The sequence below is a fragment of the Schistocerca cancellata genome, chromosome 2 (genome assembly GCF_023864275.1).
Source record: "Schistocerca cancellata isolate TAMUIC-IGC-003103 chromosome 2, iqSchCanc2.1, whole genome shotgun sequence".
In the NCBI taxonomy this organism is placed as follows: Eukaryota; Metazoa; Arthropoda; class Insecta; order Orthoptera; family Acrididae; genus Schistocerca; species Schistocerca cancellata.
Window position 1 is genome coordinate 118,866,975 of NC_064627.1, and position 72,089 is coordinate 118,939,063.

Sequence of the window (72,089 nt, forward strand, 5' to 3'; positions counted from 1 at the left end):
GAATATATAAATAAAAAATTGCAAAATAATGTTGTGAATTTTCATTACAATTGAAAAAATCATCTTTAATAACTGAACTAAAATTTTGTAAAATCCCTGTGTTAAGTTGTAGCCCATATTCCAATAAATAATCTGTAAAAAGTTAAACTTCCTACCTCAAATACATTGTGAGGAAAGATGTAATTTATAAGCGTTATTTTAACATTGCAAGTATAGAGCGTTCCGGAGCCCCTTCAATCCCGTCGTGCGGCCTTAATCACGTCGGAAACCTTTTCACATGGATCACCTGAGAGCAAATGACAGCTCCGACAATGGACTGCCCTTTTATTTCTTGTGTACGTGATACTACCACCCTAGTCTCTGTAAGAGATATTGCTGTGCCATGACTTCTGTCACCTCGGTATATGTGTCTTTGGGCTCGGGGTACTGTTTCTCTGAACGTGGGGGCAGTTTAGTCAAGTTTTGTATAAAGCAAAGGGGAACTTTTCTAGGCCATAGAGACAATGGCGAGCGATGACTCGTCCCTTTTGTTGAAGTTGGCACAGGAGAAACGTGCATATTGTCTGTGCGAGTGTTACCGCTCTGCGTAGAGTCCTTCTATGACACAAGCAGCCTCACTGCCCTTATTGTTGTAAGTTTGCCTACATGTAACCAGCTTCACTGAGTCTCTAATTCGTGTCTTAATAGGTTTCAGGTATTACAGTCTAGCTCGGGGTTCCTTACAAATGCAGGAATTGAGAGTAATTTCGCTAGCTGTGAATTTACTTGCATATCAGTGTTTCTTTGTGCTGCACAACTCTGTGATTTATGGTCATGGGGCCACTTGGATATATGAGTGTGATTAGTTTCCAGAATAAATCGTGTAACTGGTTACGAACAGTGCATTGGTTTTAACATTCGGTAGCCGTATTTTATGTGGAGATATGAGTTTTCTTTGTCCACTGGTTGAATTGCTCTTCCCACGTATTTGCTCATGAGATTCTACTTTTAGTATTCTACACTCATCTCTGAACTAGTTTTCCCTTCTAAAAAAAATTCTTATCCACTACAGTTTGATTCTCCTTGTCGTGATTTTGTTATTTAATAAATGTTTCTTTGTAGTGAAAAGCAACGTGGTTACTACTGACAAAAACCTACTCTTTGTCTCTTAACTGAAATGCCGCGTAAGTGTTCAAACAGTTGATCACCGAGGCTAGCCTCTCATTAACCCAATGTAAATCTTGTTCCCTTATTGAATAACTTGTTCCTCCAGTCTGAATGTTCATTTTTCAAATGTCATGTATTCATTTACGCACGTTTTACCAGTAATAGTCCAGTACTGATACTCCGTAGTAGGTTAAGGTCCCTTTCTTGTTAGTAACACGGTTCTTCTTGAGTTTCCTGTTAAATATCTTAATAAAAAGAATAAATGTATAGCACAACTCATTCTTGATGTTTAATAACTCACCAGAGTTTATCCAGTTCCTATCGAGCCTCTTCTTGCCCAACACAGATCACATACGTATGATTATTAGTGCATTTTAAGGACATTTTCCCAAAACTGTTTCTCCTCTTGAATTAATCAAGACGTTAGTTATGTATACCAAGATTTCCTTATTTTCTCCGAATTTATGGCTGCTCATGAATCATCCTGAAGAAAATATACAATATAGTCATGTTTTAAGTTCATTCAGGTCGTAGCCCAAGTTAAATTCATATAATAATATGCCAAATGAAATTCAAACACTGATGTTCCAAAGTATAGCAACTACCTTTCCAAAAACTACGTTAAAAGACCCGTAAGACAATAATCCTAACTTATGCTTCTACTTAAAACGAATATGGTTTTGTCAGCTCAGAAACCTCTACTGCAAACGGTGTGGCGAGTCAAAGACTGTCTTGGGTAACACAGGAGACATTAAATTTAAATGAAGAACGGAGAAAATATAAAACTGCAGCAAACGAAGCAAGTTGAAGGGAATACAGAAATGTAAAGTGTGAGACTGGCAAAAAGTACAGGGTAAGGCAAATAATAGTGGTCCAGACGACTGGATTCGGTTGGACGTGAATGCTTGCATTCAGCCACACCGCGTGACGCGCACACCACATTTACGCCGCTCCACTTGGTCCATTCCAAACATTGAAGCCCATTAACACAATCTTCACGTCTGACAGAGTTGTTAGCAGAGGTCAGCCTGGTTTCATTTATTTACACGTCAAGTTACGTAGGACCAAATTGTGGAGAAAATCTCCAAAGTCATGGACCATGTCAGTACATGAAATTGCATAATAAAAGTAATAACAGATAAAAATAAAATGTTTATGAACCCAAAAAAGTCAGTCGATAAGTTTAAGTAAACGCAATTAACAACAAGAATTAGCTTAATTTTTCAAGGAACTCCTCGACAGAATAGAAGAAGTGACCCACGGGGAAACTCTTCAATTTCTATTTGAATGCTCGTGAATTACTGCTAAGATTTTTGAATTCAAGTGGTAGCTTATTGAAAATGGAAGCAGCAGTATACTGCACACCATTCTGCACAAGAGTTAAGAAAGTCCGATCCAGATACAGGTTTGATTTCTGCCGAGTATTAACTGAGTGAAAGTTGCTTTTTCTTGGGAATAACATAATACTGTTAACAAGAAATGACAGTAAGGAACATACATATTGAGAGGCCAATGTCAAATTACCCAGACTCATGAAGAGGGTTCGATAAGAGGTCCGTGAACTTACACCACTTATTTCCCGAACCGCCCATCTCTGAGCCAAAAATATCCTTTTAGCATGGGAAGAGTTACTCCAAAACATAATACCATACGACATAAGCGAATGAAAATAAGCAAAATAGACTAATTTTCTTGTCGAACGATCACTTACTTCAGATACCATTCGGATAGTAAAAATGGCAGCATTAAATGTTTGATCAAGATCCTAAACACCTAGAAATTTCAACTGTATAGTTTCACTAATCAAATGCCCATTCTGTGAAACTTAAACGTCAGGTTTTGTCGGATTGTGTGTTATAAACTGTAAAAACTGAGTCTTACTGTGATTTCACGTTAGTTTCTTGTCTACAAGCCATGAACGTAGGTCGTGAACTGCACTATTGAAAGTGAATCAAGAAGCCTCTCTAGCTTGAGCAGAAATGCTCTGAAGTCAGAGTTAGGGGACCTATAAAGAGCAACAATTAGAAGTTTAGTTTCACTAAATTCAACTGCCCCTGTACAACATACAAATACCTGTTCAGTGCAATGCTGCGATACGTCTATGGACTCAAACGGAATGCTGTTTTTTACATACATATCCACTCCCTCACTCCGCAAGGAATTCCTTAGAAACAGCCAGCTAATCTGTATCCTGATAAAGGAAGCCTCTGAATTTTCAAATTATTTAAGTGGTTCTCTGATCAGAAATTTCTTCCTCAAATTAAGGCCTATGTTTGATACTAGTAGACTTCTCTTGACCAGGAATGCGCTTTCTGCCAGTGCTAGACTGCTTTTGATGTCCTCCTTGCTCCATCCGTCAGTGGTTATATAAAGCCTACGTAGGAGAATTCCTGAACTTCATCTGTTTCTTTACCATCAATCGTGATATTTTCTCGCTGTTTTCCTTTCTGCTACTTCTCATTATTTTCGTCTTTCTTCGATTTGCTCCCAATCCACATTCTGTACTCATTACATTCTTCATTCCATTCAGCAGATCATGTAATTCTTCTTCACTTTCACTCAGTACAGCAATCTCATCACCTTTCTTTTATTTCCATCATTGCTTCTTCGATGTACAGATTGAACAGTAGAGACGAAAGACTACATCCCTGTCTTACACCATATTTTATCCGAGTATTTCGATCTTGGTCGTCCATTCTTATTATTCCTCTTGGCTCTTGTACATATTGTATACTAACCGTCTCTCCCTATAGTTTACACATATTTGTCTCAGAATTTCTAACATCTTGCGCCACTTTATATTGTCAAACGCTTTTTCTAGATCGACAAATCCTATGAATGTGTCTTGATTTTTCTTTAGTCTTGCTTCCATTATCAACCGCAACGTCAGATCGCTTCTCTGGTCTTTCCTTAAGCCAAACGGATCGTCATCTAACACATCCTCAGCTTTCTTTTCGAGGCTTCTGTATATGACTCTTGTCAGTAACTTTGATGGATGACCTGTTCAGCTGATTCTGCCATAATTCTCGCACTTGTCAGCTCTCGTAGTCTTCGGAATTGTGTGGATGATATTTTTCCGAAAGTAAGACGGTATATGGCCAGACTCATACATTCTACACACCAACGTGAATAGTCATTTTGTTGCCGCTTCTCCTAATGATTTTAGAAATTCTGATGAAATGTTATCTATCCATTCTGCCTTATTTTATATTAAGCCCCCCAATGCTCTCTTAAATTCTGATCTTAATAGTGTCTCTTCTAAATCGGCTCCTGTGTCGTCTCCTATCACATCAGAAAAACCTCCCCCCTCATACAGGCCTTCAATGGACCCTTTACATCTATCCGCTCTCACCTCTGCATTTAATAGTGGAATTCCCGCTGCATTATTAATGTTACCAACCATGCTTTTAATTTCATCGAAGGTTCTTTTGACTTCCCTATATGCTGAGTCAGTCCTTCCGACAATTATTTGTTTTTAGATGTATTCACATTTTTCATGCAGCCATTTCGTCTTTGCGTTCCTGCACTTGTTATTTATTTCATTCCTCAGTGACTTGTATTTTTGTATTCCTGAATTTCCCTGAACATTTTTTACTTCGCTCTTTCATCGATCAGTTGAAGTATTTCTTTTGTTACACATGCTTTCTTTACAGTTAACTTATTCGTACATATGTTTTTCTCTCCAGCTTCTGTGACTCCCCTTTTTAGAGATGTCCGTTACTCTTCAACTGTACTGCCTACTAGACTGTTCTTTACTGCTGTATCTACAGCCTCAGAGAAGTTCAAACCCATCTCGTCATTCTTTAGTATTTCGGTGTCCCACTTCTTTGCGCATTGATACTTCCTGACAAATCTCTTAAACTTCAGCCTACTATTCATCACTACATCATTATGATATGAGTCCATATTTGCTCCTTTGTACGCCTTACAATCCAGAATCTGATTTCGGATTCTCTGTCTGACCGTGAAGCAATCTAGCTGAAATCTTTCCGTATCACCGGACCTTTTCCAAGTATACCTCCTCGCCTTGTGATTCTTAAACAGAGTATTCGCTATTACTAACTGAAATTTATTACAGATCTCTATTAGTCTTTCTCCTCTATCATTCCTTGTCCCAAGCTGATATTCTCGTCTAACCTCTTCTTCTGCTCCTTCCCCTACAACTTCATTTCAGTCTCCCATGCCTATTAAATTTTCATATCCCTCTACAAATTGTATTACCCTTTCAGTATCATCATACACTGTCTCTATCTCTTCATCTTCAGCTTGCAACGTCGGCATGTGTACCTGAACTGTCGTTGTCGGTGTTGGTTTTCTGTCGAATCTGATAAGAACAACGCTATCACTGAACTGTTCTCAGTAAGACATTCTCTGTCCTACCTTCCTATTCATAACGAATCCTACTCCCGTTATACCATTTTCTGCTGCTGTTGATATTATCGTATACTCATCCGCCCAGAAATCCTTGTATTCTTTCCTCTTCACTTCACTAACCCTTACTATATCTATACTGAGCTTTTGCACTTGCCTTTTCAGATTTTCTAGCTTACCTACCACGTTCAAACTTGTGACATTCTACGCCTCGACTCGTAGAACGTTATCCTTTCGTTGATTATTCAATATTTTTTCTGATTGTGATCTTGCTCTAGGCAGTCCTCTCCCGGAGATCCGAATGGGGGAATTTTCCGGAATCTGTTGCCAATGGAGAGATCATCATGACACTTTTTCCAATTACAGGCCACATATCCTGTGGATACACATTATGTGTCTTTAATGCAGCGGTTTCCATTGCCTTCTGCATCCTCATGCCGTTGATCTTTGCTGATTCTTCCACCTTTAGGGGCAGTTTCCCACACCAAGGACAAGAGAGTGCCCTGAACCTCTGTCCGCTCCTCGACCCTCTTTGACAAGGTCATTGGCAGAATGAGGGTGACATTTGTAGATAGCAAAACAAAAGCCTAAGTTTTACATTTCACTTTCAATAAATCGTTCATGCAGGAGAATCGTACATACATAGCTTCATTTCACCATCGGACAGACTCCCGCATGGACGACAAAGTAATAAGCACCACTGGCGTAGTGAAACTACAGGTTTGGTAGTAAATCAATCACCAGGTCCAGATAGAATTCCATTGCGATTTTACAAGGAGTACACTACGGTATTGGCTCCTTACCTAGCTTGTATTTATCGTGAATTTCTCGCCTAGCACAAAGACCCAAGCGACTGAAAAAACGTGCGGGTGACTCCATTGTACAAGAAGGGTAAAAGAATGGACCCGAAACGTTACAGACCAATATCCCCAACTTCTGTTTGCTGCAGAATACTTGAACATATTCTCAGTTCGATTATAATAAACCTTCTGGAGACTGAGAAGATTACGTCCACAAATCTCCATGGTTTCAGAAAGCATCGCTCATGCTAAACTCATTTTGCCCTTTCCCACATGACATACTGAGAACTATGGATGAAGGGAAACAGGCAGATTAAATATTTCTAGATTTCAGGAAGGCATTTGACACTGTGTCACATTGCAGGCTGTCAACGAAGGAACGAGCGTATGGATTTAGTTCACAGATATGTGAGTAGTTCTAAGATTTCTTAAGCAATAGAACCCAGTTTGTTGCCCTCGACGGCGAGTATTCATCAGAGACAAGAGTAACGAGAGGAGTGCACCAGGGAAGTGTGATAGGACCGCTGTTGTTCTCAGTCGATCTGCGGGTATTTGCTGATGATGCCGTGGTGTACGGTAAGGTGTCGAAGTTGAGCGACTGTAGGAAGGTGCAGGACGACTTAGACATAACTTCCAGTTGGTGTGATGAATGGCAGCTAGCCCTAAATGTGGACAAATGTAAGTTAACGCGGATGAGTAGGAAGATCAAAGCTGTAATGTTCGGATACAGTATTACTGGTGTCCTGCTCGACACAGGCAAGTCGTTTTATTATCTGGGCACAACGTTGCAAAGCGGGATGAGCATGTGAGAACTGTGGCAGGGAAGGCGAATCGTCGACTTCGGTTTGTTGGCAGAATTTTAGGAAAGAGTGATTCACCTGTAAAGGAGCGACTGCATGTAGGAAGCTGGTGCGACCTGTTTTTGAGTATTGCTCGAGTGTTTGGATCCGTACCAGGTCAGATTGAAGGAAGACTTCGAAGCAATTCAGAGACGGGCTGCTAGACTTGTTACCGGTAGGTTTGAAGAACACGTAAGTGTTACGGAGATGCTTCAGGAACTCAAATGGGAGGCACTGGAGGGAAGTCAACGTTGTTTTCGTGAAGCACTATGAGAAAATTTAGAGAACAACATTTGAAGCTCACTGCTGAACGATTCTCCTTCCACCAACATATATTGCGCGTAAGGACCACAAAGATAAGATACGAGAAATTAGGGCTCATATGGAGGCATATATCAGTCTTTTTCCCATCGCTCTATTTGCGAGTGAAACATAAAAGGGAATGAGTACCAGTGGTACAGGGTACCCTCCGCCACGCACCGTACGGTGGCTTGCAGAGTGTTTATGTAGATGTAGATGTAGGAGATTTATGTGATATGAAAGAGGAAGGAATAGCAGTCGATTTAGAAGAGCTAGAGGATCCGTTATTGGAATCAGAATTTAATAGAGCTTTGGAAGACTTAAGATCAAATAAGGTGGAAGGGATAGATAATATCCCACTACAGTTTCTAAAATCATTGGGGAAAGCGGCAACAAAACAACTATTCACGTTGGTGTGTAGCATGTATGAGTATGGCGACAAACCATCTGACTCGGATAAATATCATCCACGCCATTTCCAAGACCACAAGAGCTGACAAATCGAGAATTATCGCACAGCCAGCTTAACAGCACATGCATCCAAGTTGCGGACATGTATCATATACAGAAGAATGTAAAATGTGTTAGATGACAATCAGTTTGGCTTTAGGAAAGATAAAGGCACCAGAGAGGCAATTCTGACGTTGCTGTTGATGATGGAAGCAAGGCTACAGGAAAATCAGGACACGTACATAGGGTTTGTCTACTTGGAAAAGGCGTCAGATAATGTCAAATGGTGCAAGACGTTCGAAATTCTGAGAAAAATGGGGGTAAACTATAAGGAGAGGCGGATAATATGCAACATGTATAAGAGCCAAAAGGGAATAATATGGCTGGAAGGACAAGAACGAAGCACTGTGATTGAAAAGGGTGTAAGATAAAGACTTAGCCATTCGTGCCTACTATTCAGTCTGTACGACGTAGAAGCATTGATGGAAAAAAAAGAAACCTTCAGGAGTGGAATTAAAAATTAAAGGTGAAAGGATATCAGTGATATGATTCGCTAATGATATGGCTATCCTCCTTGAAAGTGAATAAGATTTACATGATCTTGTGAGAGGAATGGACAGTCTAATGAGTACCGAATATAGATTAAGAGTAAAAGGAAGACAGACGAAAGTAAAGAGAAGCAGCAGAAATGAGAACAGCGAGAGACTTAACTTCATAATTGACGGTCAGGAAGCAGATGTAGTTAGTGAATTCTACTACCTAGGCAGCAAAATAATCAATGGCAAACGAAGCAAGGAGGACATCAAATGGAGTATAGTACTGGCAAAAAAGGGCATTTCTGGCTAAGAGTAGTCTGCTAGTATGAAACATAGGCCTTTATTTGAGGAAGTAATTTCTGAGAGTGTACGTTTGGAGCTCAGCATTGTGTGATAGAGAAACTACATTGTGGGAAAACCTGAACAGATGAGAATCGTAGCATTTGAGATGTCGCACTGCACAGGAATATTGAAAATTAGTTGGACTGATAAGGTATGGAATCAGGAGGTTCTGTACAGGTATCGGTGAGAAAAGCAATATGCGAAAACACTGAAAAGGAGAAGGAACTGAACGATAGGCCGTGTGTTATGACATCAGGGAGTAATTTCCATGGGACTGGAGGGAGCGATAGGGTGCAAACTGTAGAGGAAGATAGAGATGGCAATACATCCAGTAAATGATTGAGGACGTAGATTGCAAATCCTGCTCTGAGATAAAGAGGTTGGCACAGAAAAGTAATTCGTGGCGGGACGCATCAAACCAGTCTGACGACTGACGACTCAGAAAAAATAGGTTAGTACGATCTTGCTGCTGTAAAGTAGCACTGAAAAGGTAAAATGAGTGCTTATCGGGAGCAGATGGCCTTCACGATGCTGTGTTTTGCGAGAATGTGGAGAGTGTAAGAAGAAAATTAATTGATTAAAAGTGAACTACTACAAATGTGTCCTGTTAGAAGAACAATGATACCTGGAATAAGTGGTATAAGTTTCACGCCTTAGCCCTAGCTTCTGTACGGGATGGCGGGTATGGGCAGGCGGTGGCCGTTGTGGAATAATAGGGTAATTTTTAGAGAAAGGCCATTTATTAGCTAAAGCATGATGAAAAGGGGCTACATACGCCTAGGGAGGCGAGGGTGAGCCAGAGCTTACAATTTGGCGAACATTGTTCGCGAAGCTACCGAAAGTTGTTGTCTGCCAAAACTAAGTCCACAGTGCCGCAGCACCGGGAGAAACAGGAGATGTTCGGTGCTACAGGGCGCGCATCCGACTCGCGGGTGAGCAAGAATACAAGAGAGCGAGCCCGGCGACGGGCGGCCGGGTATGTTCGACGCACCATGCGGCTTCCTCCGCCCTGATTGGTCAGGACCGAGCAAACCGTGCGGGCAGCATGGAACTTTCCAGAGCGTTGCCTGCTAAGCTACGCCTGGGGCGGCGTTACCTCGTCAGCACACACGAGAGAGGCGCGTGAACAAGGTGCCCTTCGTCGGTGCTGACTTCCTGTTACTAAACCGTGGGACGAAAGAATTTACAGGCAGCTAACGCTGCCGGCCGTGGCTTGACCGTAATGGAAAAATGAAGTTACCGGTTGGAGGTTCATATAATAAAGTAAAATCCCTTATTGTCTGGCTCATCCTTTATGTTGTGTCTAGACAAGACAGTCTAGACACAAGGTGAGGTTACCGAAAGGGCACGCGTCAACTCACGCCGACTGGCGCGAATTCTGGAACAGGATACGTTATGGATGCACTAAAGAAAAGTACGTAGCTTCTGTTTACTTAACTTTAATTCATCCTTGTGGTACATCGCTCTTGGTTATACAAGTGAGACTCTCTCCAGATATGGTTAATAGCGCCTTGCTAGGTCGTAGCCATGGACTGAGCTGAAGGCTATTCTAACTGTCTCTCGGCAAATGAGAGAAAGGCTTCGTCAGTGTAGTCGCTAGCAAAGTCGTCGTACAACTGGGGCGAGTGCTAGTCCGCCTCTCTAGACCTGCCGTGTGGTGGCGCTCGGTCTACGAATACTGACTGTGGCGACACGCGGGTCCGACATGTACTAATGGACCGCGGCCGATTTAAAGCTACCACCTAGCACGTGTGGTGTCTGGAGGTGACACCACACTTTACACTTGAGACAAGAAAATACAGCCGCGCGGGATTAGCCTAGCGGTCTTAGGCGCTGTAGTCAGGGACAGTGCGGCTCGTCCCGGCGGAGGTTCGAGTCCTCTCTCGGGCATGGGTGCGTGTGTTTGTCCTTAGCATAATTTATATTAAATGGTGTGTAAGCTTAGGGACTGATGACCTTAGCAGTTAAGTCCCATAAGATTTCACACACATTTGAACATTTTTTAAGAAAATACAAATGTTTTCCAATGCAAACAATGTCGTTGTACTCTAGTTTACTCCACCTCCACCTTGAGAAAATATGCCGGTATGTGCTGCGTCAAAGGAAAACAGGACACAGAACAACGTCACTGTTATATACGAGCGAAATAAAGGCGCACTCTATCGGTAATCATTTCGTCATTGCAACCTGCTTCTATGGTAATGCAGTGTGCTGTGTATCTTATCATTTATTTGTTTAATTAGCCAAGACTGACGTGTTCAGGGGGTAGACGGCGGTCTTAATGTGGTTTATTGAATACCTTTTTTCTTGAAAAACGCAAAATCTTTTAACGCCTAGACCACAGTTTTCCTGTCACAGTTAAATGTTAGATAATTAGTTTCGGTTCCTATCTGCAACCATGTTCACATTGTTCAAAATGTGGAAGGGTGGTGAAAAAGTCTTGGAACGCATCAATAGCTGTAGTCATGAAACAATACGCATTCCTAAATAAAAAAAAAACAACAACAGTAATTAGTTGGAAACGTCACCTTGAGAAAACCAGGTTGTACACGGTAATTTCGGAGGTAGAGGGTTATGTGGGATATTGTGCAGTTGCATGAGTAGAAGTTGGATCAAACGCTCAAGTTATGAGACATTAAAAGTTTTTAATTTTAAAAAATATCGTTTAATAAATTTGTGTAATTTATTTTCATAATCAGTCACCATTTAGAGACTGCACTTCATCCTCACGTTGTGTTGTCTGGTTCTGTCGTTACAGACTCAGCAACACATCGAAAGTGTGTTCATGTCAACGTAATTGTTAGACTTTCTCTGAATTTATATTGAATATTAAAATGAATTTACAACAGTCTTCAAAAAGTACGTAGAAACAGAACAGTATTCACTACTAACCGATCATCGTTCTATTGATATACAACTTGCTTCTGTCATTTAGGCAGATCGGACATTTTGTGACACTTCAGCTTGCACTTGAGAATGGCTATAAAGCCGAAATCATGATTGTGTGAAATGAATTAATAATGACTTATAGTTAACTGGCGGAAATTTCTTTCAAAATACATGGATATGTAGCGGGAATACCGCATGTACGCAGTTATACTCGTGAACACGTGTACTTGCATTCTTTGCTGAACGAGTGGAATCCATTGGTACCTGACAACATATTCGAGTGACAAAGTGACAAACGGGCAGCGGAGGAGAATACGGGGTCCGCAGCTCATGGTCTGGGGGCTGCCTCTGGATCACGGTGTCCCGGGTACGATTCCCGGCCGGGTTAGGGATTTTCTCTGCCCGGGGCTGGGTGTTTGTGTTGTCCTCATCATTTCATCATCATCATCATCATTTGTGAGAGTGACTAGGTGGGATTGTGAAAACAAAATGGACTGTGTGAAAATTGGGACTCTGTACGGGCGCTGATGACCGCGAAGTTGAGCGCCCCACAAACCAAGCATCATCATCATCGAGTCCACGGGCACACGGAGACGGAGAGTTGGGAGATGACGCCACAGAACTCGGTGGAGAATTTCGAGCGAGTGTAAGGAGCTCATTTCTAACCTCTAGAGTGGATGCAGTTACGTTCTCACAAATCTGGAATCACCTGTTGCGCAAGCACTTACTCACAGCTTGCGTATGTCGTTGTACACCTAACAAAAGCGTTGTTTTCGTGATTCGCTACTGAAGAAATTTAGAGAACCAGCATTTGAGTCTGACTGCAGTACAATTTTACTGCCGCCAACTTACATTTCGCGGAAAGACCACAAAGATAAGATAAGAGAGATTAGAGCTCGTACAGAGGCATATAGGCAGTCATTTTTCCCTCGTTCTGTTTGGGAGTGGAACAGGGAGAGAAATTGCTAGTTGTGGTACGAGGAACCCTCCACCACGCACCGTATGGTGGATTGCGGAGTATGTATGTAGATGTAGATATAGATGTAGATGTAGATGTAGATGTCGTCTCCTCGAATGAGAAAGAAGTTTGTGGAACCATGCTACACAGTCGCATAAGCTGATTGCACAACAAGTTGCGGCGTACAACCCCATAAGCGACAGTTCTGTATTCACGGCACTATACAGAGTAAAATGAGCCTCGTTCGCCAAAAGAACATGACCCGGTCATAAGTCATCCATCATCATGCTAGCCAAAAAACGTAGGGCAAAGTCACGGCGTTGTAGCCTATCTGGGGGCTTTATTTAGTGCACATTCTGAGTCTCACAGATTAAAGTGCGCCGCAAAATCTTTTGAGCTGTTGACTAGCAGAGAGACAATTCCCTTGGCACGGAATGAGCACTGGCTGCAAAATCCGAGGCACATGGTGCGTGGTCGGCTACAGCTACAGGAAGTTTATCAACAACCGACACAGTAATGGGACAACTCCCTCCTCCTGCTGCAAAACCTATTTCCCCTGTTTCTCCAGATTTCTTGATGATGTTCTGTAAGCAATTTACTTACATGGGGCCTCTTCGCAGCTCTTTCTGTAGCCTATGTTCCCGCAATGCGTTTCTGCTACTGCTGCCGTTCGGTAAAACAAGTTTACCAGTAGTGCACTCCTATCGTCTGCGTAGCTATTGTGTTTGGTACAGAAAACTTCGACTTTCTTAACCATTTACACCAACAGTCAATTTACAAACGAAATAAACAAGAAAATTTTCACTTTTGACTGCTGCAGCACCATATTTTCACCTGGTGGCAAAAAGTGTGACTATTACTTTTTCAGCGTACTCAACAAGAAATTGGGTATCTCACATCATTCTCTTCAGAGAGTATTTCATGCTGACGTGAAGTTATTCCCATAAAAACTGACAGTATTGCACAAACTATGGTAAAATGACAAGGTAAAACGATTACAGCTTGCGACTTCGGCTCTTTCAAATGATAATGGCCGGCCGCTGTGGCGTAGCGGTTCTAGGCGCTTGAGTCTGGATGCGCGCGACCACTACGGTCGCAGGTTCGAATCCTGCCTCGGACATGGATGTGAGTGATGTCCTTAGGTTAGTTAGGTTTAAGTAGTTCTAAGTTCTATGAGACTGATGACCTCCGATGTTAAGTCCCATAGTGCTCAGAGCCATTTGAACCATCAAATGATAATGCCACGGTTCATAACAAATGGGTGTCTTATAAGATGTGCGTTCGTCTGAACGGTAGCTTCAATAGGCAGACTATCAGATTTTGGGAACGAGGAGATAACGATGCACACGAGATTGAATATTGTGGAATAAAAGTCAGTGTACTGGGCCGCAGTCCCAGGCATGGAAGCATTGGACCAATATTTTTCAGTACCACAGTTAAAAGTGCCCGCTACAGGGAAATGTTGCAAAACAGACGCAATGTAAGACAAGCTCGTGCTCATACAGCAAACTTTTCCTGCACTAACATTTCGTGAACCGTGTCATGACCTATCGATATCCAAAACATTTTCGAAGGATTTCAATGTGGCCGCCGCATAGCCCAGATATTGATCACTGTTATTATTTCTTATAAGAAAGTTTCTAGGGGACAGTCTACCGCAACAAATCATGTTACCTAATCGAATTGTGAACGCCTGTCACAACAGTTTTCCAGAGTACCGCTGAAGATGTATGTCTTAGAGTAGCCCTAAACATCACTTTTCTTGTTTATTAAAACTTTTGTTAATAATATTCAATATATGAAATTTCTCGCCAGCCTGTATGACAGACGAAGCAAGACGGAACCAAAAAGCAGACTAGCACAGGAAAGGGTAGATTCCTGCCAAAAAGAAGTCTGTTAGCGTCAAACATTGGCTTTAATCCGAAGGAGAAAGTTTTGAGAATGTACGTCTGGAGCACAGCAGTGTGTGAAAGTGGGGGAACCTGACAAGAAGAGAATCAAAGCGTTTCAGTTGTGGTGCAGAGAAGGCTGGTGAGAATTTGTTGGACTGGTTAGCTAAGGAATGAGGAGATTCCCTGCAGAATCAGCGGCGATCGAGGATAGCAATATGTGGAAAACACTGTCAGGAAAACGTGGCAGTGAGTTAGGATAACTAATTTTTTCTTTCAAAGAAGAGAGAGCGAGCAAGGGGGAGAGAAAAAGAGAGAGAGAGAGAGAGAAGCGGTTGAGAAGGGAGTGAGACAGGGAGGCAGAGTTACACCATCGCTCCATTGTCACTCTACCTGTACACTGAGCGAGAAGAAATTTGGAAAGGGAATATTGTTACAGGCGGTGCCTCACACATCAAGAAGCAGGGTAAGGGCGTTGCAGAAGAATATTCATAATCAGGTGTCGATTCTGTGCTAAAAGTACACTCCTTAGAATGAAAATAATTCACGGCAAAATGTTCTAGCTACTCGGCTGTGAAGTAACTATAGTTATCTGTAAGGAATACGAGCTTGAAAGCACTTTCTCGCCCTTAAACAGTCAAGTCAGCAGATCTTCAAAGGGAGCAGATTAGATCTTTAAAGGGAGAGCGTACACCAAGGACAACAGGCAGGGCCAATTTTGAGGACCATGACCTCCATTCTGCCTGTCCTGTTTGTCCTATTACGTGGATGGGGACGTCCGTGGTTTCCGCGACTATTCATTACGTTTCCATTCCTTTCTTCGTCGAAATTTACATCATTTAATAACGAGTTGATGGTTCAAATGGCTCTAATCACTATGAGACTTAACATCTGAGGTCATCAGTCCCCTAGACTTAGAACTACTTAAACCTAACAAACCTAAGGTCTTTACGCACATCCATGTCCGAGGCAGGATTCGAGCCTGCGACCGTAGCAGCAGCAGCGTGGTTCCGGTCTGAAGCGCCTAGAACCTCTCGGCCACTGCGGCCGGCAATAACGAGTTGAAACTATGCTCTACGTCATCCAAGAGGATCAAACGGCTGTACTGGGAAATAGATAGAAATCTTTCGTTCTTCTTGTTGCCGAAACTACGCAATATCCATGTCTCCAGCATATCACTCCACCTAGAGACTCCTGAACAGCTTCGTGGACCGTAAATGTGGCTTCAGATCTCAACCTTGTCCCTTTGCCCAGTCTGCGCTCTCATATTGCGTAACGATTCTTCTTCTTATTTTCATTTTGCTTTCCCCGTTTCTCTATGGGATCGGCATTGTAATGTGTCGGTTTTGGAAATGTTAGTGGCAATTGGTGGCCGGATGTCCTTCCTGAAACCAGCATTCTCCCTGGGAAGGAAAGCAAGTACCTCATCTGTCTGAGTCCACTGTATATTTCATATTCCAGTATGGTAACGTTTCATAAATGTTTGCTTATTGTGAAACTGAGGCAGGACGTGGGCAGCAGCACGGTATTTAACTCTTTGGATGTGAGAAACCACCTAAAAGCCACATATAAACTGGCCAGGCCACCAACGTTATTCATTACTCCAAGAGCAGATTCCATCCGTGACCTGCTCACCTCCCTGTGTACCAGAAGTGTGCGCATGGCGGGTTCGGCTGTCCGAGCGGGTGTAATGTTGCACAATGACTATCAAACAATAAAGACACGAGTCGTTTCCCCTGACGCTGAAACTGGTGATAGCAACAGTCCTCTTGTATTTTAGTTTGACATCGGAATGTGGCATAGAGTGGCCGAAACTACTCATAACAGGTAAGAAGGAAGTCAGCTACACTCGTTTGTTCTTAAAATGTGGTACTCTCCATACGAATAGCAATCACAGTATACAGTAATTTTTATATTTTAAATATGTAGATAGAAGAACGCGCTGTCATACTTTGATTAAACGTGTGACTGCTAAATTACGAAGTCATATACACTATATGATCATACGTATACCGACACTGGCTGAAAATGACAAGTTCGTGGCACCCTCTATCGGTAATGCTGGAATTCAATATAGTGTTGGCCCACCCTTAGCCTGGATGACAGCTTCCACTTTCGCAGGCATACGTTGAGTCAGGTGCTGGAAGGTTTCTTCGGGAATGGTAGCCTATTCTTCACGGAGTGCTGCACTGAGGAGAGGTATCGATGTTGGTTGGTGAGGCCTGGCACGAAGTGGGCAATCCAAACCATTCCAGAGGTGTTCTATAGGATATAGGTCTGGATTCTGTGCAGTCGAATGCATTACAGGTATGTTATTTTCGTGTAACCACTCCGACATAGGCCGTGCATTATGAACAGGTGCTCGATCGTGTTGAAAGACGCAATCGCCATCCTGGAATTGCTCATCAACAGTAGGACGCAAGAAGGTGCTTAATACGTCAATGTAAGCGTATTCTGTGATACTGCCACGCAAAACAACAAGGGGTGCAAGCCCCCTCCATGATAAACACGACCACACCATTACACCACCGCCTCCGAATTTTACTTTTGGCACTTCACACGCTAGCAGATGACGTTCACTGGGGATTCACCATACCCACATCATGCCATAGGGTCGCCACATTGTTCACAGTGATTCGTCACTCCACACAACGTTTTTCCACTGTTCAATCGTCCGATGTTTACGCTCCTTACATGAAGCGAGGCTTCGTTTGGCATATACCGGCGCGATGTGTGACGTATGAGCAGCCGCTCGACCATAAAATCCAAGTTATCTCACCTACCGCCCATCTGTCACAGTACTTGCGGTGGATCCGGATGCAGTCTGGAACTGCAGTGTGATGGTCTGGATAGACGTCTGACTATTAGACATTACGAACCTCTTCAACTGTCGGCGGTCTCAGTCAGTCAACAAACGAGGTCGGCCTGTACGCTTTTGTGCTGTACGTGTCCCTCCACGTTCCACTTGACTATCACATCGGAAACAGTGGACCTAGGGATATTTAGGAGTGCATAAATCTCGCGTACAGACGTATGACAGAAGTAATACCCAATGACCTGACCACGTTCGAAATCCGTGAGTTCCGCGGAGCGCCCCATTCTGCTCTGTCAACGATGTCTAATGACTACGGAGATCGCTGGTATGGAGTACCTGGCAGTAGGTGGCAGCACAATGCACGTAATATGAAAAAACATATGTTTGTGGGGGGTGTCCGGATACTTTTGATCACATAGTGTAGGTATGTAGAAGGAGGAGGAGGGGCGGGATGTCATGCTGTACAGTAAGTTCCACCCTCTTGCCACGTACGCAAATTTGGGAGACCGTCTTGACTTATATGAAATATTATTATTTTTTACTTTAAATAGGATCAAATAAATGAATAATGATTCTTCTACAAACTAGGCATACTGCTTATAGGGAACAGAGTGACTGCCGTATAACGAAGAATCTTTCTTTGTATTACAGAGCCTTGAGTCATACAAATAGTACATTATCAGACGTTTTGTATATCTTTTTTTCTTTTTGTATTTATTCAGTTACCAGTCTTCTGAGTTGCTCGATGCGGCCCACCTCGAATTCCTCTTTCATGCCAATCTCTTCATCTCAGAGTACTAATTGCAACTTACACCCTCAATTACTCGCTGGATGCATTCCAGTCTGTGATTATCACTACAATTCTTACCCTCATCACCTCCGCGTAGTAGTTGGGAAAATACGCACAGACGTCGTATCGTGTGTCCTACTAATATTTCCCAACACCTGATCAGTGTTTTCAGGATGTTCTTTTCCCCGTCAATTTTTTGGAAAGCCTTCTCATTCCTTACCGAACAAGTCCACCTAATTTTCAACACCCTTCAATATCACCACATCCAAAACGCTTCCATTATCTTCATTTCCGGTTTCCCACAGGCCATGATTCGCTGGGATACAATGTTGTACTCCAGACGTACGTGCTCAGAAATTTCTTCCTCAAATGGAGATCTATGTTTGATACCAGTAGATCTGTCTTCGCAGAAATGCCCTCCGTACCTGTGCTACTCTGCTGTTTAAGCCAGTCTCGCTTCGTCAGTCATGCGTTATTTTCCTTGCAAGGTAGCCCAATCGCTTAACTTCGTCTACTTCGTGATCACAATTTCGATATTAAGTTTACTGCTAATCCCATTTCTGTTACTCCTCATTCCATACTGTTTCTTTATTTTTCTTTCATTCCATCCTGTAATTCTCCTTCAGTTTCGCTGAGAATAAGCATGTCTTCAGCGAAACTTGCCATTGATATCCTTTCACTCTGAATATTAATCCAACTCTTGAACATTTCTTTTATTTCCGTCGCTGCTTCTTCGATATATAGAGTCAACAGTAGGGGTGAAAGATCGCATCTGTCTTTTACGTCCCTTTTTATTAGAGCATTTTTTTTTGTCTTTCATTCCATATTGATTCCTGTACACATTTTGTATTATCCATCTCTCCCTATAGCTTAACCATATTTTCTTCAAAATTTTGAACAGTTATCTCCATTTTGCATTCTCGAACGCTTTTCATGGGTCTAAAAATCCTCTAAACGAATTTTGATTTTACTTTAGTCTGTCTTCCATTACGAAGCGCAGCGTTAGAACTGCCTCTTGCTCCTTTACGAGAACCTTTCCGGAAGACAAACTGATAGTCACCTACCAAAACTTTTGTTTTCTGCTGTATTCTTCTGCATGCTATCGTCATTAGAATTTGGATGCATAAGCCATTAAGTTGATTGTGTGATAGTTCACGCACTTATCTACCTTTGTCACCTTGGGGATTACGTGGACGACATTTTTCCGAATGTATGTCTCTGCCCCCAGACCCTACATACTAACTTAAACAGACTCTTGGTCTGATAATGAGTGACTGAGAGTTCGTAACTGACACTTGTTGTGTGATCCGAGGCTACGCAATAATCGTCCTTCATTCGTTACTATAAGCTGTTTAGAGTAGTATTTAGAGACTTAATGGAGAGTACTTCAGTCAAGTGATTTTTTTTAATGTGTTTAGCTAAGAACAACTGTATTTTAACGGTAATTTTTGTTTAACAGAAATACCAATATTTCTCCATTTTCAGTGCAGTGAAGCAACGTAAATTAGCTTTACAACCAGTAATGAGAGCGCCTGTTATGCCAACGGCGACGCATTTCCTTGTCTTATGTCTGTGTATGTCAAAAATTATTTCCTTCTTTCGGTGTCATCATCGTTGCTCCACAATGACACACCTTACGTGGATTGTTTTACATATTTGCGCTCAATTATTTTTATTTAATTTGATTTCTTCTGTTATCCACAGGCAACATTTAATAGATATGTGGAGCAAATAAAGAGAGTAAACTGCATTTGCTCTTGTTGCTGTACTGTTAGCTGGTTGTCGATTTTCTTTCAAATATGTTCGGTTTACTGTATTATTATGTATTATGAAAGTAATTTATAACTTGCAACGACCTGTTAGTTGGCAGGAGATGAGTTTTTTGCAGCCACACCAGCACCAATGCCATAAATCAGGCTTCGCGCTTTGTGTCTGTAACATCGATGACGGAAGACCGGTAAAGTGAAATTTAAATTGGTATTTAGGGCGGTAAAACTGCGCAAAATGAAGTTCTAAAACTGTTTTGTGCTGTATTGGTTTTATGCGTGCCCTTTTGGTTCAATTTGTGAACTCATATTCATTAACTTTCTGAAGGCACGAACTTTGTACCGCAAGCGCAAAGCGATATTCAAGGCACCTCCGAGTTACACGCAGCAACTAACTTGCCCTCGCGGTCTATTCAACGCCCATCTCCCGCCTTCTGCCAAGTGCATTGTTTCTTAGTTGCAGCTTCAGGACTGTGCGCCTGAAACATGAGCAGTAGATCCGCAGAAGTGACTTTGTATCTATAATGTTGTAGTATGCATTTCGATGCGCTTAATTTTCCTCACGAAAACGGGTTACGAAACTGTATTACGAGACTGTATTCATTACGAAATTATATCTCTGTAATTAACTTCGTGAGTCATGACGACAGATATATATTGTTGGAGTCTATCCATGTCCTGGGGCTTGTTTTATATTCGTTATTACCAGTCATCTAGATTGTATGGTGAGAATGTTACTCCTGGAACGGCTGTTTTATTACATCGAAGAACTTTAGGTATTGGGTCGATGACTCAGTACTTGAGCATTCAAACATATTTAAATCGCCACGCCAAATCATAATAATAAAAAAAGTACTTAACTGTTGATGTTGTCCTTTTTTCATATAGTCGACCAGTATTTTGCTTACAAGGCTAGCGTCGGACTTTAACTCACTTACGTTGTCAAGAAATATTTTTTTCTCTACCCTTCAGTCTTTTGAACGTTTTCATGCGGCCGCCGCGAATTCCTCACCTGTCGTAACCTCTTCATCTCAGAACAGCACCTACAACCTACGTCCTCAATTATCTACACATGTTTCTCTCTACTGCCTTTACAACTTGCAGCTCTCTCTATTACCATGGAAGTTATTCCTTGATCTCTTAATTCACGTCATATCATCATGTCCCTTCTTTTTATCAGTGTTTTCCATATGTTCCATTTTTCGCCGGTTCTGCGGAGAACCTCCTCATTCCTTAACTAATCACTTCACCTAATTTTCAACTTTCTTCTGTAGCCCCACATCTCAAATGCTTTAATTCTCTTCTGTTCCTGCTTTCATCTCAGTTCGCGAGTCACTACCATACAGTGCTGAGTTCCAAACGTACATCCACAGAGATTTTTTCCTCAAACTAGGGCCCATCTTCAATACTAATAGACTTCTCTTGGCAAGAAATGTCCTTTTTTGCCAGTGCTACTCGTCGTTTTATGTCTTCCTTGCTCTGTCCATTGTGAGTCATTTTGCATCCAAGGTAGGAGAGTTACTTAATTTCGTCAACTTCATGATCACTAATTTTGATGTTAATTTTCCTGAAATTCTTATGTCCGCTATGTATCACTAGTTTCATCTATTTTAGATATAATCTCAGTCCATTTTCTCTATTCATTAGACTACCATTCCATTCAACAGGTCCTGCATGCAGTTCTTTATCTTCACTGAAAATAGCAGTGTCAACAACGAATCTTATCATTGATTTCCTTTCCCTCTGAATCTTATTCCCACTCTTGAAATTTTCTTTATTTTAAAGAGGTTACAATACGGACACTCACCGTTGCCAGAGATATTACAGATTGAGAGTGAAATGTAAACACAGAGTCAATTTCGTCTTTCAAATGGTTCAAATGGCTCTGAGCACTATGCGACCCAACTACTGAGGTCATCAGTCGCCTACAACTTAGAACTAATGAAATCTAACTAACCTAAGGACATCACACACATCCATGCCCGAGGCAGGATTCGAACCTGCGACCGTAGCGGTCGCTCGGCTCCAGACTGTAGCGCCTAGAACCGCACGGCCACTCCGGCCGGCAATTTCGTCTTTGACAGGGCAATTGTAACATTACTGAAAACGTTAAATAAACCCAAAGCAAACAAATCAGAAAGTTGAAAAACAACATAGAATACTACACAGCAGTTTAAATTAAATTGGCTGTCACAATAAAATACAATTAGTTCAAGAGAAGAGTACTGTCGATTCAATGGGTGCTCCTGAAACAGAATAAAAGATGTAATTTTCCAGTGTAAATTAAATTATATATCAGCAGGATGATAATTTATCTCCTACTGTAGGGAAATAGATCATAAGAATACGTGGAGTACAAAGACAAACACATTACAATAAATAAATGTAGTGAAAAACTGGAGGGGTAAATTGGGAAAGACAGTGTGGAAAGAATTTGAGAAATGAGGGGTTTAAGTGAAGTTTAGTAGAGGAAGTGCTCAGCTGTGTTTGCTTGTATAATGTGAACTATTTGCTAGATGTTTATGGATTTCCAGTGCTTTGAAAGGGTGAATTTCTTAGATTTGATTTGCTATGTGTAGGGTGTGTGACTGACGCTGGTAGCTATGACTGTTGTATTAATTTTGTTTCATTGTGAATGGTAATTTAGTTTCAATATTTGTGTTGAATAATAATTTTATCATATTCACGCAGGCGGGTGCACACATACATAGACTGTTTTTATCTGATTGTTTTTGTGATTTGTTCGCTTGCGATGTATTTAATGCTTATTTCAAAGTTTCAAATTATTTTATCATTACACTATTAAAGAAGATATCAACAATTGATAAAACGGTCCAGGCTGTTACGCCGTGGTCGAGTGGATTTCACATTAAAACCCAACATTTCGTCCCAACCTAACATTTCGTCCCCACCTGCGGAGAACATTTTCAGGAGGGATCGTAGCTTCTTTGAATGTCCGATTCACACTTTGGGAGTCAGAAGTGATCCAGGAAGTGAATCGGACATTCAAAGAAGCTACGATTCCCCTTGAAAATGTCCTCCGTATATGGGGACGAAATGCTAGGTTTGAAAGTGAAATCCATTCGATCACGGCATAAATAATAGCCCAAAACATTTTATTAACTGTGACTTTCCGGCCGTGAAAGTTTAAATTTTACAAAAATGAAATGTACTCTGTGTTGTATGTCACACTACTTGTGTAATATCTTTTGCAACTGTGTGTATCTTTATTGTATCCTATTTGACAATGACAGTCAGCTTAAGACTGACGATAGCCTTACAAGAAAAAAAACGTATTAACCTAATAAATTAATACTATACAACAGTGATTTCCAGACAGGTGTAAGGGTTTCGCTGGTGGTACGCAAGGACATTTAAGGTGGTACGCGTACAAATAAACAAAACGCGTACAGATACAAGTAAAATAGTTCTCTTACGTTATTTTATTTTTGAACTAAACTGATAGTTAAAAAACTGACATGGGGAGTATCTATATGATGTTAAAGTAAATGGATGTACCGCAGAATGTTTGTTTCTGACTGTACGAAGGAAGGTCAGATTGTACCTTCTCCACCCCTCCCTTCATTAGTCGTCGCTACCTCGGCCGGGAATGATTAATCTTGTTTTCGTGCCGCGTTGGAACTGCTGCCAACTTATACGGTATTCGAATTCATGGGGCTGTGGTAGTCATTACGCAGTGAACGGTTTATTGTTGTTATTATCGCTTTGTTAGGCACTAAAATAAATGACATTGTGGTGCGAGGAAAGGTTGCGTCTGCACCGGAGTTTGCGTATTACAAGAAAACACGCTGTATTGGTACGGCCATATTTCTAAAAAGTCAAGAAGTCTGAGTACTCCTGCTATAGAACATCTACAATTTAGTGGCCTTATTTATAATTGTGAAGCTGATATACCAAGAAGCGATGGAACTGGAATATGTGAAATGACTTAAAGGTGTGAAACCTCCTGGTAGATTAAAACTGTGTGCCGGATTGAGATTCGAACTCGGGTTCTTTGCCTTTCGTGGGCAAGTGCTGCACCAAATGAGCTACCCAAGCACGACTAGGGACAGGTCCTCACAGCTTTACTTCTGCCTGTACCTCGTCTCCTACCTTCCAGACTTCATAGGAGCTCTCTTGCGAACCTTGTAAGACTAGCAATCCTGAGGGAAAGGATATTGTGGAGTCATGGCTTAGCCACAGCCTGGAGGATCTTTCCAGAACAAAATTTTCACTCTGCAGTGGAACGTGCGCTGATATGAAACTTCCTGGCATAATTAATGCTATTTGCTGGACCGAGACCCGAACTCTGAACCTTTGCCCTTTGCGGGCAAGTACTGTACCACATAGTATTAATATGCTAGGAAGTTTCATATCAGCGCACATTCTGCTGCAGAATGAAAATTCAAGAAAGACGCCCAGGCTGCAGCTAAACGAGGTTTACAAGACAGCTCATGTAAAGTTTGGAACGTAGGAGAACAAGCTGTGAGGACGGGTTGTGAGTCGTACTTGGGTAGCTCAGTTGGTAGAGCACTTGCCGGCGAAAGGCAAAGGTCCCGAGTTCGAGTCTCGGTCCGGCACACGGTTTTAATCTGCCAGGAAGTTTCATATCAGCGCACACTCCGCTGCAGAGTGAAAATCTCATTCTGAAGTAACTATGCAGTTCATGACTTGCCGTATTAAAGTCATGGAAATAATAAGAGATGCTGAAAGTGACCCCTTTTATCTTGAAGACACAGTTCACATGTTTCTACATGTTCTTGAAGACATTGTGCAGCACAAAGGGAGTGATGTTCCGAATGCGACGATCAGTCCAGCTTGGAGTTCTTGTTTGGTGTGCGGATTGACTTCACCGGCCTTTCCCTTCAACATACTTTCTATGGAAAGTAACCCGGGGAGCGAAGTAGGGTGAACGCAGGGGCCAGAGTCCTCGAGAGATGTTGCGCTCACCGAAGAAGTCCTTTAAAAAGTTGATCACCTTGTGGGCGGTATGTGCAGTCGTCCCATCCTGTTTGAACCAGGCATTCTCAATTTCGTTCTCAGTCAGTTCACCTATGTAGGGCTCCAGAATGTAGGCGCAGTACCGTTCTGCAGTTATGATGTCCTGAACGAAGACCGCCCCAATGATGCGATTACTAGTCACGGCGCTCCAAACACCAAACTTTTGATCATGGAGTGGGGACACCTTCAATTCAAGCGGATTCTACGTAGTCCACACACGACTATTGCGGCTATTCATGAAACCGAAGAGGTAAAACCATGTCTCATCCGTTGAAAACGTTGTGTCAATAATCCTTCCACCACTGTCCTGCAAGAAGGGCAGAAACCAGTTGCAAAAGTTAACACGCACCGAGCGATCGGTGTCTCTCAGTTCATGCACGACCGACATTTTGTACGGATACATGGGCAGTGACGTCCGAAATATCTTGTGAGTATAATCCACCGACACGTTGGCCTGCTGAGCGACTTTTCTAACCGATTTCTTTCACCTCTGCAGTATCATGTCTTGCACCTCCGTCACCTTCTCTTCGGATGTGGATGTGGATGGCCTGCCTGATTTACGCTTCCGGTCTTTCTAAACTTGGTGATGAGGTTCTGTACAGCACTGTGGTTAGACACCTTCACTCCTGGGAAGTTCCCTGCAAATGTAGCTTCTACTGCTGAGGTAAACTTGACTCCATTGCGGAACACATGCACCACAAGAAACACTCTTTGTTCAATCGTCAGCATGAATACCTGGATCACAATGATGTTACACAATACGTTGGAGTTCAATCAAACCGGACCAGCGAACGAATACAAATACCTGGTCAAATATCGTTCAAATAAATTAAACAATGGAAAATGTTGCATTAATAATTGACAGTCACATCAGTCATTACTTATCACACCACAAAATGTCACTGCATATTTACTTTCTGAACACCCGGTATATCTGTGTGAAGCCTTGTAGTGGATAAAGCACAGCTGATGATGGCAACTGCATGCCGAAACCGGTAACATCTTTAATTTCATATCCAAGCGATCATGAAGTAATAAAATGTTTTACAGACATTTAGAAACTTCGCATGCCTCGAAATGGAAATACTCCAATAGTTAAGAAACGGAAGACGCTATTTTCGACTGTCTGATTGGTGTTACGTTATACTCAGGAAATGTTCTGTAGGATTAAGTCAAGTGACTTCACTTGTCACTCAGGCTGTGATAGGAATCCTTATCAAACCAGGAGCGTAGGAAAAAGACAGGAGAGACCATAGTTCTGGGCAGGCCATCTTCTCTTTGAGAACTAATCTATGAATGTCTGTGCGCAAAGTTAAATGGACAACGCAAAAATTCCGGTACTAGGCATAGCTCTTCAAGTGGGGAAATTGCTTAACAAATATCTAACTGTTCAAGAAAATTTTCGATTAAGACGTACCGTTGTCGCGTCAACAGGTTCCAGACAATTGCGGCTCCAGAAAATGGAATTCTCCGCATTCAACTGTAGGATATTCGGTTTATTTACACATGATGGCAAAGATTTATTTACGACATCGAAAACGCAATGACGGAAATAGAACGGTTAAGGAATGGGATTAATTCAGGATGAAACAATATCAGTAGTAAGGTTCACTGATATTGCTGTTCTTACTGAAAGTGAGAAAGAATTGGAGGACCTATTGAATAGAATGAACGGCCTAATGAGCAAGGAAAAATGACTGAGAGTAAACAACAGGAAGACGGGAGCTATGAGGAGTAGCAGACGTGAGGTTAGCGATAAATTTCACATCAAAATTAGCAGCAATGAAACAGACGAGGTGAAGGAATCATGCTACTATGAAAGCAAGGACTGTTAATGAAGCGGACTAGCACTGACAAAGAGGACACTCGCGCAGAAAGGATTCCTCTGCTAACGAAACATTGGCTTCAATCTGAGGAATAAATTTCCGAGAACGAACGGGTATGGCACTATATGGCAGTGATTCATGGACTATGGTACAACGCGAAAAAAAAAGATACGTGGTGCTGCACGAGAATGCGCTTAGGCGACTAATAAGGTAAAAAATTAGGATCTTCCCAGTAAAAAGAATTTGTAAAAAAAAAGAAAGGACAGAACGGAATAACACGTGTAAGACATCACGGAATAGCTTCTACAATACTAAAGGGAACTGTTCAGGTTAAACACTGTAGGAGCATCAACAGGAGCCTGCATAATCGTTGTATTGGTCACTAAAAAGAAGCCACCAGCTGAAAAAATGAATGCCTTTATTTGACGCTTTTGCTGTAGAACCAGTCATCAAATTATCTGCGAACCAGAAACACACACCATATAACAGAAAATGTAGCTATACAAAGACTATACAAGAGAGTGGAACTACAAGTATCGTCAAATTAAACAGTGAAATACACACCATGAACATGTTGGTAATCAGATATGACAAGACAGAATGCAAGAAACAAAACTGTCATGGCAATCTAACTGACTAGTTACAACGCAACAATTAGAAACTCAGTTTAAACCACCAGACAGAAACGATGAATATAAGAGTAGCGCCATGTAGCAACAAAAGCATAAAAAGATTTCTTATTCATACGAAATGTAGTATATAAAATTAAACATTTGCAAAAGTTTACAAAGCGTGAATAATGGAATGAACGAAGAGTAAAAATTTTGCAGTTACGTAAAAAACTCCAGTAACAAAAAAGTTATTGGTGTAAACTGACAGATAAACAGAACAAAAATTCCAGAACAGTTATATAAATTCAAAACTTCCTATAAAGTGACATAGATAAAACAAGCGAAGGAAATCGGTTTAAAAAGGTACAATAAAACAGAAATAATAAAAGGAATCGTAGGATATGGGGAGGACTCAAATCCTCGCAGGATTAGATGTCGGATATCGTGCAACTACAACTCGTTAAAAGGTAAAATACAAAATGTAAAAATAAAGGACCACAGGACCACAAATGAAAATAGAGAGCCTAATGTTACAATTTCCAAAAGCATTTCGCAAAGTGGTAACAAAAATCTATTCTGTACATCAGTGTTAATTATTATAATATTGGATGTCAGGGGTGCTGGGGATTCAAATCCTCAAGAAATGCGCACAACGATAGGTATGGGAAACAGCTGCACGGGCATAGGGACATAAAGAATGGGCTAATTCATGCCGGAATGCTTGGAATTACAGGCCAAGTATTTCACTGAATATTTTAAAGCAGCATTTGCCTCTAGAAGGCAATTGTTCGTTTCAAAATTAAAGCTGGGTTGCGCGATTTCTTTTGTTTTTCTGCGTCATCAGTCTGCTGACTGGTTTGATGCGGCCCGTCACGAATTCCTCTCTTGTGCCAATGTCTTCGCCTCAGGGTAGCACTTGCAACCTATGTCCTCAGTTATTTGCTAGATGTATTCCAATCTCTCTCTTTCTCTACAGTTTTTGCCCTCTACAGCTCACTCTAATACCATGGAAGTCATTTCCCATTGCCTTAACTGATGTCCTATCATCCTGTCCCTTCTCCTTGGCCGTGTTTTCCACACATTCCTTTCCTCTCTGATACTGCGCAGAACTTCCTGACACCTTACCTTATCAGTCCACCTAATTTTAAACATTCGCCTGTAGCACCACATCTCAAATGCTTCGTTCCTTTTCTATTCCTGTTAGAAGATTTCTAATTCCTCTAATATATGCCACTCGCTCTGTTTTGCTTCAGCTTGGAGTATCTACAGTCTTCTGTCTATGAGTAACTAAAGGTGCCTCTCCCGTGATAAGTGGGAACCAAGTGCTGAATTATTTTTAATTTGTGATTCAGTTTCCGTGGTCAAACGGGTAGCAAGTCTGTCACTACTACCTTATGCTCTCGGAAGTTACATTACATCCTTTATTTTTTTTACGTTCCTATGGTCTTCTATTACTGCATTATGTATTTTATCTATCAACGAGTTTTACTTGGACGATCTCCCTCACCTAACCTTGAAAGGGTTTGAGTCCTTTCCCTATCTTACGCCTGACTTTTGAGAGTTCTATTTTATTGTAACTCTTTAAATTGATATCCTACGCTTGCTTTATTTATGTAATATTGTATGAGGGTTTACATTTATTTAATATTTCGGGAATTTTTATTCTATTTTTCGGTAAGTTTACACTACGTGATTTTTGTCGAAAGTGTTTTTTAGGTAACCGTAAATTTATATTTTTCGTTTATTTTGTTAATCAGGCCTTGTAAACTTTTGTAAATGTTTAATTTTGTATATTACATTTCGTAATAAAATGAAATTTTTATTTGCTTTTGTCGCTACATGGCGCTGCTGTTGTTTTCACCGCCGACCGGTTGTTTAAAATGTCTTCCTGGTTACTGCATTGATGTGTTCAGTTTGTCTGCCGTGATGCTTTTTTTTTAATTACATACTGTCTTTATATATCTGATCACCATCATGTTCATGGTGTGTATGTCAGTTATTTAGTTTTGACGACGCTTGTATACTTTTCGCATAATCACATTTTCTTTTATTTTGTATGTATTTCTCGTATTCAGATAATATGATCATGGGACCTACCCAAAACGCGTCAAATAAAATCATTGGTTTTTATAGCTAGTGGCTTCTTGTGTAGTGACCAATCCACCACTTTTGTAGTACACCTACTGATTTGCAATGGTGTCACATTTTTCCTGTGTGACTTTACGGCACGATCACACAAAGGAAGGGGAAGAAAGCATTATACTGATGAAGATGGGATGAACAGACCGGCACTGGAGAAAAATGGCAAGCAGCATCCAAGCGTTATCAGAAGATCGCTTATTCGAAGAAAAGCAACGTTTAATATCATCAGGAGGTAGAAACGTGAGATAAACGCTGCTGGCCAAAAAAATTGCTACACCAAGATGAAATGCAGATGATAAACGGGTATTCATTGGACAAATATATTATACGAGAACTGATATGTGATTACATTTTCACACAATTTGGGTGCATAGATCCTCAGAAATCAGTACGCAGAACAACCACCACTGGCCGTAAGAACGGCCTTGATACGCCTGGGCATTGAGTCAAACAGAGCTTGGATGGCGTGTGCAGGTACAGCTACCCATGCAGCTGCAACACGATACCACAGTTCATCAAGAGTAGTGACTGGCTTATTGTGACGAGCCAGTTGCTCGGCCACCATTGACCAGATGTTTTCAATTGGTGAGACATCTGGACAATGTGCTAGCCAGAGCAGCAGTCGAACATTTTCTGTATCTAGAAAGGCCCGTAAGTACATCCAACATGCGGTCGTGCATTATCCTGCTGAAATGTACGGTTTCGCAGGGATCGAATGAAGGGTAGAGCCAAGGGTCGTAACACATCTGAATTGTACCCTCCACTGTTCAAAGTGCCGTCAATGCGAAAAAGAGGTGACCGAGACGTGTAACCAATGGCACCCCATACCATCACGCCGGGTGACACGCCAGTATGGCGATGACGAATACACGCTTCCAATGTGCGTTCACCGCCATGTCGCCAAACACGGATGCGACCACCATGATGCTGTAAACAGAACTTGGATTCATCCGAACGAATGACGTTTTGCCATTCGTGCACCCAGGTTCGTCGTTGAGTACACCATCGCAGGCGCTCCTGTCTGTGATGCTGCGTCAAGGGTAACCGCAGCCATGGCCTCCGAGCTACCAGTCCATGCTGCTGCAAACGTCGCCGAACTGTTCGTGCAGATGGTTGTTCTCTTGCAAACGCCCCCATCTGTTGACTCAGGAATGGAGACGTGGCTGCACGATCCGTTACAGCCATGCGGATAAGATGCCTGTCATCTCGACTGCTAGTGATACGAGGTCGTTTTGATCCAGCACGGCGTTCCGTATTACCCTCCTGAACCCACCGATTCCATATTCTGCTAACAGTCATTGAATCGCGACCAGTGCGAGCAGCAATGTCGCAATACGATAAACCGCAGTCGCGATAGGCTACAATCCGACCTTTATCAAAGTCGGAAACGTGATGGTACGCATTTCTCCTCCTTACACGAGGCATCACAACAACGTTTCACCAGGCAACGCCGGTCAACTGTTGTTTGTGAGCCGGCCGGATTGGCCTTGCGGTTCTAGGCTCTACAGTCTGGAACCGCGAGACCGCTACGGTCGCAGGTTCGAATCCTGCCTCGGGCATGGATGTGTGTGATGTCCTTAGGTTAGTTAGGTTTAATTAGTTCTAAGTTCTAGGCGACTGATGACCTCAGAAGTTAAGTCGCATAGCGCTCAGAGCCATTTTTTTGTTGTTTGTGTATGATAAATCGGTTGGAAACTTTCCTCATGTCAGCACGTTGTAGGTGTCACCACCGGCGCCAACCTTGTGTGAATGCTCTGATAAGTTAAGCATTTGCGTATCACAGCATCTTCTTCCTGTCGGTTAAATTTCGCGTCTGTAGCTCGTCATCTTCGTAGTGTAGCAATTTTAATGGCCAGTAGTGCACATACTTCTATCTGCATGGAACCCTCAGTACCAAACACTGGTATACGTCTTAGATGTTCTTGTAACGCCTCACAATCTTGTTCAGGATACAGGCTTCCACATTTCGTTACGGTTGAAGGAGTCAGATGCTTCCTCAGAATCCACCAACCCATTCCGCACGGAATGGCAGCGGTCGAGGCTAGGCACTGTGCCAGTGGCTTTGTAGAAGTTTTCGTGAGACCTCGAGCTGGCGGACACTGCGGTAGACGCGTGTTCAGAGCGAGAACGGCGGTAGCTGTGCTGCGGCATGGAAAGCCGGTCTCTAGCCGGCCAGTGGCACGGCCGGCCTACGCTTTGCTGCGGTCGTGTAATACGTCCTGCTCATTAGCTAGCCGACTGTGAAATGACATTATCATGCGCAATAATGCCTTGCCCCTGGTTCGACCGGGTCCACGCAGCGGAGCGCACGGCACAGAGCTCTCTCGTATTCGGGCGATAGATAATACACGACGCTGCACGACGATGCAGGCACTACTGTGACCTTGTGAAGATACTGTCTTTCTGTAATAACACAGCAGCCAAATCTCCGAAACACTTGTTTCCCAATTAGTTAGTTAGTTACGTGTTTTTCAGATCATTTGAACAATTTTTTGTAACGAAAAGATGTGGTACGAGTCAGTTTACAGGTATAACCGATCAGTGTTAATATTGATGAAGACATTTATAGTCTTTTTCATATCACTACAGTTACAACTTTTTTTTCAGACTGTGAATTATTAAACAGAAATTCGACCTTGCAGTAAAAGCAGTTGACAGCAGAAATAATTTTAGATTACTTTTAAAACTTGTTTTGCTACATGTCAGATGTTTGATCAAAAAACTGATCTGTACCACTGACAGTTTTCCTGATGGGTGATAGGTCATTTTTTCCGATAACGTTGTGGGTATAGATATCAGTGTTCTTCTTAAACAGTGATGGAGTATCTATAACGAATTTCATTCCCGAATATACGTATTGTGGTAGAGCAACTGAAAAGCTCAACTCCTTCAGGACTTACTGCCAGATTTTGCGCAATCAATACGTTCTTTCTAAGTGCTGAGTTACCCAGAAAATTATTCCGTAAGACATTAATTACTGGAAATGTGCAAAACATGTCAAGAGACTGATCGATTGTTTCAAGACTAGCACTTGTCATATCACTACAATTAAAACTTTTTTTTCAGATTGTGAATTTTTAAACAGAAATTCGACCGTGCAGTAGAAGGACTTGTTCCGCAGAAATAGTTTAAGATTACATTTAAAACTTGCTTTGCTGCATGTCACATGTTTGATCAAAAATCTGATCTGAACCACTGACAGCTTTCCTGATGGGTAATAGGTCATTTTTTCCGATAACGTTGTGGGTATAGAGATCAGTGTTCTTCTTAAGCTGTGATGGAGTATCTATGACGAATTTCATTCTCGAATATACGTATTGTGATGGTGCAGCTGAAAAGCTCAACTCCTTCAGGACTTACTGCTACTTTTTGCGAAACCAATGCGTTCTTTCTGAATGATGAGTTAACCAGAAAATTATTCCATAAGACATTACTTACTGGAAATATGCAAAATATCTCAAGAGACAGATGGTTTGTTTTCAAGACTAGCACTTATACGAAGAGCAGAAGTACCCGAACTAAATTGTTTGAGAAGCTCAGTAAAATGCTTCATCCAATTCAAGATATCATCAATATGCACATTCAAAAATTTGGAGCATTCTACCCTAGTTACTGACTCCTGTTCATGTTTTATATCAATTGTTGATATGGCTCTTTTTATTGAACAGAACTTAACATTGTGTATATTCTCAACATTTAATGTCAGTCAGTTTTCAGGGACACACTTCATAATTCTTTGTAAAATATCGTTAACAGTCTATTCTGTTCGTGTCTCTCTAATGAGATTTATTATAACACTCGTCACAGGAGTGGACCCAAAATATAACCCAGTGGCACACCCTTTGTGATTTCTCCAGTCACTCTTATTTTATACCTTTCCCACATCGTAAAAAGTCTTCATACAAACATCGGCGAGAAATCGTACGATGATGTGTTGATATGCCGTTGTATGTAACAACTGACTCCCTAGGCATATCAGAAGAAAGAGGACGTTACACTGTACGCGAAGAATTAAAGTTTAAGCCAGATAAGTGAATATTTGTTGCAAGCTGAGTAAGTGGGACAGTAATTTCTTTGAGTTGTAGGACCGTTTTGAAAAGATTTCGACTGACTGTGTGCAGTTATTTTATTACTGTTGTTGAGACATGGATGTCTCTAATTCAAGTTCTTCCTCCGTTTAACTCCTCTGCCAGGTGTAGCACCAACGCAATGCTGCGTTACATAAGCACCCATCACCGTCGTCCACACGATGGTGACACACACTCGGCTCTCCATAAAAGATTTTGTACCTTTCTGTGTTCGGCAGCAGCAGATTTATCTAGACTGCTGTGACTCATGTGCCGCCAATGCTGGAGTACACGAAGTACAGAATATAGAAAAATGTGCTGTTGCCGAAAACACCAAAAATGTCTTGTTTGAACAATTACGGATTCTATGCCAATCTTCAATCTACTGGGACTCGAACATCAACGAGGCTACAGTAGATCGAATGTGCGTTAAATGTCTTTGGAGGTATGGGATTCTCATTACGAAAGCGAGAAGGTGACACCGAGGCACTGCGTTTATTCATATACAGGGTATTTCAAAAATGACCTGTATATTTGAAACGGCAATAAAAACTAAACGAGCAGCGATAGAAATACACCGTTTGTTGCAATATGCTTGGGACAACAGTACATTTTCAGGCAGACAAACTTTCGAAATTACAGTAGTTACAATTTTCAACAACAGATGGCGCTGCGGTCTGGGAAACTCTGTAGTACGATATTTTCCACATATCCACCATGCGTAGCAATAATATGGCGTAGTCTCTGAATGAAATTACCCGAAACCTTTGACAACGTGTCTGGCGGAATGGCTTCACATGCAGATGAGATGTACTGCTTCAGCTGTTCAATTGTTTCTCGATTCTGGCGGTCCACCTGGTCTTTCAAGTGTCCCCACAGAAAGAAGTCACAGGGGTTCATGTCTGGCGAATAGGGAGGCCAATCCACGCCGCCTCCTGTATGTTTCGGATAGCCCAAAGCAATCACACGATCATCGAAATATTCATTCAGAAAATTAAAGACGTCGGCCGTGCGATGTGGCCGGGCACCATCTTGCATAAACCACGAGGTGTTCGCAGTGTCGTCTAAGGCAAATTGTACCGCCACAAATTCACGAAGAATGTCCAGATAGCGTGATGCAGTAATCGTTTCGGATCTGAAAAATGGGCCAATGATTCCTTTGGAAGAAATGGCGGCCCAGACCAGTACTTTTTGAGGATGCAGGGACGATGGGACTACAACATGAGGCTTTTCGGTTCCCCATATGCGCCAGTTCTGTTTATTGACGAAGCCGAGCAGGTAAAACTAAGCTTCGTCAGTAAACCAAATGCTGCCCACATGCATATCGCCGTCATCAATCCTGTGCACTATACCGTTAGCGAATGTCTCTCGTGCAGCAATGGTAGCGGCGCTGAGGCGTTGCCGCGTTTGAATTTTGTATGGATAGAGGTGTAAACTCTGGCGCATGAGACGATACGTGGACGTTGGCGTCATTTGGACCGCAGCTGCAACACGGCGAACGGAAACCCGAGGCCGCTGTTGGATCACCTGCTGCACTAGCTGCGCGTTGCCCTCTGTGGTTGCCGTACGCGGTCGCCCTACCTTTCCAGCACGTTCATCCGTCACGTTCCCAGTCCGTTGAAATTTTTAAAACAGATCCTTTATTGTATCGCTTTTCGGTCCTTTGGTTACATTAAACCTCCGTTGAAAACTTTGTTTTGTTGCAACAACACTGTGTTCTAGGCGGTGGAATTCCAACACCAGAAAAATCCTCTGTTCTAAGGAATAAACCATGTTGTTTACAGCACACTTGCACGTTGTGAACAGCACACGCTTACAGCAGAAAGACGACGTACAGAATGGCGCACCCACAGACTGCGTTGTCTTCTATATCTTTCACATCACTTGCAGCGCCATCTGTTGTTGAAAATTGTAACTACTGTAATTTCGAAAGTTTGTCTGCCTGAAAATGTACTGTTGTCCCAAGCATATTGCAACAAACGGTGTATTTCTATCGCTGCTCGTTTAGTTTTTATTGCCGTTTCAAATATACCGGTCATTTTTGAAACACCCTGTACTACCTGATGAAGCCGGCGTTGTACGGGCATTCATTTTACCAATTTAATGTTATAAACGAAAACATACAGCTATCTGTGTTTGTAATTGTGGTATCAACCTTCGACACCACACTTGTTAGGGGTTGCAGATGTCGACCGCGATCCGTAATAGATATCGGTGGACCTCGAGTAGCGACTATCGCAGTTAGCGCCGCTCCACGGCTTGTGACAAGTATCTAGCGAGCTCTCGTCCACTCTTGCTCGGGACGTCAACTAGGAATGTAGCATAGCCTTCAGCTGATAGGAAGCACCCCTTTAACAAGGCGCTTAGTCAAGTATGGCATAAGTAACGTCTCTCTAGATATCTGTTTGTAATTATATGTATGCAGCATATGAAGAAGCCTGAAACACAAGTTAAGTACAATACATATTATATTTTACCATCGACTACTAATTATTTCAGTCGTTGCAGATACAGACTATGCAGCCAACTCCTTACCGACTTCACTGCCAAACCAGCAATATATGTTTCTATTTAGCATTGGCCACCTGTCATCATAACAACTGACGACGAGAATCATAGCAATAATGTAATATCGAAAAATTATATTTCCATGTATACGTGAAAACACCTTCAACATTATGAAACAGTTGTACAAAGAAATACGCATAATGTGCAAGTCTATAAGTGTCTACAACGCGATTTTGTAAACGTCTCTATGTCAACGCCTTTTCATAGTTCTATAGACAGCTATTAATTTCGTCTACAGCCGTTTGCGCGTCGCAGTTGAACCAGTCTAGAGTGCTGCTAGGTGTCAGGGATAAGTTGACTAAGCTCTAGGGGTGTCGTAGAGGTAAAGAATAAGTGTATTAACACATCATGCATGATGTGGCATTATTTAACTCGTCTTAGGGTTTATGATGACATATTTATGAACTATGTGCTGTACAATTATATATTCGTGCAGATACATTCAGCGTCAGATTCCAATAATTTTTCTGCGAAAAATGTTGCGAATAGAGTTAGTAGCAAAGAAGTAATAAATTTAAACATCATACATGATGTGGCAGTTTTTCACGCATCTCAGTGTTTATTACGTCAAATATCCTGAACTATGACAAGCAGGTGGTGCTTACGCACATAATATAACTTGCCTGAAAGTCTTAAGCACACAATAAAACTTTCCTGAATGTAAGGGATATATGTACCAAGTGTGGTATAGAAGAAGACGTTGACGTAACCCGCACATATCCACATCTATTTTTATAATATATACGGGTGTTACACTTTTCGTTCCCGTATAAGGAACACAAGAGTGCGATGGGCTAGTTTATAACCAGCCTATTACAGATTGGCAGTTCTTTTGGGCCAATTTACTGGCGAGGTGATGAACAGAGGAAAATGAATGAGGAGGGCGTAACTGTTCCAGTATTAACCCGGCCATCAAGGAAAACCTCTCAAATCCCTGGGTGAAACTGGAGAACTGGAAATACTTTAATTTGATTCTAGGACATTGCCTCTCACTGTCCCAGACAAAACTTAAAATTTAAGGATTTTTAACATTGTGCAGCCCTGTCAGCAAGTGTGATAATTGAACATGTAACACGTCAGACTCAGTTGCAAATAGAAACCAATCTGTACCCAGGTTTCAGCCAAAATAATTCGGCCTTTTTCAGAAGCCAGTGGCACAAAACTATTGCATACTAAAGTTTGGCCATGTCAAGTGTAAAAGTGTAGTGCTGTAGTACCCAGTCATAAGTCTACATTACTTGGGCTGGAGAGAAACAGCAGGCCCCGCTGCGCGGACGAGGTCGGTAGGCCGCGAGAGCTGCGCCGGAACTAAACGCGGCGAGCAACTGTGTACCGAGCATCGCTGATGGTCATGCGCATGCGCGCGTGGAAATATAGATACATAACAGTAGCTACCTGTACATTAGGAATTGGATTAATATAACCACTAAAACCTTTAATGACGCAATATGAAAAGAACTCACTCCTGAGGAGAACGATACCCCTATAACAGATTCGGAGCCCGTAAGAAAGACTACCTATTACTCGCCAAAGTTATTTCTCAGTTTTGAATACATTGCTCAAATTTTATCTGGTTAATTAATAAAAGTATGTGTGGCTATTTACAGGAATCATCTGTAATATCGTTCAGAGTACATCAGTATGTCTAAGCATCAATAAAGGCCACAGCGCGTAAAACTTAAAAGTAGATGAATTTGAATTAATATAGTATTAGCAGCAGTAATGAAGAAGCATTAAGAAAATTTGCCTAGGGTAGTTGGAAACTGGGTAGGTCTGGCAGAAAATACAGGTAGTAACTTAATGTAACACGTTAGCTGTGGTACTAAAAAAAGTATACAGCTAAGTGTCAGGTTTCGTAGGACTTTTTTTTTAATTTGGCGTATAACGCCATAAATACAATGGAACAATGTACATGCACGTATATTGTTTCAAATTACATGTTTTTAGTAAGACATAATGGTTGAGAGAAAGTTCAAATGGTTCAAATGGCTCTGAGCACTATGGGACTCAACTGCTGAGGTCATTAGTCCCCTAGAACTTAGAACTAGTTAAACCTAACTAACCTAAGGACATCACAAATATCCATGCCCGAGGCAGGATTCGAACCTGCGACCGTAGCGGTCTTGCGGTTCCAGACTGCAGCGCCTTTAACCGCACGGCCACTTCGGCCGGCTTGAGAGAAAGAAAGGCAGCAGTGCCTAAATATCTTGTACTTAAATAATAAGTTAGTGTCCAGGTGTGTTAAACCGACATTGTCTAGCAATGATTAACGAAAGATCAGAAGTTAACCATCAGTATCAGTAAGACTGGCGTTGCACTCTGCAATCACTTCACCGTACTAAAAGAGACGTACAAAAGAAAGCAACAAAAGGGGCAGTCACTGGGAATACTGAATGATGTTCACAATTATTAATACGGCGTAATGCAACCAAAGAAGCTGCGAATGACATTTCACCGTTTTACCCAATGCAATCTCTCTCCACAGTGGACACTATTACATACATTACGTACATGTGATTCAGCTACTTCATCAGCTGCGTTCCTAACGAAGACAGTGATGCCTACTGCCGAAAACTTGGATCTTCAGAACGAAAGTTAAACCGACAAGTGAACTGACAACAGTTTTCATGACTCGTCTAGCTGTTTTGTAAATAATAGTTACTAGAAGGACCAAAAGATACCTCTATTGGTGCGAAAGTGTAGTTAATTTTTACGATACACTGAAATATTTCTGTGCGCAATCGTTTCTCACACGGTAGTCGTGGGAAAGAAATCACAGGAGGAACGAAGGCGCTAGAATCTGCTGAAGCCCGATTTCGTTCCTTAATCCTCTCATATCCTAAATCTGGTGTCACGTTTCAGTTAGGGGAAGGTGGTCCTCCGGCCAGATTATTTCTCTCTCTCTTTTTCCATCCCGGGGATTTACTCTTTACAAGGGCCTCCTTTACACTGCCTCTCTTTTGTGCTCTCTCTTTTTTATTCACACTACGGGAAGCGTCTCTCAATTAAGGACTGAGCCGCGTTTATCATCTTGTTTACTCACGTCCCACATTTACATTCAAGCAGGCTTTGTCGGTCCTACGGAGAAGAGAAAGTGTGTGAGAGGCAGACAGAGAGAAAGCTGCGCAGAATTAAAGTTGAAACACCACGCCGGTACTTGTAAGTACGACTCGAGCAGACGCTGGGAATGGCGTGGCCGATGCGAATAAAAAGTCGGACCGCGGGTGAAGATTTACGCCGGTAAATACGCGACGCCGCGGGCATTCTGACTTCTTGGCAGCGGGGGTTAAGCGATTAACATTTCCCAGTGGAATACGGAGGTCGCTCAATGCACCTCGTCTTTCGATTTTCGAACGCATAATTAATTTCATTCGTTAACAAAAATGGATAATGTACAATACTGTAAGAAGAGTTTCAACTTCATCAGCGAATTTGTTTTCTTTGAAGGTATCTAAATACGAATCGTTTAACTGGATGGAATGAAATGTCATACCGACTTTGTCTTCGATGATTTATTAAAGAAAAACAGTCACAAGACAAGACATGAATGACTGGAACGTCGTTGTTCTTCTTTTGATCGTAATTCACACCAAGGACATCCCAAAACTGCAACGACAAACGAAACGCCTGCGAAAGGCACAATACGTCAGAGTATGGTCGGCGATAAAAGGTATATGGAAGTAGTTTACGATAAATTAGTCACAGTGAAAGATGGTTGCCAAATTTACGGAAGGCCTGAATGCCTGAAATGAAATTTCCCAACAATGTTACGCCTGTTGTAACAGTTATCCGACCGATAGTGTTTACTGATTTTTATTGCTATACGAAACAGGAATCAACGTCGTGGATAGATGGCCGTAGTGCTGGGAGAAAAGGGTTGTATGTGGGTTTAACGCTGTCTGTTCGATACTGCCGTCCTCCTTGCACCTAAATTTGTTGGCTGTGGTGGTGGTTGTGCTCTTCCACTAACCACTATCCACTGTCATAATACTAGTATTTACGTACGTGAATTTATATGTCACAACTTGTATGTTATACAATACACAGAAACTAACATGATGGAAGTTTTCAACAAGGTGATAAACGGCAGCTGAGGTGCAAAGCCCTGCAATATCCAGTATTTCCAACGTTGTTGTCAATGAGAGGTAAAGTTTCCTAGGATTTCAAATTGACTGGGTTGTTAGGTGAAACCCATAAAAATACCAACTGTATTCTATTATATCTATCGCTTGCGCCTTGTCCCGCGGTTACGTAGGGTCGGTCATGGTCAGCCGGACTTGGCATGTTAATTGTAAGGGGTGGCCGTATGCCCTTCCTGCCGCCACCCGGTACCCCCCAGGACGGAATTCGTGTACCCCAGCTGTCTCCGTCTAGTGTAAATCATGAAATAGTGTAAATCATGTAACTGAGGCTGAACGTGGGGACCAGCCCGGTATTCACCTAGTAGGATGTGGAAAACCGCCAAAAACCACATCCAGGCTGGCCGGCACAATAGCCATCGTCGTTAATCCGCCGAGCGGATTCGATCCGGGGCTGGCGCGCCTACCCGATCCAGGAAGCAGCTCGTTAGCTCTCTCGGCTATCCTAGCGAGTCATAAATATACCAACTCTATCTGATTATTATTAGCAGGGAAATTTGCGACTTAGCAAAACAATAAATTACGAGATTTTACACTAGAAAAAGAGGTAAATCCCCCAGTGACCGTCTTTGCCCCATTTGGGATAAACATGGATATAAAAAGGATGATTACATAATACAGACGCTTGAAATGATCCTTTGTAACATTTTTATAACGCAGCCAATTTACACAATACAGTATTGAACTGAAACATCTCATAAATTTGAACATTGTTTTTAAAATCGCTTGTACAAAAATAATAAAAATGGTTCAAATGACTCTGAGCACTATGGGACTTAACATCTAAGGTAATCAGTCCCCTTGAACTTAGAACTACTTAAACCTAACCAACCCAAAGACATCACACACATCCATGGCCGAGGCAGGATTCGAACCTGCGACCGTAGCAGTAGCGCGGTTCCGGACTGAAGCGCCTAGAACCGCTCGGCCACAGCGGCCGGCGGACTTGCTTCATTTCGCCATTTTCTGTAAAATGCGCCGTGCTGATTTTGAGGACCAAGTGGAACAATTATTCTATGTGAAAGTGATGCTTAAAATCAGTAGTGTTAATGAGTAATTCGTTGAGTCTTCTTTTAAAATCCTCCATTATACACCGTTCCAGTACAACAGAAATAAAGTTACATTGAAGATGTAAAACACAGATTTATCACTTTTATCGTCTCTGGAGCGACCTGCCGGGACGAAATTCCGTGCAACAATAAATTACAATAGGACAAACATGTCTCTTGGAGGCCAAATCCACAATCCTGGTGGTCAGTTCAAAAACTCGGTATTAGTTTTCACCCCACTTGTGCTTTACCCCCACGTCCTATCCCACCTACCGTATCTACTTCCATACGAAATATGTATACTGAACAGCACATCTACTTCAGTTATAGTTCGTGGTCGTGCGGTCGCGTTCTCGCTTCCCACGACCGGGTTTCCGGGTTCGATTCCCGGCGGGGTCAGGGATTTTCTCTGCCTCGTGATGGCTGAGTGTTGTGTGCTGTCCTTAGGTTAGTTAGGTTTAAGTAGTTCTAAGTTCTAGGGGACTGATGACCGTAGATGTTAAGTCCCATAGTGCCCAGAGCCATTTGAACCATTTTTTTTCAGTTATTGTTTTATGCTAGACTTTTTGTTCATTTGTTTTTCATAATTTGTAAGTAATGTTCATTCCAGGCCTATTGCGTTTACTGAAGCGCGTACACTGAGGTGGCAAAAGTCATGTCGTGTCGTGTCGGACTGGTACTTTTGCCCGCAATGGCGTTGCAACTCGACGTGGCATGAAAACAAATCGTTGGAAGTCTCCTGCAAAAAATAACAAGCCACGCTACCTCTATAGCCGTCCGCAACTGCAAAAATGTTGCCAGTGCGCGCACTGACCTCTCGATTATGTTCTATAAATGTTTTACAGGATGACCATTCATTCGAAGGAATTGTTCAGAATGTTTTTCAAACCAGTTACGAAAAATTGTGTCTGTTGGTCCGTTATGGCCAGGGGACATCGGCTGGTACGTATTTTCCAACTCAATAAACTGTACCAACAGCCATACACTTTAATATACTTCAGACCCCATACGCCTTTTTTTTCAAATCAACGAACTTATCGCATAGCGCCATAAAACTGGATATCGTGAATTACAATCGTTGTGCAGCTGATTCATAGGAAAGCGTGACAGCTACAATTGTGGCCAGATGACATGGCGCATTGTCATCCATAAAGATACCATCGTTCTTTGGGAGCATGAAGTGTAGCCGAACATAACCATTTCCAGTCAACGATTGGTTCATTTGGGCCAGAGCACCCACTTCCACTGCATGTAAACACAGTCCACACCATCATGCGGCCACGACCAGCTTGTACATTGTCTGGTTAACAACATGGGTCCATGGCTACGTGGTATCTGCGCCACACTCGATCCCTACAACCATCCCTTATCAACTGAAATATGGACTCATCTGACCACGCCACAGTTTCATATTCGTCTAGGGTCCAACCGACATGGTCACGAAACCAGGGGCAGCGGTGCAAGCGATGTCGTGCCGTTAGCAAAAGGCGCTAACGTCGGTCGTCTGCTGCCATAGCCCATTAAGGGGCTCCGGAAAGGCTCAAAATCACGAAAAGTTCAATTTTTACTTTTTTGCGTTTTCTGAATCTGCAGACTATTACCTTTTAATAGATATATAATTTATTCATTTCCGAAGACTACAACGATTTTTAAATTTTTTTTTAAATGTGTTCTACATGGGCGTGACCCACGGTGGCGCTGTTAAACTGCTGTCAAATGATGTTATTATTAACGTCCGTGTTCATCAGGTACATTTTAGTGATGTGAGATAAAGTACGTGTTGTGGCTAACCTGTGATAGTTCAATATATATCGCTGTTGAAAAAGTGTATTCACGGAAAAACTCAAAACCCCAGTGAAAGTGTAAATAGTGTTATATGGTCGAGAATCCCCAAGACTGTATTTGTTGGAATAGAAACACTTCACTTTGGTGTGTATGATGCTGTTGCGACTTTCAATGATGGCAACATTGTAAGGTGCAAGGTATTTAGAAATATGGGAATGAAGATAGGTTCTAACATGGTACGAGCGATGCTTGCTTTAGACAAGGAACGCCTTCGGGCTGCAGACAGGGCTGTAAAGAGTCTAGAAATACAAGCAAGAGTAAACAGGAGGAGGAACAAGAGAAAGCTGGAGGAGGAGTTTGCAGAGGATGAAGATAATCCATCCTATGGACCTGGAATGCACTAAAAAGTTAATCCAATCTTTGTCGCTCGATTCCCAAAACTTTTATTTTCTCATACTAATTACATGTTTTCTAAGGATCTTCCAAACATATTTGTTTCAAACTTTCAGTAAATGTTACACAGTGCCTTCTGCATAATTTAACACAGCCTTTTTCCAAAAAACTGTATATTTTTTAATATATAAATAAAAAATTGCAAAAAATGTTGTGAATTTTCATTACAATTGAAAAAAAATCATCTTTAATAACTGAACTAAAATTTTGTAAAATCCCTGTGTTAAGTTGTAGCCCATATTCCAATAAATAATCTGTAAAAAGTTCAACTTCCTACCTCAAATACTTTGTGAGGAAAGATGTAATTTATAAGCGTTATTTTAACATTGCAAGTATAGGGCGTTCCGGAGCCCCTTAACGCCTTATTTCACCGCACTGAGCTAACGGATACGTTCGTCGTACGTCTCACATTGATTTCTGCGGTTATTTGACGCAGTGCTGTTTGTGTCCTAGTACTGACTACGCAAAAGCCGCTACTTTCGGTGATTAAGTGAAAGCTGTCGGCCACTGCGTTGTCTTGGTGAGAGGTAATGCCTGAAATTTTGTATTCTCGACACGCTGTTGACGCTATGGATCTCGGACTATTGAAATCACTAACGATTTCTGAAATGGAATGTCCCATACATCTAGCTCCAACTACCACCCCGCATTCAAAGTCTGTAGATTCCCGTCGTGCGGTCACAATCACGTTGCAAGCATTTTCACGTGAATCACCTGACTACAAATGACAGCTGGTCCAACGCACAACACTTTTGTACCTTGTGTGCAGGATACTACGGCCATCTGCATGCGCATCACTATCCCATATTTGTCACAGCAGTGTATTCTATTGAAGAATTTTGTTGCAAAATTTTCGTCACGAATTAACTTCCAAAACAGGTGGATTTCTTAGCACTGTTTCGTCTTTGTAAATCTCATTCTCTGTCAAAAGTTGTTAACAGTGCCTTAAAATGACACAACGTTTCCGATTATTAGAAACGTGCTTTATGTCGTTTTATATCTCTGTTACGTACAGTTACAGTGAAATCTTACATCATTATCTGCTGTAAGACACCACCACCACAGCAATAAACTTTCGACACAGTGAAAGACAGGCAAAATCGCATGTACTGCATCAGATAACAATGAATTTAAAATAAATTAAGTAAGTTAAGTAACCGGATAACTGCGAGAAGCAAGCACTTGTTAAACTGAATTATGTAAACAGGTTGTAGATATATAGCATTTGAGAAGTCAATTTGCGAGTGTCAAAATATGCGACATATATACGCGTATCTTTTGACTGCACTGACTTAGAAGCTTAAATATTTCACACAACCAAGGGACCGTATACCTCATCATTTGACATTAAATTTAATTTTGATACCTCTACCAGCTCCTGAGAAAAACGGTTCTTAACGATGAACAGACAGACTTACGGACAACAAATGACAAAAAAAAAGAAAATACTTTTATGTGATATAATAGCAGTGCAGGTGTGAGGAGAGGGAGGTTGTTGCATCCCACAGCCAACGTAAACGTACACGTGGACGAGCTCTGAGGAGTTATCAAGTGGGTGTCCAAGGTACAGTGTACGGGATACCCGAGAAGCGCCTATGGCAGGAAGTTATTAGGTATACGCCAGTCTAGGAGGTCGAAGAACCTAAAAGTTGTAACGGGAGGGGAGACGGTTCACTTTAAGTTCTGTTGGTGGCCGGTCATGGGGAGCAAAGAGAGGCTCTCCCTCCCAAAAAAGACATCTGCCCTACTCTAGGCCTTCGTCAAAAGGGAGAGAAGCAACTGTGCTCTGCCCTGCAGAACCATCCAGATACCACACACGTGACCCGCCTCCCACACACGCTATTAGCTAAAACCGATGGCATGAATTTACTAGAAAACTTCCGCAGAGGGCTGAAGGCATCTGTTGTTAGCAGCGTTAACTGTACAGAACTGCCTCGGTTCTGGAAGGCAGACAACGTATGTCACGTACGCACAGCCGAAGTTACTCGGGGAGGAAGCTTGGAAGCTTGTAAAGACTTGACTGGGGCGTTTGAAATAACTTTCTTAAACCGATTCTTTAAATATTGTTTGGCTGGCTGCCACTTTGTACATTACAAATTCCTAAGTTTCGGGGTTTTTCCTTTAGGACTAACTTGTACTGCGAATCCTAGATTCTCGTTAAATTTTATGATTCTTGACACATGAGGAGTACTCCACAGGTTCTGATAAGTTAGTTTCCGAGCATCAAAGTGTGTAACGTAAATGATAGTATCATTTGACCGTACTGACTGAGAAGCTTAAACATTTTACACCGCCAAGGGACAGTAGACTTGATATATGTTTGAACATTATACATTTACCTCTTCCTGAGAAAAAGGGTATTGACAGACAAACAGACAGACACAGAGATATCCTGTATGCATTCCGTTTTTACTGACTGAGTGCTGCTCGAAAGTTTGAGATCCGTACCAGATCGGATTGAAGGAAGATATCGAAGCAATGCAGAGGTGGGCGGCTCGATGTGATACCGGTAGGACCGAGAAACACGTGTTTCAGAGAAGCTCCGGGAACTCAAATGGAAATCCCTGGAGGAAAGACGACATTCTTTTCGAGAAATACTATTGAGAAGATTTAGAGAAGCTCACTGCCAAACTATTCAACGGACGCCAGCGTACATTGCGCTTAAGGACCTCGAAGATAGTATTCGAGAAATCAGGGATTATAGGGAGGCATATACGTAGATAGTCGTTTTTCCCTCGCTCTATTTGCCACCGAACGTTGGCTAGCGGAATTTCTATGTAAATGTAGATGTAGATGTAGACTGCTTGTTGTTTTTACTTACGAATTAGGCCTGTTCTTCTTAATTTGAAAATTTATTCACTAGACATATTTCACAGCGTAACACGCGTGAGATAATCATGAAGATTCAATAATAACCTTAGCAAAAAGAAAATTTCATAATTAATTTGTTTAGTTGCTTAGAGGAATGTTATGTCATATTACACAATGAAATCCCCGCACCGCATTACTGTAGCACGCCGGTGGAGAAGCTAAATTAAAATGGGGGAGCCCATTGGTAAACTGGAGGTGAACTGTACCGTTTAGTTTTGGCTTAACTAGCGCCGTAGTACGGGTCTGTGGCACAAGGATTTTAACGTGTGGCAGAACAGCTGACATGTAGCTGGGAACAAATAAAAATTAATTCTGTATTTGTAACTCTAGTTGATTACTATCCGTATTTCCTGAGTATCATCTGCAGAACCGCCCAAATCATTAATGTAACTTGCAAGGCCGACCGCGGTGGCCACGTGGTTCTAGGCGCTGCAGTCCGGAACCGCGCGACTGCTACGGTCGCAGGTTCGAATCCTGCCTCGGGCATGAATGTGTGTGGTGTCCTTAGGTTAGTTAGGTTTAAGTAGTTCTAAGTTCTAGGGGACTGATGACCTCAGATGTTAAGTCCCATAGTGCTCAGAGCCATTTGAACCATTTTTTGTAACTTGCAAGAAAAAAAAGTAACCAATTATTTTTCTTGTGATGGGTGACGTTTATGAACCTCTATACAGGGCGTAAAAAGAAAAGGTATTCCACATTTTGAGAGGTAGTAGTATGGACCAAAATAAGACATGAACGCCCACTAAACATAGGCCCTAAACTGGATACGTAAAGATCTACGAGCACTTGTTCATCTTGATTACTGAGAACCGCCTTTCTTCTACTGCAAGCTGCTTAATACACTCCTGGAAATTGAAATAAGAACGCCGTGAATTCATTGTCCCAGGAAGGGGAATCTTTATTGACACATTCCTGGGGTCAAATACATCACGTGATCACACTGACAGAACCACAGGCACATAGACACAGGCAACAGAGCATGCACAATGTCGGCACTAGTACAGTGTATATCCACCTTTCGCAGCAATGCAGGCTGCTCTTCTCCCATGGAGACGATCGTAGAGATGCTGGATGTAGTCCTGTGGAACGGCTTGCCATGCCATTTCCACCTGGCGCCTCAGTTGGACCAGCGTTCGTGCTGGACGTGCAGACCGCGTGAGACGACGCTTCATCCAGTCCCAAACATGCTCAATGGGGGACAGATCCGGAGATCTTGCTGGCCAGGGTAGTTGACTTACACCTTCTAGAGCACGTTGGGTGGCACGGGATACATGCGGACGTGCATTGTCCTGTTGGAACAGCAAGTTCCCTTGCCGGTCTGGGAATGGTAGAAGGATGGGTTCGATGACGGTTTGGATGTACCGTCCACTATTCAGTGTCCCCTCGACGATCACCAGTGGTGTACGGCCAGTGTAGGAGATCGCTCCCCACACCATGATGCCGGGTGTTGGCCCTGTGTGCCTCGGTCGTATGCAGTCCTGATTGTGGCGCTCACCTGCACGGCGCCAAACACGCATACGACCATCATTGGCACCAAGGCAGAAGCGACTCTCATCGCTGAAGACGACACGTCTCCATTCGTCCCTCCATTCACCGCCTGTCGCGACACCACTGGAGGCGGGCTGCACGATGTTGGGGCGTGAGCGGAAGACGGCCTAACGGTGTGCGGGACCGTAGCCCAGCTTCATGGAGACGTTTGCGAATGGTCCTCGCCGATACCCCAGGAGCAACAGTGTCCCTAATTTGCTGGGAAGTGGCGGTGCGGTCCCCTACGGCACTGCGTAGGATCCTACGGTCTTGGCGTGCATCCGTGCGTCGCTGCGGTCCGGTCCCAGGTCGACGGGCACGTGCACCTTCCGCCGACCACTGGCGACAACATCGATGTACTGTGGAGACCTCACGCCCCACGTGTTGAGCAATTCGGCGGTACGTCCACCCGGCCTCCCGCATGCCCACTATACGCCCTCGCTCAAAGTCCGTCAACTGCACATACGGTTCACGTCCACGCTGTCGCGGCATGCTACCAGTGTTAAAGACTGCGATGGAGCTCCGTATGCCACGGCAAACTGGCTGACACTGACGGCGGCGGTGCACAAACGCTGCGCAGTTAGCGCCATTCGACGGCCAACACCGCGGTTCCTGGTGTGTCCGCTGTGCCGTGCGTGTGATCATTGCTTGTACAGCCCTCTCGCAGTGTCCGGAGCAAGTATGGTGGGTCTGACACACCGGTGTCAATGTGTTCTTTTTTCCATTTCAAGGAGTGTATTACGTAGGACCTGCAGAATGTAGTACAAGTTGAGGAAGGACACATCCCTTTGTTATTACCAGCGGATACACCATGCAATAAACGATCATAGCCGCGTGCTCTCAGGCACCTTGCTACGGTTCGCGCGGCTGCCCCCGTCGGAGGTTCGAGTCCTCCCTCGTGTGTGTGTGTGTGTGTGTGTGTTGTCCTTGTCGTAAGTTAGTTTAAGTTAGATTAAGCAGTATGTAAGCCTAGGATACGATGGCCTCAGCAGTTTGGTCCCATAGATCTTCCCACAAATTTCCAAATCTCCAAAACATCATATGCACAGCTATCATGGCTCCGTGTACATAAGCGCAGAGATTTGGATACGTTCTGCCTTCTGCACTGTCTTATCAACGAACACTATCCCCCATATCTCTTCTTGACCTTAACGCTCTTATGTGAACGACGTGGCAGAAACACCCGATCCAATCAGAGCAAAATCCCTTCTGTCCCACTCCATAGTTCAGCCTCTTTCTCGAAATCCTTTTCAGTATCTCGAACCCCATTCTGTAATAAACTCCTGCATTATATTACAGAACTGAATAACATCTCCAGCCGGCCGAAGAGGCCGAGCGGTTCTAGGCGCTACAGTCTGGAACCGCGCGACCACTTCGGGCATGGATGTGTGTGATGTCCTTAGGTTAGTTAGGTTTAAGTAGTTCTAATTTCTAGGGGACTGATGACCTCTGCAGTTAAGTCCCATAGCGCTCAGAGCCATTTGAACCATTTGAACATCTCCAGCCTCAGACCTTTAGTGAAGTATGTAGTAAAACAACAATAAAGACTACCGTCGTCCCTGTACACGCTTGTTACCCTTGTACATCCTTCCTTCCGACCAGATCTTTCCCTTTTCCCCGTATTCTTAACCGGTACAGTCTCTCCAAATTTCCTTTCCCCAGAACTTGCTACGTCATAAAACATCTGTCTATAATTGATTTTTATATCTACCACTATCATTAGTATTATTGTCATTATTATTATTATTATTATTGTTATTGTTACTGCTATTATTACTGTTATTATCTGTAGTGCAAGTACTACCAGTATTTACTTTATTAGTTCATAGCAATTATTATTATTTACTTACATTGCAATTCCAGACACTCAGCTAATTTTAATACTACCCGTCACGTTAAAATAGTTATCGGTTAGGAAGTTATGATGTACAAAAGATACTGTTCGTATGAAACATTTTTAATGTAAGAGAGGGCCTGAAGGACCTAATCAGATCAGATTAAATGAAGAAATAAATAACTAAAACATATTAACATATGTTAGTGTTGTTACTGTAAACCAATATTCATTATTCTGGGTAACTACAGTATATATGTTACTTCTAATGGTGTTGTCGTTTGTTGACACGGGAAAGGACAGAAACGATCGTCTGTTACTGTCTGGAAGCAATCGCCACACCCGTGTCCACCTGCATGAATATTCAGCCGTCCTCTCCAGCGGCCAGCAGGATGGCTCCGTAGCTCCAACATCGGTGGATCGTGGCAGACTTCGCACCAATGGTACCACTGTTATGGGGGAGCGCATGATGCAGCGACTGGAAGAAGATCCCGGAAATTGTATACGTAGAATTTCAGCGTATATCTGGGCTACCCTGCATGAGCATCTACTATGTCTATGTCATGTACAGCATGTCCAAACCTTTCAGTCACAAGATCAGACTTCGAGAATGCATTTGTGCCAATGGCCGTTGCAACAATGTGATGAAGATCGTTTCACAACAAACATATTGTTCACAGACGAGGCTGGTTTCATGTGGACTGAGATTATCATTACTTTCATAAACACGGTTTCTGGACTGATGCAAATTCTCACAGAATTGAAGAAGCAAGGCATTAGCAACGATTTTCAAATAATGTACATGGGCAGGAACTAATGGCGGCAGAATAACAGGACCTCACATATTATCATAGACGTTGACTTAGTGCAGCTTCTATCAAAAGACTTTCCCATCCTGCTACACATTTTGCTTTCCAACAACGGCTGTAGATGTATGATGAAGCACACACATCTTTCTCCGAGATTTCCGAGAACACTCACACACACGTACGCTGCCGGAAAAATTATGCAACACATTCAAGGTCTGTATGCAGAGGCATCAAGGTGTAATATGTACATACTGAGGGGTTGTACTGTTAGTGATTCATTCGTCGTGGTCATCGCCAAGCAGGTACCGATAAAGAGGTCAGTTAGTGCGCCTGCAGAATGTAAATCAAATAATGTGTACAATACTTACTACAGAGCTATTACAAATGATTGAAGCGATTTCATAAATTCACTGTAGCTCCATTCATTGACATATGGTCACGATACACGATACACTCATTAAGTTTTGTTCTGCTGAAGCCGCACTTCAGGTTTCTGCTGTCAGAGCGCTCGAGAGCGCAGTGAGACAAAATGGCGACAGAAGCCGAGAAAGCGTATGTCGTGCTTGAAATGCACTCACATCAGTCAGTCATAACAGTGCAACGACACTTCAGGACGAAGTTCAACAAAGATCCATCAACTGCTAACTCCATTCGGCGATGGTATGCGCAGTTTAAAGCTTCTGGATGCCTCTGTAAGGGGAAATCAACGGGTCGGCCTGCAGTGAGCGAAGAAACGGTTGAACGCGTGCGGGCAAATTTCACGCGTAGCCCGCGGAAAATTGGCTCATGCCAGAACTGGAGACCGACAGCGCCGACTTCATCTTTCAGCAGGATGGTGCTCCACCGCACTTCCATCATGATGTTCGGCATTTCTTAAACAGGACATTGGAAAACCGATGGATGGGTCGTGGTGGAGATCATGATTAGCAATTCATGTCATGGCCTCCACGCTCTCCCGACTTAACCCCATGCGATTCCTTTCTGTGGGGTTATGTGAAAGATTCAGTGTTTAAACCTCCTCTACCAAGAAACGTGCCAGAACTGCGAGCTCGCATCAACGATGCTTTCGAACTCATTGCAGATTATCGGCTTGATGTCTGCCGAATCACTAAAGGGGCACATATCGAACATTTGTGAATGCCTAAAAAAACTTTTTGAGTTTTTGTATGTGTGTGCAAAGCATTGTGAAAATATCTCAAATAATAAAGTTATTGTAGAGCTGTGAAATCGCTTCAATCATTTGTAATAACCCTGTATTTTGTAATTTTGTACAGCACAGTGTGAGCCTCGTATAAGAGAGAAAGAGGAAAGATGACGTCGGATGACATGGCACTTCCAGTGTGGTATCTGGGTAACATGACCTGTCGTCAGACACGTAAGAGAACGCCCCTGGCTGAGCTAGACAGCAATAAATACACCCAAGCAAAATTTTGGGGCGCTGACTGGCATAAAGACAAGGCAGAAGGCAGTGATCCTTACCTTGTCTCGAGCTTTAATGTCAGATTTGGTAAGGTAGTCACGAATGTCAGGCCATCAGGAGATGACATGTGCCGGTTGTACCTCGTGCTCATTAAACAACAAGGGTCGTTCAAAAAGTAATGCCCCACATTTTTTTTCGCGAAACATATTTATTGTTAAGAATCATAATTTGATGACAATATACATCAACATGTCTTGTCCATGTGCTATTTTCCTACGTAGTCTCCATCACGTTCTATGGCTGTATGCCAACGTTGTAGAAGAGCATTCCCTGCTAGTAAAAGCTCTTTTCCTGTAGGCGTAGCCATATTTTCACTGCATGGTTGACACTCTCGTCATCTTCATAGTGTGTGATAGAAAGGCCTCTCCAACAAGTCAGATGAAATGGCCGTTCTTTGAATCTTATGGTCCGCTGTGAGTATTCGTGGAACCCATGGTGAGCACCTCTTTGAATATCTGAGAGTTATGATCATAGCAGACACACTTCCAATGATGACCGACAACTTTAGAGACAATTCTCGAGTTCTGATGCGCCAGTCGGCACAAATAATGGCGTCCTCACAATTCAGCATGTCTGGAGCAGTGGCTGTGACAGGATGTCCAGCACGTGGCTCATCATGGAGCGCTGTTTCTGCAGTTCATGAGGCTGCAACTTTCTTTACCCATCGCCCAACTGTACTCCTATCACTGCACACAAACGTTTATGGATGTTCACCACGATTTCCTATTGTGCACACAAGAATTCAATAACAGCACACCGCTTTTAACGCCATTTTAAAGCTTTGCTACGGCTCTGGCATCTCCCAGAACGGTTCGTAACTTCACCGGCGCACAGAACAAACATCAAACGTGAATCGCCAACAAGGAAGTTCGTTTATGTGTATTAAGGCCTTTTTTGAAAAAAATGTAGGGCATTACCCATTGGCCGGCCGTTGTGGCCGAACGGTTCTAGGCGCTTCAGTCCGGAACCTCGCTACTGCTACGGTCGCAGTTTCGAATCCTGCCTCGGGCATGGATGTGTGTGATGTCCTTAGGCTAGTTAGGTTTAAGTAGTTCTATGTCTAGGGGACTGATGACCTCAGATGTTAAGTCCCATAGTGCTCAGATCTATTTGAACCATTTACCTATTGAACGATCCTCGTAACTGCTGAATTTCTCGCATTAAAAAAGCAGGACCATTGGCCTCAGTAATTAACAGATTGTAAACGGGTCTCGTTAATTACAGTCAGCCTTAGTGTTTGTATTTGCATCTTTCAGATCCATTATTGTGACGTCGCATATGTTCGGAATAAATGTCTTCTATGTAATCTGCCCAAAGCTGCAGAGTGGAATATTAATATGTGACGAATGAAGAGTACGGTGCAGTGTATTTGACGACACTGCAGGGTAACTGGATAGTCAGATGGCATCCCTTTTTAAATCGTTGTACACTCTTTACACGCTTCCGTAGCAGCAAATGGGACTACATCTCAAAGAAGTAGGTCAACGGATTTCAGATCCACAAAAGTGAGATGTGATGGACCAGCGTATCTTCACCGTATACATTTTCTCTAGTACATTCCAACGAAAGGGGAGTGTTGTTCACCGTCTATTTTGTCTTTGCAGGCAGTAGCTGTGCTGAGCTTCGCAACACTCATTCCATGGTATAAACATACCCCACCGACGAGTATGTACTCCTGTTCAAGAACTTCAGCCATTTGAACGGGGTCGCATTATGGGCCTGCTAGAAACTGGATGAACGTATTAACGGATTGCTGCAGATGTTAGGTACAATGTATCAATGGTGTGTCCTTGCCTTCAGCAGTGACCTCTGGAACATTGCCACAGCAGTAAACCAGATCCTGGACATCCGTGTAGTACACACCCACCTCAAGATCAGTCTATTGTGAATGTACCAGTGGCTGATCGAACATCATCCAATAAAATGATCTTGTCCTTGATGATGTTTGCATATTTTTCTGCATGTATATGATGAAAAGTGTATTGGCCGGGAATATCCAACATATTGACCAGCTCAGTCCCTCGGTCTTAATCGGCTGGACTTTTGGTTGTGGGGACACTTGACATCTTTGATGCATGCATTAATGATGTGCAAACACTACAAAAACTTTCTACTAATGGACACCACATTGAGCACCTCATTTAGCGAGGCTCACAAGTGAAAGACGTACGTAACAGTGATCAGATCGTCAGAAGCTCTGCTGTTTCACAATAACAGAATAATGTTGTCTCATTTGATTAGTAATTTTTTTAGTGCATTCTTTAGATCAGACTTATGCAGTCTCGAAGCCATGGCACTGCACTGTTCCATTCTAGCGTAACAAAGTGATCAATTTCTTTTAAAATAACAAAATTTTCAATTTTTGGATACAATAACCAATTATTTGACAAAAAGATTTTACATATTCACTGTTTGTTCAAAACATGAGAATTTTATTCCATAATCTTCTACAAATATATTATGAAATTCATAACACAAGAATTTTCTTACATTTAATGTGAAACTTGAGTAGGTGTTCTGTTAACAATGTCATTGATATTTGAAATATAAGCTGCCGCACTTAGTTGAATCAGGAGTCCAAGTCTTTATCAGTCACTTATGTTCTGTGCTTATTTGTAATTAAATTCTTATTTGAAAATAATGATTGAAGAAACTAAGTAGAAGTAAACAAAGCCTTTATCCTAAATTCAACTTAACTAATATAGGGTAATTCAGCTGAGCAGCAGTGTTTGGATTCTGTAACACTTTAAACGCACAAATCATTTTAAGTATTGCTGCCCTATCTATGTTCAAAAACATTTTCAATGGAAGAAGATACATTCATTAGTTCAAGGATGGTTCAAGGAAAAAATACTGACTAAATTATCATTAAAACCTTTCTGAAATCTGAAAACCGGTCATTGAAATCATCCTCAAATTGGAGATAACTGTTGCATGGGATTCACCATCTTCACTATCATGAGATGTCTTACTTTCTTCTATTTGCTTCTTCAGAGTTGGTAAGTGTCTTAACTCACCTCTTTTAAGGCAGCGCTCCCGCAAACACAACCTATCATTGAAATTATTTACTTCGGATATCATATCAGCAATATCTTTGCTATTATCTGGAAACTGCAAATTAAGACCTTTATGTTTTCTAGTAGATTAATTAAGAAAGCACAATTCGTAATCCAGAGAGAATGTTTAGTATAAGCTAAAAGACTACCCCCTTCTAGTTCTCGAAAAAAAAAATAAAAAGAAACTAAGAAAGAAAACCAGTTAGATAGCTAGTAAAAGATTGTGGAAACGTTGAAGTAGTTTTTCCTTATTGAGATAATGCTTTTCAGTATGGAAACGTAAATCTCCATATTGCACTTCCAGTTCATCTGCAAAACCTTGAAAATTATTCTTTGAAGAAAGTGAGACCTAATTTTGTTGGCAGTGTTCACAATAATTTTCATAGTTTCGCAATTTTCTTAAAATTTTCCACCCAGGGAATACTGACGTAAAATACAGCGACAAATTAAGAATGACGGAAAATTTCATCTCTTCGGCAGTGAGTAAGAAATGCATTAATAGAACCTTTTAGGGCCGGAGCTCCATGTGTGGTATTGCTTACAAGCTTGTGGATATGTATTTTCTCAGATAGGATATCTTCTCCTACTGCATGATTCCTCAAAGAAATTACTTTCAAAAGTTATTCTTTGACAGTAAAGTTATTAAAAATCATCCTTAGAAAAACTAGAAACAGAGCAGTGCCTCTTGCATGATTTGACTCCACTAACGGAATTAAAAATATAACCACTGAGCCGTGTGTTCCCCTTGTCTGTTCGTGAGTGTCAGCAGCAGCACTTATCGATAGCGCCTACTGTGGTACCATCTTTGGTGCGGACTCTAGTATTTCCGGGTGCCTCTTGCATCATTTGACTCAACTAACTGAATTAAAAAAATAACTACTGAGCCGTGTGCTCCCCTTGTCTGTCCGTGAGTGGCAGCAGAAGCGCTTATCGATAGCGCCTACTGTGGTACCATCTTTGGAGCGGCCTCTAGTATTTCCGGGTGCCTCTTGCATCATTTGACTCAACTAACTGAATTAAAAAAATAACTACTGAGCCGTGTGCTCCCCTTGTCTGTCCGTGAGTGGCAGCAGCAGCGCTTATCGATAGCGCCTACTGTGGTACCATCTTTGGAGCGGCCTCTAGTATTTCTGGGTGCCTCTTTCATCATTTGACTCAACTAACTGAATTAAAAAAATAACTACTGAGCCGTGTGCTCCCCTTGTCTGTCCGTGAGTGGCAGCAGCAGCGCTTATCGATAGCGCCTCCTGTGGTACCATCTTTGGAGCGGCCTCTAGTATTTCCGGGTGCCTCTTGCATCATTTGACTCAACTAACTGAATTAAAAAAATAACTACTGAGCTGTGTGCTCCCCTTGTCTGTCCGTGAGTGGCACGAGCAGCGCTTATCGATAGCGCCTACCGTGGTACCATCTTTGGAGCGGCCTCTAGTATTTCCGGGTCGTCGTGCGTCGAGCGAGTTGAGTTGGGACAGAGCAGCAGTGAGGTCCGGACACCGAGTACTCGCACGACCGCTGGCGACACACATGCTCTGTCCGACGGAAGGATTTGGTGGCGAGAGTGTACGACCACGTCAAGGAGTTTTCAGCGAGTTTTAGTAGAATGGACCGTGACATTCGAGCAGTGCAACTTTCATTGCTCTGTGTGTGTGTGTGTGTGTGTGTGTGTGTGTGTGTGTGTGTGTGTATGTGTCTGCCAGTCGAAGTAACCTCATGGCAATAAGTTGTCAGTCCACGATTGATACTGGGATCATTCCCGTGCCTGACTTGAGTGGAGACGACCGTTGGTTGGTCGTTTGGTTGGTCGTCTGGGCGAACGACGTGCATTTGGTCTTCCGACCGCTTCTGGCTTCTGTGTGTTTGTGCCAACTTATAATTCGCCCGTGTTGTTTCACAGTGACTGATTTTAGTATTGTCAGTTGTTGGTGGAACCGTTTTCCCGGATCCGTATGTATCTTGTGGTTTTGAATGAGCAGTTATTTTAATGCTGCCTGCATACTAAATTTGGTGAGGGGTTGCAAACGGACATCAGTTTGGTCGGGGCACAGCAGCGAGCAGGTCCGTGCAGCACAGCGGGAAACCAGGCCCGCTGGATGCGTGCTACCACTGCTCGATGGAGGAGGGGCAGCTCCGAGAGCGACGACTTCGTTGCACACCGAACCCTGGCCGTTTGAGTTGAGTGAACTGCTAAAGCAACCTCGCCTATTCTTAGATTTCGCCTTTGGTTGGCGGGTTGTTGCTCCCTGGGCCGCTGAGCTTGGCGGCAACGAGTGAAATGTTTTGAGGCGGTAAAATATTGCAGCCATCTTTCTCTGTTTTTTATTCATCATTGAATTTAGTATTATTCTTATTAGTGAAGTGCAGCCAGCTGTATTTTCTGCCTTGTGGCCGCTAACGCCCCAGTTACCTGCCCTGGAGGTTAGCGTACTTTTCCGGCAGTGTACCTTTCCTCGTCGTGTTGATGCTGTCCAACAGGGCGTGTAGTGCGACAGCCCCTTGTATTGTACTGTGCATATTTTTTGGGAGGTCTACCTTGGTTCTAGTGTTTCCCTTGGGTGTATTCTGAAGACGTAGTGCTGCTGTCTGTCTCTTCGCTCTTGCCAAAAAATATTCCATCGTTGTGCCGCCGATAGGACGTTAGGCGGATTGGCTAGTCGGTCGGTAAGCGCTCAAGCTGCCCCTAGTTTGAGTTGCCATTCTGTTACGTGAATACAACTCTTGGTTGCCTGTCTCACCTTACCTTGTGTTTGAGTTTCAGTTACCTTCCTAGGCCGACCCCTGGAACACTTGCTCAGAACAGCTTGTCCTGAATCCTTAGATTGTGATGTTTGTTTTAAGGATATTTGTAATTTCACTTCTTTCGTGATAAGGCCTTCAGCCGTGTTACAATAAGTTTTTTTGAAGCAAACTTGTTTTAAAAGCAAATTATTTGTTGAGATATGTGCTATTTGGAATTGTTCTACTGACTTATAATTCAGGCCTTCAGCCGTTTGTTACTTGAAGTTGTGTGTGGCCTTCAGCGGAGCAGTAATTTTACTTCTTTCATAATAATGCCTTCAGCTGTGTTACAATAAGTTTTTCTTAGAGCAAACGTGTTTTATGAGCAAGGTATCTGTTGAGACGTGTGCACTTTGCAATTTTTTTCCTGACCTGTAATTCAGGCCTTCAGTTGTTTGTTATTTCAGAATGTTTGTGGCCTTCAGCAGAGTAATGATTTCACTTCTTTTATAATAAGAACTTCGGCCGTGTTACAGCTCGTTTTAAAACGAAGTATTTATCTTAATATGTGCTATTTTGAATTGTTCCTCTGACTTCTAATTCAGGCATACAGCCTATTGTTGTTTGAGGTTATTGTTGGTGGCCTTCGGCCTTAAAATTGTGGAAGTTTTTTTCTATGACGAGGCCTTCAGCCGTCCTACAGTCAGTTGTGTTTTTTAAAGAGATTGTTTTAAAATTTTAATATCTTTAAATAAAGTTTACGTATTTGTTGTGCAACCGAGAGTAACAGATTACGGCTCCGTCAACAATCGTAATCTTATCCTGCCCCATCTTGAGAAACCAGCTCTCAACTACACTCATTCAAATTTGTTTTCAATTGGGAAACAGCATTAGACATTGTTCCTACTCTTCTTGTGACTGTTCTCGAAAAAAGATTGAAGGATTCGACGGTAGCTACTATTTCATTCTTGTTTTTGATATTCTAAAGCACCTCATCAGCAGCTTCTTGAAATGCTTCTTTTATGAATTCACTAGCTTCTTAAGGCTTCTACTTTTTCAAGATAAGAAGAAAGACTCGCAGCGACACTTTAGTTTACTAATCATGTGGACAGATTTTGCGGAATAATTAACTGACTTTTAAGTCTTTTTTTTCTTTTGTCAGTTCACATTATAAAGGAAGCTTTGCATTCACACTAGGGTGCACAGTTGTGAAACATCTCTCAACTTTTGTTTTTCACAGACGCAACAACAGCTCAACATGCAGTGCCACTTCCTTCTGGTTCGACAACTTCATGTTCCCATTCGGAATGAAAATGATAAATTTTACGTGTTTTTCATATACTACTCATTCCTCGTGTAATAGTTGCACTGCGTATTATTTTCTTAATACAAGATTACATATGAAAGTTTTTGTTCCAAAATCTTCCTGATGACCGAAGCTTGAGATTCACTTCGTCGTGGCTAATTGTGACCAGCTTCTCCCAACATGTGTCAACATGTAGGCACGCTCAGTGATCACATCACAGCAGTCTAATTACAGAGATCTGCCCACGTACGTTTCACGTAGCTACATCGTAGTAGTCGGTAGACCACCGTTACGGCATGAAATAATAGACTTCTTCCGACAAACACCGTACAAATAATGTACAAAGATAAGCGACATAATGTAGCAAGGAGTGGGGCGCAGGTGCGACAGATTATACTAGTTCAAGAAACGTTATTAGATGTGATTAACGCAATTTTCGAGATTACAGACAATGGCAAGTTCCGGTTCTACGCGCTTGTTAACAGAGAAAACAAACATGTGTCTGGCGATCGCGCATTTTCAACGCTACGAAAAATAATTGTCAGTTTTACTGAACAATTTCTCTCTTGCACTCAGTACTGACGCGACCTCCCAAGCAAGCACTCGGGATGTTCCAGTGCATTGTGATCGACATGGTGCTCACTCGTGCTGTCAATAAGTCGTGATAACAAAGATCTGGTAGTAGATAAACAAGTGATTATATTGGACTGCCAGTAGCTTGCTAAGTCAACAAAAAAGAGGGATTCCGATTTTTGCGTTTTACTGAGATACCGAAGCCACAGAAGAAACCTCTTGAGAGATTCGTGAAGTGTATAGCGGAGAAGCGACGCCTCTTAGGACGCCTCATTTCGACCCCAAAGATACCCATAATCCACCAAAAAAGATTCATCGGAACCAAACTGTGAACGCGGAACTTTAGGTCCAAGAAATGCAACGATTGGAAAACGATATCCAGCAAAAACTACCTGATCGGCGACGTGGTTTTCTTCTGCAATACGACAACGCCCTCACATCAGAAACGAAACCCTTAAAATGTTTGACTGGAACGGGCTGCCACATCCTCGGTATTCTCCCGACTGACTTTCATATGCTCCGATCCCTCTCGAATGCAGTGCGTGGCATTTTACTCAAGGACGTGGATCTAGGCTGGATGATTTCTCTAGTGGAAACTAAAGAATTTGGTTCAAATGGCTCTGAGCACAACGGGACTTGACATCTGAGGTCATCAGTCACCTAGACGTAGAACTACTTAAACCTAACTAACCTAAGGACATCACACACAGCCATGCCCGAGGCAGGATTCGAACCTGCGACCGTAGCAACAGCGCGGTTCCGGACTGAAGCGCCTAGAATCGCTGGGCCACACCGGCCGGCCACTAGAGGATTTCTACCGTCGAGGCACTGAATACTTCGTTTAGCGTTCGGAAGAATTTATGAGACAAAAATGGAGAAAACAATACTAATTTGTTGTTCATGTCCTGTTTATTTTTTGTGGAAGCATAACCGTTAGAGTAAACGCCAGGACTTACACTAAGGTGTTAAAAGTCGTGACATAGTGATATGCACATATACAGATGACGGTAATATCGCGTACACGAGGTATAGAAGGCCAGTGTACTGCCGGAGGTGTCATGTGTTTCATGTGAAAGCTGATTGGTCAGTAAGACGGACTGTCCTGCCAAGGGGTCCGGGTTCGATTCCCGGCTTGGTCGGAGATTTTCTCCGCTCAGGAACTGGGTGTTATATTGTCTTCATCATCATCATCAACTCATCCCCATCGAGGCGAAAGTCACCGAAGTGGCGTCAACTGAAAAGACTCGCACCAGGCGACCGGTCTACCCAATAGGAGACACTAACCACACAACAGGTCCATTTCCATGTGAAAGGTTTCCGACGTGATTGTGGCCGTACGACGGCATTTATCAGACCTTGAACGCGGAATGGTAGTGAGAGCTAGACGTATAAGACATACCATTTCGGAGATCGTTAGGGAACACAGAATAGAATATTATGATATCCACCGTGTCAAGAGTGTGCCGAGACTACTCAATTTCAAGCATGGCCTCTCCTTCACGGACAAGGCAGTGGCCGATGGCATTCACTTGCGACCGAGAGCAGCGGTGTTTTCGTAGAATATCCAGTGCTAACAGACAAGCAACACTGAGTGAAATATTCACAGAAATCAATGTGGGGCGTACTAAGAACTTATCCGTTAGGACAGTGCGGCGGAATTTGGCGTTAATGGGTTGTGGCGGAAGACGACCGACGCGAGTCCGTAACACGACCTCTCACAAATACAGGGCTACTACAAATGATTGAAGCGATTTCATAAATTCACTGTAGCTTCATTCATTGACATATGGTCACGACACACTACAGATACGTAGAAAAACTCATAAAGTTTTGTTCGGCTGAAGCCGCGCTTCAGGTTTCTGCCGTCAGAGCGCTCGAGAGCGCAGTGAGACAAAATGGCGACAGGAGCCGAGAAAGCGTATGTCGTGCTTGAAATGCACTCACATCAGTCATAACAGTGCAACGACACTTCAGGACGAAGTTCAACAAAGATCCACCAACTGCTAACTCCATTCGGCGATGGTATGCGCAGTTTAATGCTTCTGGATGCCTCTGTAAGGGGAAATCAACGGGTCGGCCTTCAGTGAGCGAAGAAACGGTTGAACGCGTGCGGGCAAGTTTCACGCGTAGCCCGCGGAAAATTGGCTCATGCCACATCTGGAGACCGACAGCGCCGACTTCATCTTTCAACAGGATGGTGCTCCACCGCACTTCCATCATGATGTTCGGCATTTCTTAAACAGGAGATTGGAAAACCGATGGATCGGTCGTGGTGGAGATCATGATTAGCAATTCATGTCATGGCCTCCACGCTTTCCCGACTTAACCCCATGCGATTTCTCTCTGTGGGGTTATGTGAAAGATTCAGTGTTTAAACCTCCTCTACCAAGAAACATGCCAGAACTGCGAGCTCGCATCAACGATGGTTTCGAACTCATTGATGGGGACATGCTGCGCCGAGTGTGGGAGGAACTTGATTATCGGCTTGATGTCTGCCGAATCACTAAAGGGGCACAAATCGAACATTGGCGAATGCCTAAAAAAACTTTTTGAGTTTTTGTATGTGTGTGCAAAGCATTTTGAAAATATCTCAAATAATAAAGTTATTGTAGAGCTGTGAAATCGCTTCAATCATTTGTAATAACCCTGTACTTTCTTTAAGTCCCTGTATTTTTATCGCAGAGCAACTTGCTACCACTGCAAGCGCAGAGGCAGAAGCTCTGTGCGCCAGACTGCCAGTAAGCGGTGGGTCGGCTCAATGCAAACGGTGGGAACGCGCGCCACTGCCGGCGCGATGCGGGGGCGTGTCAATAGTTTAATATTTACACAGCTGACGCGCTCGTGACGTCACGTCGCCGGTGTCCGCCGCCGTCATCAGCCCCTGCCCGCCGCTCCACATAGGCTGCCCGCAGAGCGCCGCCTGCCGGCACTCAGTCCGTCACGCGCGCGCGCGCGCGCGCGCACACACACAACGCGCGCGCGCTGCATTCTGTCCGCTCCCACGCTGTGTTCGTCCCCGCCTGATTTTGTGCTAATGAGGACGTGATTGAAAACCATTGTGCGACGCATGGACGCATTGTCTCTTTTGCTTTCCCCCTCCCCAGAGCCGGCCATCGGGCTATTGCAATTTACTTCACACAGCAAAATATTTATCGGCCTTTTGTGACCTTTTCTAGGAATCTACGAAAGAATGTTCGGCAGGCTGGGGCAATGTTTATTGTCAGCTTTGTTAATGCGTCGTTTATTAATGATATTTAACTGCACATTCGCTGAAGAACAATACAGAATAACGTCCATATGATGTGTAGAAATAACAATGAACATCCAGAATAACAAATCTACTAGTTGATGTACGTAATTCAAATTCCTGCGCGAGAACGAATGGAGAATTTCACATCATTGGAATTATCTATCGCAAGGAACATAATGAAATATGGCACCAAGTTCCTGGAAACATCCGAGCAAATTTCGCCCTCTTATTTTGTATACGAACCTCGGTTGTCGGTTCCTTTCCGCTATACCCTGCAGGTGACATTGTAGTGACAAAGCTTTTGCCTCGGATTCGACAAACACTTCGCAGTCTGTGGTGGGTGACATGGCGGTTGCTAATAACGTTAAGGTGTCTTAAACTCCAATGTGTCCTAAACAAACCCCAAACTCCCTGCTCTTTGCTCCCTGGAAAGTCCGTATAATTCTCCTGCGCCAATGGAAAAGCTCTCATGAGCGTTGGCTAGTTATATCATTCTTAACTAACTATGTACCTCCCCAACTGCGAAAAGTTTTACGACATTAGCCAATCGGCTGTCTTCCCGCGTATACCATTTCGAAACAGCTTATTGCAAATCTGCCATTCTTAAGTACTACAGCCAACACACTGCTCTCCTGCACCTGTAATTCTCGCATTTGGCAACCTGACTCCCTTTCTTTGTTACTTCATTAACATTACCCCACGAAACCTCTTGTCACTGATTTCTGGACACGAGACTGATCAGCCCACGTAGAACAGCGCCAAGTTGTCAGCATACCACGTAAGATCCCCCACTTTATTAAAGCTCCTGAATTGTCTCAGTCTAGATAGCTATCCCGAAGGATGCAGTATCTGAGGCGAACATTATGACTGGTCTGCTTTTACATCCAAGTTCTGCAGAGAATAAGACAATCTGTCCTTATCTGACGGAGTCGTCCTACAGCATTTCCTCCTACCTGTTTTGCCTTGAAGCTCTCGTGGTCTCGTAGAAGCAGTAGCACTGCCATCGAATTCTCTGGAAAGAGCAGTTCTAGACCCGGCAGTTGTAAATAAAGATGCGAGTAACTATAAAGCTTTACATAAATCTATGGACGTCATTTCGACATATTTTATTCGGATAACATCGTAAATTGATGTAATGAAACAATATATCACGTTATTAACTCAAGAAGTACCACATTTAGAGAGTATGGTCTGAGGCAGAACTCGCTTGGAAGGCATCCTATCGGTGACTTTCGAGTATGGCGCACAGTCCAGACATAGTATTTACAATCGTGAAACATCGTAGCTGTTTGCATACGTTAGCTTAAACATTATTCCTATGTCTACTGAAACGACAGCTTTCTTGCGTAGTAATGCTGGTGAAAGAAAGTGCTTAAGACCGGTAGTAATATATAACCGACAGGCTTCTCTCAGTACCTGTAGCGGAAAAAGTTGTTTTTAATAGTAAATATATATTGAACAAAATCACTTGCTTCGCACCAGAATATCTGTGGTTTCCTTACGTAGCGTTCGTTCACTGACGTGTTTCTTTTCTCATAGCTAGCCACTGGGCCACATCCCGGAGTCTACTGGCAGCTCTAGAAGGTCCAGCAGTTACTTGCGCTAGCGTCAGAACTGAGATCTTACGTATAGCTAATGCGTTCTGTAGTACTCCTTGAGCTCACTTATGCCTGCGAAACTCGACATACAACGTAAATTTTGAAAATAAAGGAAATAACATGTGGTTTGAAAATAAGGGATACCTAGCAACCACCCTTAGAAAGAGAAACGCCAATGAGTCCGTTCCCACGAATGAGACAACAGATATCGGTATCTACGACCTGGCTGCCTACCTCTGCTGCCTACTTGGAAACGGTCAGTCAGAGAAAAATACATTGTTTAGAAACGAGATTTGAAAAATGACTTGGCATATAATATGGAAATATTCTACACAGGGCTTGGGTCTCGTCAAGGTTCATTGCATAAATTTTGTAGATAAAAGTCTGACTCCGTACTGTAGAAGGCACAGCTAGCGAAGAGACGTGCAGACGCCGACGGTCAGGCATTAAGCTCGACAATGTGTGATGAATGGCAGCTTTCGGTCACCGGTAGCACTTTCTCTGTGCACAGCCAAACGGCACTCCCCTGGGAGCCCCACAGAAGGCCCCTGCAGAAATATGCAACATGCGGACTCCTCCCAGAATAGGAGTAATCGGCTTAATCCTTGCCATCACTGTCAATATCCATAATGAGCATTAAATATTTACTAATCGGCAAGAATGTTACTCATTATGAGATTAATTCGATTAAACGGTATTAAATATGAAACGTACCAGTTCAGCAATGGACTGACGCTTTTCACATATCAAAAGCTGTGTCCTCCTGCATGACCGATCGGAGACTAGTAGCAGTCGTTCTAGGTTATTACCATCCCTTGTGTGAGTTGCTGTTAATACAGTTGCGTCGTACGTAAATACACTCGCCAGCACAACGGTAGTTTCTCTGGTTTACTCAGTGTCGTGTCGGCTATTGTGGGAGGCAACGTCTACACAAACAACGAAGAAAAGTTGCTGTCACCAGTGGCAGGAATCCAAAATCACTTGTACAAAACACTTTCAGATTAACAGAACATTTTATCTCCAAAAAGACAAGAAACATAACTTCTCGTTGTGAGGTGGCTTGATGTGCTCCCTGTGTCTCCCACATGTAATTACTTTTACACACTATTACCTCTCGCAGAACTCAGGCTATGTATCATCTTTCTGTTACTCAGTACTGCTAATCTCTAAGTCTGCGACCGAACTGGATCCGACCAGTATTGTTGGCGGCTGATGAAGTCAGTGTTCAAAGGGGACACTGAACTCTATCTTTCTAGAGATGTGGCCCTGCCCGCACTTCCCTTTTGAGTGCAGGTCACGTCTCAATACCTCGTCTCCTACCTTCCAAACTTCACAGAAGCTCTCCTGCGAACCTTGGTAGAACACTTGCCCGCGAGAAGCAAGGGTCCCGAGTTCGAGTCTCGGTCCGGCACACAGTTTTTATCTGCCAAGAAGTTTCAACTGACATAATGTTCACATAAATTCTGCCTAAGACATATAATACACTGGTTGCCTATCTAAGAGTATGGTATCGTCTTGATCGTTGGCTCCAGATGGGCGGGCGTTCCCCTGCTCAGCCCTCGGTAGACGAGCCTTTGCGATGCCGAAGAGAAGCTCTATGAGGATCGGTTACGTCGGCGAGAGTCATTCGTCGGTGCAGCACGCAGTGACTGTACTCTTCTCTCGTTGCGATGTGTCAAACTTGCTCTGGAACACTGCTCTTCGAACAACACTAAAACACGAACAGCTGCATCTGGAGTGTTGCTCTCACTGTAATGCAGGGATTTGTGATGAGTAGTGTTGCAGTGGGCTCAGTAACGAATCGCGACTCTGCGCTACCCCAGGTGGCAATCGTCGGTGAATATGGTTGACGACTTTGGGAGAGATTCTGTTTTTTCCGATGTTTTGGTGAGGCAGAGCTGTGCTTCTCCTGGGGTCATGGTGAGGAGATCTATTGGGTATGATCTCAGGAAATGGCTGGTAGTGATTGAGGGAACTCTAATGGACTGACAGTTGGTCATGGACATTATGCGACCCCACATGTGTTACCTCTCACGCGACGGTTCGAGTAGCGCCAATTTTTCAACAGGAGAATGCTTGTACACACGTGACACGTGTCTCCAGAGACTGTCTCGTAATGTTAGGACACTCCTGTGGCTAGAATGATCCCCAGATCTGTCCTCAGTACAACATGTGTGTACCAACTCGGATGTCAACGCCATACCAGCGCCAGTATCCAGGATATCAAAGGCCAGTTACAACAGTTGTTGGCCAACTTGCCTCAGGAGAAGATGCAATGGCTTTATGGCAGCATGTTCAAACGAATCACTACTGCATTCTTTCAGGGCAGATGAAGTGCAATGTCATATTGATAACAAAAAAATGTTCAAATGTGTGTGAAATCTTATGGGCCTTAACTGCTAAGGTCATCAGTCCCTAAGCGAACGCGCTACTTAACCTAAATTATCCTAAGGACAAACACACACACCCATGCCCGAGGGAGGGCTCGAACCTCCGCCAGGACCAGCCGCACAGTCCATGACTGCAGCCGCTTTTGATAACAGGACTCGCGCCGCGACATTCTTTGTGCATATGATTCAAGTTTGTAATCACTGAAGTAACATCACGTACCCTGATATACGTACGGAGGCTTACACCGCCAGTAAATTAATTTTGGGTACTGGGTAGCATCACTGTAACCAGTAAAACAGCAAAATTTTCGAAATTTCGACCGGTTCACTGCTGGATTGCTGCGGTCCCCTTCAGGGCGGTTCACTGCTGAATACACTCCTAAAGAGGACAGCAGTAAGTCGGTCGAAACGTCGGAAATTTAGCTGTTTGACTATTTACAATGATGCTATCCAGTACCCAAAATTATTTTATCCAAAATCACAGCACATGAAGTCTCCTTACGATTCCTCTTTCTCTTCAAGGGGTTTCACTCTTATTGTTATGCACAGTATTCAGTAGGAGAATGATCGTAGGTGATGTGTGCACTGTGTTACTAATGATCTACAATTGGCACTATAAAGTGGAAAACCTGATTTTTAGACATTTTGTGGATTTAATTATTCTCTTGCACTGCATCATATACTGTTGGTGTCGTGAAGGCACAAAAGCGCTCCCAAAAGAGATACAGATCTTGCTTCAATTTCAAAAATGTGTAGGAACTGCAATGGTCAGTTTTACGAAATTTAATAAAATGTAACACCTACAGCCGTCGTTACGATGTCATTTTTGATATGGTACCAGTTCCGGTGCTTCAGTGCACCATCGTCAGGCCTTAACTGACCCTGAGGGGGTTATGTACACGATTCATCAACGGTCAACATTTTTAACTGGTTTACACAGACTAAGAGCGATGTTGTCTCTCCATACAACTATCAACGTCGGAGATACATCATCACTGTTACAGGTAGTCTACGAAACCAGTTATACATGTTAGCTACTGATGAATTATGTTTACGATCAGAGTTAGCCCCTTCAGCGTCAACTAAGGCCTGAAGCATTGAAGCACCGAAACTGGTGGCCACATAATAAATTCCTTCGTAAGGATAGCTATAGGTGATCGGCCGAAGTTTCTCAGACCTCCAACCACTAGGACGGACATACAAAAATTTTATGAAATAATAAAAACTTTTGAAACCCATGAAGATGGTAAGTCCCTCTCTGACACCAGTGCTGATAATAAGACGATGAAACAAACAGCTTGCAAAAGAAATCAGAGAAACTGGTTACTGTCCTATTCATGAATGTAAGTATAAAAGTGTTTGATCTATCCTAAAGCACATTAATTCAAGGGGTGTCATACAGGTTGAGTCACTGAATATTGCCACCTAGAATAGCTCCGAAAGTATGATAGTTGCACGGGACAAACAGAATTATAGACCCCTATTTCATCAACGGATATCTTAATGGTAGCAAGTACGCCACATTTCTGCAAGAAACATGCAGCTTTTGTCCCACATACTTCTCAGCTCCTATCATACATTCGGAGTTATTCTTGATGGCAATAGTTAGTGATTCACCATGTATTTTACTAGAATATCATTCAAATAAATTTACATGGCTTTTCCATATTAGTATACTATTCCAGTTTATGTTACGTCTTTGTAATTCTTAATACAGAAAATTCTAAAAAAAAAGAGGTGCCGTTGTTTAGATGAAGGCTAAGTATCGTACTTGACGTTAACTGAGATCTTGTATTTCGTTATAAAATAACAAATAGTTATATTAATGATGTGTATCCTTACTAGGACCAAATTAGTGAAAAAGATGCATCGAAGGAAATAACAGACTGAACATGTTACAACTAGCATAGAATTAATGTTTCGCGTTTGTTACCTGTCACTCATAGGCGTATCGTTCTTATTCTGTCTTGTGACAGCTAAATCAGTCAGCGTAATCGAGGAGGACTAAAGAGCTATTCAGGTCTCAGATGGAAATATACACTGATGTTCAGAAAAGCAGAACCCACTGAATGACTAGAGACAGGATGTTCATATTCAAAGGACATGTTCGCTAGTATGTTCTGCAGAAATGGTTAGCTTTTGAGTCACCACGGTTGAGGATGTGTCCTGTCGGCTAATAGGCGCAGGGTCCGCTATGGGTCCTGACACCTTCTTCCATGCGTGATGGCATCGTCGCGTATAAGGGCGAGTGGCGTCCTGTGAGATAGCCATCCAAACTGCCTTCACCAGGTTCCAGAGTTCATTTGTGGTGCCAGGCATTGGATCACAGTGCTGCAGCTGTCGTTTCACCATGTCCCACAGATTCTCGATTGGCCACCAGTCTGGTGATCTGATAGACCAGGACAAAAGGCTATCCTGCGTCACCAAGACGTCTCGGTTTCGTGCAGCAACGTGTGGTCATGTATTGTTTTGCTGAAAAATGGCGTCTGGGGTGTTGTGGAGAAAGGGTATGGTTTCAGGTGGCAGGATGTCAATCACGCAGCGCACGCTGGTCACAGTGCCCTGGACACATGCCATCTGTGATTTGTGGCTGTACCCAATATCCTCCGACACCATATGGCCTTTGAGTTGGCGTTGTACTTCTTGTGCGAATGCAGTCACTGTAATGCCGGTCTCCCTGTCTGCGGTGAACCAAAATGAGATCGTTATTTTCAAACAAACAGAACCTGGATTCGTCCGAAAACGCTGTGGGTACCATTCCTGTTCTCAGTGACGTCGTTTCATACAACATTGCCGTCTAGCATGTTTCTCCATATTCGTCAAAGGTATGTGGAGAAGTGGACAACACGCACATAACCCATGTCGTAAAATAATGGACGGACTGTCACCACTGAAAGTCTACGATGTGTTCCACTGTTCCACTGTTGCATCAGAGCCGAGGAGGACGCCTATGCTGCAATGCCATCCGAATGAGGAGTCAATATTCTCGGCGGGTGGTCTGGATGGTGTGACTTGACCCATCTCTAGGGCCTTTCGTGAAGCACACACCCGTTGCACTGCCGAAACATTTCGTCTCAAACGAGCAGCAACTTCCCGGATGGATGCATCACATTCTCTCATGCCAGTAATGCGCCCTCTTTCAAACTCACTGATTTGGACGGTACTGTTCGCGCATGCGTCTGCTAGGCATCCTGCACGTCTGCTCAAATGACACTGATCCATTCGTTACCTTCGGTTTATAGTGACAACCAGAGATGCAGGCACACTTTACAGGTAGGTGGTGTAGCGCCGCGATATCGATGCTGACCTTGAACGCGGGGGCCGGCATGGTTCAAATGCTATTCATTTCTGCAGAACATTCTGAATATGTACGTCCTATATCTAGTCGTTCAAGATGGTCTGTTTTTTCCTGAATATGTGTAGTTCTACTAGCCACTGCATAATTCTTGGGCAGGATCTTGATGCAAAAATGGTTCAAATGGCTCTGAGCACTACGGGACTTAACATCTGAGGTCATCAATCTCCTAGACTTAGAACTACTTAAATCTAACTAACCTAACGACAGCACACACATCCATGCGCGAGGCATAAATCGAACCTGCGACCGTAGCAGCAGCGCGGTTCCGAACTTAAGCGCCTAGAACCTCTCGGCCACAACGGCCGGCTCTTGATGCAAAATAAGTCTCTTATCAGAACCCTTATAATGAGGTCATCAGTTCATTAACTTTGAAATCTCAGCTCATTTCCAAATACTATCTGAGGACATGAAGTGTATGTAAATATCTTCATTTACATACTGAGTAAATCCTGTTGTTTCGAGGCAAGTATTAAGCCCTATTTTTAAGCCGAGACACGACATATCTGCCTTCTTTAATTCAGTACGTCGAAATGAAATGTAGAATTTTTAATAGGCCGTGACAGACGTTAAAGTAACCTTTGGCGTGCCACAGGGGAGTGTTATAGGACCATTGCTTTTCACAATATACATAAATGACCTAGTAGATAGTGTCGGAAGTTCCATACGGCTTTTCGCGGATGATGCTGTAGTATACAGAGAAGTTGCAGCATTAGGAAATTGTAGCGAAATGCAGGAAGATCTGCAGCGGATAGGCACTTGGTGCAGGGAGTGGCAACTGACCCTTAACATAGACAAATGTAATATATTGCGAATACATAGAAAGAATGATCCTTTATTGTATGATTATATGATAGCGGAACAAACACAGGTAGCAGTTACTTCTGTAAAATATCTGGGAGTATGCGTGCGGAACGATTTGAAGTGGAATGATCATATAAAATTAATTGTTGGTAAGGCGGGTACCAGGTTGAGATTCATTGGGAGAGTCCTTAGAAAATGTAGTCCATCAACAAAGGAGGTGGCTTAAAAAACACTCGTTCGACCTATACTTGAGTATCAGTGTGGGATCCGTACCAGATCGGGTTGACGGAGGAGATAGAGAAGATCCAAAGAAGAGCGGCGCGTTTCGTCACAGGGTTATTTGGTAACCGTGATAGCGTTACGGAGATGTTTAACAAACTCAAGTGGCAGACTCTGCAAGAGAGGCGCTCTGCATCGCGATGTAGCTTGCTCGCCAGGTTTCGGGAGGGTGCGTTTCTGGATGAGATATCGAATATATTGCTTCCCCCTACTTATACCTCCCGAGCAGATCACGAATGTAAAATTAGAGAGATTAGAGCGCGCACGGAGGCTTTCAGACAGTCGTTCTTCCCGCGAACCATACGCGACTGGAACAGGAAAGGGAGGTAATGACTTTGGCACGTTAAAGTGCCCTCCGCCACACACCGTTGGGTGGCTTGCGGAGTGTAAATGTAGATGTAGATGTAGATGTAGACTACCGTTCATGAAACGGGACACCTCTGACGTTCTTAGGCGGCCAAAAGTGTTTTAACTGAATGTCTTACATGAATTGTTCCACAGACAGGATGAAATGGCGTCTGCTGATCATGTTGAGATGCTCGAGTTGTCTTGGCTTTGCGTTTTGCGGAGATGCCTTACTTGACATTTTGTATCCTGAGGTGGATGCCCATATGTTTGAAATCTGCCATTGGTTCGACAGTCAGAAGGGAAAAGCGTACCGCGCCATCTGCCGTGAATTGAGGGTGCTCACCGGCCGCTTTGGTGGTACT